The 72,089-nt window shown below is 43.0% G+C and overlaps 4 protein-coding genes across 4 annotated transcripts; 3 read left to right on the top strand and 1 right to left on the bottom strand.

Moving 5' to 3' along the window:
* The first annotated feature begins 13,808 nt into the window (after positions 1-13,808).
* On the top strand, positions 13,809-20,591 carry tbxta (T-box transcription factor Ta). The gene is made up of 8 exons (XM_017682757.1): positions 13,809-13,993; positions 16,011-16,275; positions 18,617-18,751; positions 18,874-18,935; positions 19,080-19,141; positions 19,404-19,577; positions 19,738-19,861; positions 20,287-20,591. Exons 1-8 carry the CDS (start codon positions 13,809-13,811, stop codon positions 20,549-20,551), a joined length of 1,272 nt encoding a protein of 423 aa, XP_017538246.1. The 3' UTR covers positions 20,552-20,591.
* A 14,727-nt stretch (positions 20,592-35,318) lies between these two features.
* Positions 35,319-47,720, bottom strand: nudc (nudC nuclear distribution protein). The gene is made up of 9 exons (XM_017682765.2): positions 47,523-47,720; positions 47,100-47,177; positions 46,754-46,969; positions 45,230-45,298; positions 43,995-44,108; positions 42,091-42,285; positions 41,870-41,953; positions 40,566-40,684; positions 35,319-35,773 (listed from the first exon to the last, which is right to left on the bottom strand). The coding sequence occupies exons 1-9, from the start codon at positions 47,595-47,597 to the stop codon at positions 35,722-35,724; spliced, it is 1,002 nt and encodes a 333-aa protein (XP_017538254.1). The 5' UTR covers positions 47,598-47,720; the 3' UTR covers positions 35,319-35,721.
* Positions 47,721-54,450: 6,730 nt separating this feature from the next.
* LOC119264174 (mucin-21-like) lies at positions 54,451-57,219 on the top strand. Its single transcript, XM_037542227.1, is given in 4 exon segments — positions 54,451-55,799; positions 55,920-56,048; positions 56,358-56,774; positions 56,871-57,219. Coding segments are annotated over 4 exon segments (2,244 nt in total).
* Positions 57,220-58,958: 1,739 nt separating this feature from the next.
* Positions 58,959-63,029, top strand: nr0b2b (nuclear receptor subfamily 0, group B, member 2b). The gene is made up of 2 exons (XM_017688086.1): positions 58,959-59,592; positions 62,297-63,029. Exons 1-2 carry the CDS (start codon positions 59,037-59,039, stop codon positions 62,533-62,535), a joined length of 795 nt encoding a protein of 264 aa, XP_017543575.1. The 5' UTR covers positions 58,959-59,036; the 3' UTR covers positions 62,536-63,029.
* Positions 63,030-72,089: the final 9,060 nt, after the last annotated feature.

The following is a 72,089-nucleotide window of genomic DNA, read 5'->3' as shown; positions in this document are numbered from 1 at the left end:
TGTAGTGTGGTCTGTGCTGTAGTGCAGTCAATGTTGTGGTGTGGTCTGTGTTGCAGTGCGGTCAGTGTTGTGGTGTGGTCTGTGTTGCAGTGCGGTCTGTGTTGTGATCTGTGTTGCAGTGCGGTCTGTGTTGTGGTGTCGTCTGTGTTGCAGTGCGGTCAGTGTTGTGGTGTGGTCTGTGTTGCAGTGCGGTCTGTGTTGTGGTGTGATCTGTGTTGCAGTGCGGTCTGTGTTGCAGTGCGGTCTGTGTTGCAGTGCGGTCAGTGTTGTGGTGTGGTCTGTGCTGTGGTCTGTGTTGCAATGCGGTCTGTGTTGTGGTGTGGTCTGTGTTGCAGTGTGGTCTGTGCTGTAGTGCAGTCTGTGCTGCAGTACTGTATTGTAATGTGTGTTTATGACTGAGACAGTAAAGGTGTTGGTGGTTCAGTGCAGGTAAACAGCAGAGGAAAGAAGCCCCCCATCCCCCCAGCCCCCCAGGCTGATGTGGATTGGGCTCTGATCTGCGTCTGTCATGGCTGCGTTTCCACGTTTCAGGAAATCTAAACTTTCCTCTGCTAATCACCCTGGCCTTTCTAGGGGATAAAAAGAATTAGTGGGGTGAGTAATTGCCCCCCTCAAGCCCCCCCCCCCCCCCCCCCCCCCCCTCCTCTGACCAGAGCTTTGGAATGGTAATGCAAGAGAACTGAGCTCCACTGCTAACAGAACACAGCTAATGAGCTTCTCTGGACCCCGCCACGATCCCATCATCGGCGCAGAGCCGGTTTATTACATGGAGGATCTTTAACCTTCAAAAAGGTTCATATTCACACTTTTCTCAAAATTCTCCACATAATTAAACGGTTCAGATGTAAACAGAGTCATTCAGAGAGAAACTTCTGCACCCAATTCATTCCCACGGGAAAAAAAACGATTTAATGAATTATGTATGAACTGGTTCTGAATTCACTGCCTGATGACTGAGACGCTGTTTTATGAGAGTTTAGAGAACTTCAACTCCATTCTTGGTGGAGGGAGACATGCAGGGCGCTGTGCGGCAAAATAGTCCCCAAAGAAAACTCATTATTCCAGATTTTCCACTGTTTTCCATCATCAACATTCCATATAAGCTCAGAAGACTCGTGTAGTTTCTCTGGTGGTTCTGGATGGTAAATAAAGTGTCTATATCTGTGTTGTAGTCATGGCGACGCCTGGTTCCCATCACCACCACTGGAAAGACGTCTTTACAGATTATGTATTTGGGGGGAATTTCAAAATTTGGAACAATGGTCACCAGAGACAAACAATTTTGGGTATTATGGGAAGAGAGTACTGGAGATGGTCCAGCAGCTCTGAGAGAACATCCAGTCTAGTCTGAAGGTCCAGTTTTATCACAGAGCTTCAGACAATATGAGTGAAAGTGGCTCTTTATCGAGACCTTCTGGGCTGAAAGACTTTCTCGGCATGTGTGTCTCCGTGAGGGTGTCTGACTCATCCTCCTCCTCTGTTTACTTATTTAGGCCGGTGAGGAGAGCAGAGCTCTGTGGAAAATATGCATCGTCCCATATAACTGTTCCTTTGTGGAGCATCAGACCTCTGTAATATTTCTCACCTGGGTGGCAAAGCGCCGAGTCCGGCTGGAGCAGCTTCTGTTTAACCCCCCGTCGCCGAGAGCCGCACAACGAGCAAAACACACAGAGACTGCACCGCACCGTGGGAACATAGTCTGAACACAGTGCACAGTAAGAAAGTACATGTTCTTCAGTCGGAGGAGAACAGAACACAGACCAACACGGGAAAATAGCACACGTTTAAACAGGTTCCAGGAGAACGTGCTCCTGGTCATCTTCTCGTATCTCTACAGTGAGGTCATCTGTGAATGTCCACAGCAGTCAGTCAGATGTTAAAGTGACTTTGGTCATCCTGAGTGTTTGTGGTCAGTGATCTGTACAGAACTCACTCCTATATTACTGTAATCTCCGCTTGGTGAGTGTAATACAGCATTTATAACATTTAGGAGCAGATAAACAGCTCAGTGAGAGACAGACAGGCTACAGTACAGCCTCCACACGGGGGGGGGGGGGGGGGTTAGTCTAACACACTGATACAGCTGAGACCCCCCAACTAAACACTCAGAACTACATTTAATAGCCCCCCATATACATTCACTACAGTACATATATGTAATTTTGTTGGTTTGATATCTGCGCTCCTGCTTTGTTGTCTAAAACAATGTAATCAGGGTTTGAGTCTAATTTGAGTTCATTGATCTTTTTTTCCCCCAATTATCTCCCCAATGTAGTCGTCTCCAATTCCACCGCTAGTTAGGACTCCCCCACTCACACGATGCTACCAACGCTAGGAGGGTGAAGGCAGCACAGGCTTCCTCCGAGACCTGTGGGACCAGCCACTGCTTCTTTACGAACTGCCGCTCACGCACGGAGGACAGCGCCAACCGCCAGATCTGTTACGCCTGCGCTGACTGGCATCACACTGAGTGATGGGGTGGGGGGTGGAGGCATCCTACCCACCCAGAGAGAGCGAGGCCAGCTGTGCTCTCTTGGACTCTCAGCTACGGATGGCTGCAGCATCACCATGGACAGAACTCGCGGTCTCCTGATGATACATATATAGATTGATGATCTAATTTAATCTAATCTAATTTAATCTAATTTAATCTAATCTGATCTAATCTGATCAATCTAATCTAATTTAATCTGACATGATCTAATCTAATCTGATCTAATCTAATTTAATCTAATTTTATCTAATCTGATCTGATAGAATCTAATCTGATCTGATCTAATTTAATCTAATCTAATATAATCTGATCTGATCTAATCTAAACTAATCTAATCTGATTTTATCTGATCTAATTTAATCAAATCTAATCTGATCTGATCTAATCTAAACTAATCTAATCTGATCTGATCCGTTCTGATATGATCAAATCTAATCTGATATGATCTAATCTAATCTAAAGTAATTGAATATGATCTGATTTGATCTGATCTAATTTAATATAATCTAATCTGATCTGATCTAATCTAAACTAATCTAATCTGATCTGATCTAATTTAATCTAATCTAATCTAATCTAAACTAATCTGATCTGATCTAATCTAAACTAATCTGATCTAATTTAATTTAATCTAATCTAATCTGATCTAATCTAATCTAATCTAATCTAATCTAATCTAATCTAATCTAATCTAATCTAATCTAAACTAATCTGATCTGATCTAATCTGATCTGATCTAATCTAATTTAATCTAATCTAATCTGATCTGATCTGATCTGAAGCACATTCACAGATAAATCAAACCAGTCAGGGCACACCTTTCACTAAACCCCTCCCCTAAACACCGAATGTCCAATCACACATTCTTTAAAAAGTTGGTTCTTCGAGGGACCTTTAGTAAAGGCAATGGTTCTGTAGAACCACAAGTTCTAGCACCAACATGGGTTCTGCTACTATTACAATGTCAAATTTGAATGCTGTAAAACGCTTTATGGTGCTGTATAGAACCATATACAACACATTCCCTACCAATCTGAAGAACCATTTCACCATGCAGACAACAATTCAACCATGAAAATGGTTCTTTATAGGACTCATGGTTCTAAATAAGGTGATTGTCTTTGTTAAAGAACCTTTGAAGAACCATGTTTTTTTTAAGAACATCTAAAAGCACATACTTCTATAGTTTAGTAAATAATACTTATACTTTTACTGTAGTACTATTTCATAAACAGTGTCTCTACTTTTACTCAATTAGATTTATGAATCGATCTATCAGTAAATATGATACACAGTCTTTCACCATCAGTTCCTTTAGTGATCATTTACATCATAACCCCCATTTCTTAGTTATTAATCTCATTATTTCATTATAGAGTAATTAAAAATACAGGTTCACTCATCTTAAGTAAACATTTCCAGGAAAACAACCCTACCTGATGTAGAACCTTTACTTTTCCCTATGTGGAGAACTTTAAAAAGGTTCTTCAGACTCTTAGATCTCGTTTACTGAAGGAAAGGGAACCGTAAGTGGTTCCTTTGCTCCAAAGAACATTATTTATAAGAGAGCTCTGTGATTTATTCAGTATTTACTGTGAATGACAGAGTCAGATCACCAGACAGGGCTTAAGCCTAGTCCTGGACCCCACAGCATTTTGAAAGGAGGTTCTGCATTGAAGTTTTGAAATGAGTTTAAAGGGTTCTGCTCAGAGTTTTAGGGGTTTAAGTTAGAGTTTAAGGGGTTCTGCTCAGAGTTTCAGGGTATTAAGTTAGAGTTTAAGGGGTTCTGCTCAGAGTTTCAGGGGATTAAGTTAGAGTTTAAGGGGTTCTGCTCAGAGTTTCAGGGGATTAAGTTAGAACTTAAGGGGTTCTGCTCAGAGTTTCAGGGGATTAAGTTAGAGTTTAAGGGGTTCTGCTCAGAGTTTCAGGGGATTAAGTTAGAACTTAAGGGGTTATGGTCACAGTTTGAGGGGATTAAGTTTACATTTACATTTATGGCATTTGGCTGACGCTCTTATCCAGAGCAACTTACGGTTTGATCATTTTACACAGGGAGGCCAAGGTGGTGTTAGGAGTCCTGCCCAAGGACCCTTATTGGTACAGTGTAGGGGGCTGCCCTGGTGGGGATTGAAACCCAGTCTACAGCATAGAAGGCAGAGGTGTTAGCCACTACACTACACCAACCCCAAAGTTAAAGTTTAAGGGGTTATGGTCAGAGTTTTAGGGGATTAAGTTAGAGTTTAATGGGTTATGGCCAGAGTTTTAGGGGATTAAGTTAGAGTTTAAGGGGTTATGGTCAGAGTTTTAGGGAATTAAGTTAGAGTTTAATGGGTTATAAAGGGTTTCAAGTTTGAAGGTTTACAGATTTACAAACATTTAAGCTACAGGTAGAGTTTGTAAAGATTAAAAGTTTAACCCTAGAGTTTAAGTGTTAAGGTTTCATGGCTTTAAGTTAGTGTTAAAGAGGTTTAGGTTGAGGTTCAAAGGTACAAATTAGGGATTAAGAAGCTACAGTTAAGGTTTTAGAAGATTAAGTGTTTAAACCTGGTGTTTTGTGTGAAGGAATTAAAGTTAGGGTTTAAAGTGTTAAAACTAAGGTTTAAGGAATTTACCTTAGGGTTAAAGTGAAGTTTTAAGAGGTTAAAATAGGGTTTAAGTAGGTAAGGTTATGGTTTAAGGGGTTAAAGTTAGGGTTTAAAGAGCTATGATTAGGGTTTGGGAAGATTAAGTGTCTACAGTTTAAGGGATTTGAGAGTTTAGTTTAAGGGGTTTAGGCGTTTATTAGTAGAGCTCAGTCTTTATTCTTCCTGTCCACACAGCAGGTAAACACTTGTTAAATGTCCTGAACGTCACACGACCAGTGATTTTTCAGATGGACATTAATAAACGTATTTCTCTCCCGTCTTTATAGTTATGTTTTTAAACAGACGGTTGGGTCTGGATGGAGAGCAGGTCCGCGTCTCTGGGCTCCGCAGCAGGAAGCTTGAGGCAGGGCTACAGGTGAGCACTCTGGACGCGGCTGGTGTGAAGCAATCCGAGCTTTGTAAACACAAAAGACAAAAGATGGGATCAGCGAGCTGAATCTGCGGGATGGAAAGGTGTGAGGGAGCACTTTGCATTTACGGCCTCTGAGGAGCGCAGTAGGAAGTGGAGCAGTAAAGCAGTCACACTCCACACAGACCCTCTCAGAACCTCATTCAATCCCAAATCCAGCAGAAACAGACAGACAGACAGAGGAGGTACAAAGCAGGCCACCAGGATCACAGAGGAGGCCTGGGACTTTAAACCCAAGGGGCCTGAAGGCTGAAGCTGATGTGCAGTAAATGTGGAATGTTAAATGTTTAGCTGTGCACATTTTTCCTATTTAGTTCTTGTTGGAATTCTCTGTTCCACCTTAAATGCAGCAGTTGCATTCTGGTGCCTGTGCTTTTAATTGGAATAAAGAGCTCAGGATTAAGATTAAGACTCCTGCCTGGTGACTTTGGGTTCATGCATATTAAGCACAAAACAGAATCGGATCTAAATCAGTGAAGATGTTTATATACAGTAATTGTGTGTTTACTGCACATTCGACAAAATCACAGCAAGCCAAAGCTTTTCTGTTGTCAACTTTAGGACCTTTTACCTCAAACTGTACAAAAAATATTACAATAAAAAACTTACAATAGACTTATCTCGAGATTTTAGCTGTTAGCAAAACATTAGCGCTACTAGCAGCAGTGCTGTGTGGTTTTTTTCCCCACCCGTATTCCGACTTGTCCCGCCTCCTCATCGGCGGGTGGCGTCGCTCACGCTGCGCTGTGATTGGTTTGCTGCTTGTGAGCAGGAGCTAGCAGCCAATCGCTAGCGCAGGATCCGGTAAACGGGTGTGAAGTAAAATCGCACGGCAGGAGGCCGCATTAAAGGGGCGGAGCTTCCCGCTCAGTAAACACACTGCTTGTCACGTGTTTATTTGGGACACAAAAGACCGCAAATATACAACCGAGTTCAAAGACGGAGCGGCAGGCACACACACACACACACACACACACACACAGCATTATACACACACACACACACACACACACACACACACACACACACACACACACACAGCATTATACACACACACACACACATAGCATTACACACACACAGCATTACACACACACAGCATTACACACAGGAGTTTTTGAACTTGGCGTAAGTGATCATTGTCCCATCGGATGCATTAGAAACAGCTGTATGAATGAAACAGGCTCTCGGTTGGTGGTTAGAAGAAATTTTACTAATTTTAATGAGCAAGCTTTCCTTTCTGACTTAGCACTGAGTGAAATCCACCTTACACTAGAAATCTCCGATGTTGATGGGGCAACAAACCACTTCAGTAAAACTTTCCTAACAGTGGTAAACAAACATGCCCCATTCAAAAAGTCAAGAGTCAGAGACAGATCAAGTCCCTGGTTTACGGGTGAGGTTTCCTCATTGTTTAAGGCCAAAAATAAAGCCTGGTCAACTGCTAGACGCTCAGGGGAGAGAGACCACTGGCTCACCTTTAGACAGCTGAGAAATAAAAACTTCTGCTGTTAGAAAAGCTAAATCAGAATATCACCTCAGCTTAATCACCAGCACTAGAAACCCTCAAAACTTCTGGAAAATAATAAATTCTCTAAAAAATAATTTTCAGTTGACGGTCAGCTGATTTCTGCCCAAAAGGAAATACGTCAAGCCTTTAACTCACACTTTGCTGCAGCTGGCCACATCTTTGATAAGAATAGCACAAACCCATTGAATAAAACTGATCTCAGCTCTACTGTTTCTAGAACACATGGTCTCTTCTCACTCCAGCCATTTTCTCCATATTTAGCTGCTAATGCCCTGGATAAAATCAATCCACGGAAAGCCCCTGGAGAAGATGGGCTGGACCCCTTTTTATTGCGTCTCGCAGCCCCGATTATTTTAGAATACATTTTATACGTTTTTAATCTTTCAGTTTTATCTTGCAGAATTCCCAGGGTCTGGAAAACAGCTCATGTAATTCCTCTGCATAAAGGTGGTGAGACAACAGATCTGAATAATTATAGGCCAATCTCAAAACTGTCGTGTTTAGCAAAAATGTTAGAATCTCTAGTAAACCAGCAACTGAAATAATTTCTTCCTGAAAATTCTGTTTTATCTAAATATCAGTCTGGTTTCAGAGAAGGTCACAGCACTATCTCTGCTACGACACTGGTTTTAAACAATCTTTATTCAGACATAGACCAGAAGAAACATTGTGCAGCTGTTTTTATTGACTTAACAAAAGCATTCGACACAGTTGATCACACTCTTCTTTTACGGAACTTAGAAAAGATTGGCTTTGATGCAGCTGTGCTGGACTGGACCCAAAACTACCTCACTGACAGAAATCAATGCATGGCATTGAATAATTATAAATCAGAGTTGGTATCTGTATCTAAAGGTGTACCACAAGGTTCAATTTTGGGTCCAGTCTTATTTAATATCTATATAAATTATATTGCTGCCTCTGCTTCAACCTCAGACTGCAAAGTTCACCTTTATGCAGATGACACGATTTTATATTGCTCAGCTGATTCTATTCATGCTGCAACAAGAAAATTACAGAGCTCATTTAATGCTCTGCAGGTGGCGCTATATAAGCACAAACTAGTTTTAAATGCCACGAAAACTAAATTCATGCTGTTTTCCAGGTCTTTTAATTCTGATTTTAGTACTGTAAATATTACTACCCTGGCAGGATCCACTATTGAGAGAGTCACGGAATATAAATACCTTGGCATATGGCTGGATGATAAACTCAGTTTTAAACCACACATTAATAAACTAGTCAGTAAATGCGACAGAAGCTGGGTTATTTTTATAGACCGTCCTGTTTCCCCCACGCACGCCCGAAAAAGACTAGTTGAAGCAGCTTTACTATCAGTGCTGGACTTTGGTGACGTTATCCATAAATATGCTCCTCCAGCTCCCTCAAATTACTGGACCCTGTGTATCGCTCTGCCCTGAGGGTCATCACTGGAGAACCGTACAGAACTCACCACTGAGAGCTGCATGAGAAAGTTGGCTGGCCCTGTTTAACGGGACGAAGTGAAACACACTGAGTTTTATTTATAAGACACTCTCCGGTCATTCGCCAGAACACATCACTTCACTGATGAATACAAATAACAGTAATTATCAGACTCGCTCTAGTAACTGGATCAGCTGCCAGGTACCAAGAGTTTTTACTGAACTGGGAGAATCGGCTTTTAGTCACAGCACCAGCTGGAATTCACTACAGGAAACACTAAACTTTTATTTTGAAGTTTTTTTATCATTCCTTTTTTGTATTATTGTATTATTACCTTATTCATTTCTTATCTTCTTTTGATCTTAATTTCTTATCATTTAAATCTCAATTCTATTTTTATCTACTTTTATATTTTGTTCACTGTTATTTTAAATTTTCTTTTAATTTAAAATGATTAAATGTAGTTATTATTTTCTTTGACATGTCAGTCCCTGTGTTTGTAAATGCTTGGCTACATTGAAAATGAGGGTTGCCCTCAATGTACTTCAAAATAAAGGTTGATTGATTGATTACACACACACACACACACACACACACACACACACACACACACACACACACACACACACAGCATTAAACACACACACACACAGCATTACACACAAACACACAGCATTGTACACACACACACACACACACACACACACAGCATTACACACAAACACACAGTATTGTACACACACACACACACACACTCAGCATTACACACAAACACACAGCATTGTACACACACACACACACACACACAGCATTACACACAAACACACAGCATTGTACACACACACACAGCATTACACACAAACACACAGCATTGTACACACACACACTCACACCGCATTACACACAAACACACAGCATTGTACACACACACACACACAACATTACACACAAACCATTACACATGCTGCTATAGCAAACTTGCACTCTGGACTTCATATTGCTGCTAACTGCCTACTCTCCTACTCTCCCTCTCTTGTGTACTTTTCTATTTTTCTATTTATCTATTTTAATAACAGCTCTTGGGTGTAAACTGGACCATGAGATCTTAATTTCGTTCCACCTCATGTACCATGTGATGCGAATGACAATAAAATCTCCTTGAATCCTTGAATCCTTGAAACACACAGCATTGTACGCACACACACACACACACACACTCACACCGCATTACACACAAACACACAGCATTGTAAACACACACACACACCGCATTACACACAAACACACAGCATTGTAAACACACACACACACAACATTACACACAAACACACAGCATTGTACACACACACACACACAGCATTACACACAAACACACAGCATTGTACACACACACACACACAGCATCACACACAAACACACAGCATTGTACACACACACACACACACACAGCATTACACACAAACACACAGCATTGTACACACACACAGCATTACACACAAACACACAGCACTGTACACACACACACACAGAGCATTACACATAAACACACAGCATTATACACACACACGCACACACACACACTCACACAGCATTACACACAAAGACACACAGCATTGTACACACACACACACACAGCATTACACACAAACACACACACTCACACAGAATTACACACAAAGACACACAGCATTGTACACACACACACACACAGCATTACACACAAACACACAGCATTGTACACACACACAGCATTACACACAAATACACACTGCATTACACACAAACAAACACACACACACACTCACACAGCATTACACACAAACACACACTCACACTAATACACAGCTAATCATATCACTAATATACAACTAATCATATCACTAATACACAGCTAATCATATCACTAATATACAGCTAATCATATTCACTAATATACAACTAATCATATCAGTAATACACAGCTAATCATATCACTAATACACAGCTAATCATATTCACTAATACACAGCTAATCATATCACTAATATACAGCTAATCATATCACTAATACACAGCTAATCATATCACTAATACACAGATAATAATATCACTAATACACAGCTAATCATATCACTAATATACAGCTAATCATATTCACTAATACACAGCTAATCATATCACTAATACACAGATAATCATATCACTAATACACAGCTAATCATATCACTAATACACAGCTAATCATATCACTAATGCACAGCTTATCATATTCACTAATATACAACTAATCATATCACTAATATACAGCTAATCATATCACTAATACACAGCTAATCATATCACTAATACACAGCTAATGATATCACTAATACACAACTAATCATATCACTAATACACAGCTAATCATATCACTAATACACAGCTAATCATATCACTAATGCACAGCTTATCATATTCACTAATATACAACTAATCATATCACTAATACACAGCTAATCATATCACTAATATACAGCTAATCATATCACTAATACACAGCTAATCATATCACTAATACACAGCTAATCATATTCACTAATACACAGCTAATCATATTCACTAATATACAACTAATCATATCACTAATACACAGATAATCATATCACTAATACACAGCTAATCATATCACTAATACACAGCTAATCATATTCACTAATATACAACTAATCATATCACTAATACACAGCTAATCATATTCACTAATATACAACTAATCATATCACTAATACACAGCTAATCATATCACTAATACACAGCTAATCATATTCACTAATACACAGCTAATCATATTCACTAATATAAAACTAATCATATCACTAATACACAACTAATCATATCACTAATACACAGCTAATCATATTCACTAATACACAGCTAATCATATTCACTAATATACAACTAATCATATCACTAATACACAGATAATCATATCACTAATACACAGCTAATCATATCACTAATACACAGCTAATCATATTCACTAATATAAAACTAATCATATCACTAATACACAGCTAATCATATCACTAATACACAGCTAATCATATCACTAATATACAGCTAATCATATCACTAATACACAGCTAATCATATTCACTAATACACAGCTAATCATATCACTAATACACAGCTAATCATATTCACTAATATACAACTAATCATATCACTAATACACAGCTAATCATATTCACTAATATACAACTAATCATATCACTAATACACAGCTAATCATATCACTAATACACAGCTAATCATATCACTAATATACAGCTAATCATATTCTCTAATACACAGCTAATCATATTCACTAATACACAGCTAATCATATCACTAATACACAGATAATCATATCACTAATACACAGCTAATCATATTCACTAATACACAGCTAATCATATTCACTAATACACAGCTAATCATATCACTAATACACAGCTAATCATATTCACTAATATACAACTAATCATATCACTAATATACAACTAATCATATCACTAATACACAGATAATCATATCACTAATACACAGCTAATCATATTCACTAATATACAACTAATCATATTCACTAATACACAGCTAATCATATCACTAATACACAGCTAATCATATTCACTAATATACAACTAATCATATCACTAATACACAGCTAATCATATCACTAATACACAGATAATAATATCACTAATACACAGCTAATCATATCACTAATATACAGCTAATCATATTCACTAATACACAGCTAATCATATCACTAATACACAGATAATCATATCACTAATACACAGCTAATCATATCACTAATACACAGCTAATCATATCACTAATGCACAGCTTATCATATTCACTAATATACAACTAATCATATCACTAATATACAGCTAATCATATCACTAATACACAGCTAATCATATCACTAATACACAGCTAATGATATCACTAATACACAACTAATCATATCACTAATACACAGCTAATCATATCACTAATACACAGCTAATCATATCACTAATGCACAGCTTATCATATTCACTAATATACAACTAATCATATCACTAATACACAGCTAATCATATCACTAATATACAGCTAATCATATCACTAATACACAGCTAATCATATCACTAATACACAGCTAATCATATTCACTAATACACAGCTAATCATATTCACTAATATACAACTAATCATATCACTAATACACAGATAATCATATCACTAATACACAGCTAATCATATCACTAATACACAGCTAATCATATTCACTAATACACAGCTAATCATATTCACTAATACACAGCTAATCATATTCACTAATATACAACTAATCATATCACTAATACACAGATAATCATATCACTAATACACAGCTAATCATATCACTAATACACAGCTAATCATATTCACTAATATAAAACTAATCATATCACTAATACACAGCTAATCATATCACTAATACACAGCTAATCATATCACTAATATACAGCTAATCATATCACTAATACACAGCTAATCATATTCACTAATACACAGCTAATCATATCACTAATACACAGCTAATCATATTCACTAATATACAACTAATCATATCACTAATATACAACTAATCATATCACTAATACACAGCTAATCATATTCACTAATATACAACTAATCATATCACTAATACACAGCTAATCATATCACTAATACACAGCTAATCATATTCACTAATACACAGCTAATCATATTCACTAATACACAGCTAATCATATCACTAATATACAGCTAATCATATTCTCTAATACACAGCTAATCATATTCACTAATACACAGCTAATCATATCACTAATACACAGATAATCATATCACTAATACACAGCTAATCATATTCACTAATACACAGCTAATCATATTCACTAATACACAGCTAATCATATCACTAATACACAGCTAATCATATTCACTAATATACAACTAATCATATCACTAATATACAACTAATCATATCACTAATACACAGATAATCATATCACTAATACACAGCTAATCATATCACTAATACACAGCTAATCATATCAATAATATGCTAGGCTATACGATGCTAGGCTAAGCTAACATGCATTCAGTCGTTCGGAGGTGTAGAAGGATGGGCCTTAGCTCCATGGGCGTGGCCTGTTGTTGCCGACCACGCCCCCTCGGCGTTCCAGCTGTTTAAAAGCGCCGCGGCGGCCTGACCGGCCAGCACGAAGCGGCGGCTCCAGTAGACTTTTCTCTTTCGCCGCTTTCGCCTCCACGAACCTGGACAGCATGAGCTCCTCCAGCCCCGACGAGCGCCTGGACCACCTCCTCAGCGCCGTGGAGAGCGAGTTTCAGAAGGGCAGCGAGAAGGGCGACGCCTCGGAGCGGGACATTAAGCTGACCCTGGAGGACTCGGAGCTGTGGAGCAAGTTCAAAGAGCTGACCAACGAGATGATCGTCACCAAGACGGGAAGGTACCGAGGCTTTTCAGGGGTTTTCACCCTTTTCCATGTCTTACTCTGAGTGCGGCGGTGAACGATCGCGAGTTTAGGAGCAGCCTGTAAGAGTTTAATTTAGTCTTCAGTTTAATTTAGTCTTCAGTTTAATTTACTCTTCAGTTTCATTTAGTCTTCAGTTTCATTTACTCTTCTGTTTAATTTAGTCTTCAGTTTAATTTAGTCTTCAGTTTAATTTACTCTTCTGTTTAATTTAGTCTTCGGTTTAATTTACTCTTCTGTTTAATTTAGTCTTCAGTTTAATTTAGTCTTCGGTTTAATTTACTCTTCGGTTTAATTTAGTCTTCAGTTTAATTTAGTCTTCAGTTTAATTTAGTCTTCAGTTTCATTTACTCTTCTGTTTAATTTAGTCTTCGGTTTAATTTACTCTTCGGTTTAATTTACTCTTCAGTTTAATTTAGTCTTCAGTTTCATTTACTCTTCTGTTTAATTTAGTCTTCGGTTTAATTTAGTCTTCAGTTTAATTTAGTCTTCGGTTTAATTTAGTCTTCGGTTTAATTTAGTCTTCAATTTCATTTAGTCTTCAGTTTAATTTAGTCTTCAGTTTAATTTACTCTTCTGTTTAATTTAGTCTTCGGTTTAATTTAGTCTTCAGTTTAATTTACTCTTCAGTTTAATTTACCCTTCAGTTTAATTTACTCTTCGGTTTAATTTACCCTTCGGTCTAATTTAGTCTTCGGTTTAATTTACTCTTCGGTTTAATTTACCCTTCGGTTTAATTTACTCTTCGGTTTAATTTACCCTTCAGTTTAATTTAGTCTTCGGTTTAATTTAGTCTTCGGTTTAATTTACCCTTCGGTTTAATTTACTCTTTGGTTTAATTTTACTCTTCGGTTTAATTTACTCTTCTGTTTAATTTAGTCTTCGGTTTAATTTAGTCTTCGGTTTAATTTACCCTTCGGTTTAATTTACTCTTTGGTTTAATTTTACTCTTCGGTTTAATTTACTCTTCTGTTTAATTTAGTCTTCGGTTTAAATTACTCTTCTGTTTAATTTACTCTTCGGTTTAATTTACTCTTCGGTTTAATTTAGTCTTCGGTTTAATTTACTCTTCGGTTTAATTTACTCTTCGGTTTAATTTAGTCTTCAGTTTAATTTAGTCTTCGGTTTAATTTAGTCTTCGGTTTACTTTACTCTTCGGTTTAATTCACCCTTCGGTTTAATTTAGTCTTCAGTTTAATTTAGTCTTCAGTTTAATTTACACCTTTTCTCACTAACCAGTTATTTAGTGAAGCTAACATGCTAGGCTACATTTCTGAGGTAAAGACCTTCCGGTTTCTGAGGTCATTTCGTGGAGAAGTTGCCGCTAAAACCGACGATGGCATTTCGCCGTTCCACCTTAAATGGTGCAGCAGTTACATTAACCGCTCAACCAGTTAAGGTGGACCAGAAAAATCCAACAAGAAGCTAATTAGAAACTTTAAAGATCGTTTTTTCCACATTAATCTGCCTTAATTTCAGTCCGCAGGTGCTGAACAGGTTCATTTAGCTGCCAATGGGAACTTTACAATCTTCCACCTTAAATGGTGCCGCGGTTACAGTCTGGCGCCGGAACTTATTTAAGGTGGAGCGGCAGAGTGCAGTAAAGAGCCAGTGAATGTATGGTACAGTAGCCGAACGTGTACCTGAACGTGTGGTACAGTAACTGAACGTGTGGTACAGTAGCTGAATGTGTGGTACAGTACCTGAACGTGTGGTACAGTAACTGAACGTGTAGCTGAACGTGTGGTACAGTAACTGAACGTGTGGTACAGTAGCTGAATGTGTAGCTGAACGTGTGGTACAGTAGCTGAATGTGTGGTACAGTACCTGAACGTGTGGTACAGTAACTGAACGTGTAGCTGAACGTGTGGTCCAGTAGCTGAATGTGTAGCTGAACGTGTGGTACAGTAACTGAATGTATAGCTGAACGTGTGGTACAGTAGCTGAACGTGTTCTGCGGGTGTGTAAAAGCAGTGAACTGTCTGGCTTCCAGGCGGATGTTCCCCGTGCTCAGGGCCAGCGTCAGCGGCCTGGACCCGAACGCCATGTACTCGGTGCTGCTGGACTTCGTGGCCGCCGATAACAACCGCTGGAAGTACGTTAACGGGGAGTGGGTCCCGGGCGGGAAGCCGGAGCCGCAGAGCCCGAGCTGCGTTTACATCCACCCAGACTCACCAAACTTCGGAGCGCACTGGATGAAGGCGCCCATTTCCTTCAGCAAAGTCAAACTGTCCAACAAACTCAACGGCGGAGGACAGGTGAGCCGGTTTAAGGCACTAAATCTATAGTTTAAAGGGACTAAATCTATAGTTTAAAGGGACTAAATCTATAGTTTTAAGGGACTAAATCTATAGTTTAAAGGGACTAAATTTATAGTTTAAAGGGACTAAATCTATAGTTTTAAGGGACTAAATCTATAGTTTTAAGGGACTAAATCTATAGTTTAAAGGGACTAAATCTATAGTTTTAAGGGACTAAATCTATAGTTTAAAGGGACTAAATCTATAGTTTAAAGGGACTAAATCTATAGTTTTAAAGGATTATATTTATAGGTTTAAGGGATGTTTATATTTATATTATATTAAATTTAAGGGGTTGAGACAGTGTTTAATGGTTTAAAGTTAAGGTTTAAGGGATTAAGACAGTGTTTAATGGTGTAAAGTTAAGGTGTAAGGGATTAAGACAGTGTTTAATGGTGTAAAGTTAAGGTTTAAGGGATTAAGTTAAGGTTTAAGGGTTTAAGACGGTGTTTAATGATTTAAAGTTAAGGTTTAAGGATTTAAGACAATGTTTAATGGTTTAAAGTTAAGGTTTAAGGGATTACGTGAAGGTTTAAGGGATTAAGACAGTGTTTAATGGTTTAAAGTTAAGGTTTAAGGGACTCATTGAAGGTTTAAGGGTTTAAGACAGTGTTGAATGGTTTAAAGTTAAGGTTTAAGGGATTACGTGAAGGTTTAAGGGATTAAGACAGTGTTTAATGGTTTAAAGTTAGGGTTTAAGGGTTTTAAGACAGTGTTTAATGGTTAAAGTTAAGGTTTAAGGGATTCATTGAAGGTTTAAGGGTTTAAGACAGTGTTTAATGGTTTAAAGTTAAGGTTTAAGTGATTAAGACAGTGTTTAATGGTTTAAAGTTAGGGTTTAAGGGTTTAAGACAGTGTTTAATGGTTTAAAGTTAAGGTTTAAGGGATGAAGACAGTGTTTAATGGTTTAAAGTTAAGGTTTAAGGGTTTAAGATGGTGTTTAATGGTTTAAAGTTAAGGGTTAAGGGTTTAAGACGGTGTTTAATGGTTTAAAGTTAAGGTTTAAGGGTTTAAGACGGTGTTTAATGGTTTAAAGTTAAGGTTTAAGGGATTCATTGAAGGTTTAAGGGTTTAAGACAGTGTTTAATGGTTTAAAGTTAAGGTTTAAGTGATTAAGACAGTGTTTAATGGTTTAAAGTTAGGGTTTAAGGGTTTAAGACAGTGTTTAATGGTTTAAAGTTAAGGTTTAAGGGATGAAGACAGTGTTTAATGGTTTAAAGTTAAGGTTTAAGGGTTTAAGACGGTGTTTAATGGTTTAAAGTTAAGGGTTAAGGGTTTTAGACAGTGTTTAATGGTTTAAAGTTAAGGTTTAAGGGTTTAAGACAGTGTTTAATGGTTCAAAGTTAAGGTTTAAGGGTTTAAGACAGTGTTTAATGGTTTAAAGTTAAGGTTTAAGTGATTAAGACAGTGTTTAATGGTTTAAAGTTAAGGTTTAAGGGTTTAAGACAGTGTTTAATGGTTTAAAGTTAAGGTTTAAGGGTTTAAGACGGTGTTTAATGGTTCAAAGTTAAGGTTTAAGGGTTTAAGACAGTGTTTAATGGTTTAAAGTTAAGGTTTAAGGGTTTAAGACAGTGTTTAATGGTTTAAAGTTAAGGTTTAAGGGTTTAAGACGGTGTTTAATGGTTCAAAGTTAAGGTTTAAGGGTTTAAGACAGTGTTTAATGGTTTAAAGTTAAGGTTTAAGGGTTTAAGACAGTGTTTAATGGTTTAAAGTTAAGGTTTAAGGGATGAAGACAGTGTTTAATGGTTTAAAGTTAAGGTTTAAGGGATGAAGACAGTGTTTAATGGTTTAAAGTTAAGGTTTAAGGGTTTAAGACGGTGTTTAATGGTTCAAAGTTAAGGTTTAAGGGTTTAAGACAGTGTTTAATGGTTTAAAGTTAAGGTTTAAGGGTTTAAGACAGTGTTTAATGGTTTAAAGTTAAGGTTTAAGGGTTTAAGACGGTGTTTAATGGTTTAAAGTTAAGGTTTAAGGGATGAAGACAGTGTTTAATGGTTTAAAGTTAGGGTTTAATGGTTTACGACAGTGTTTAATGGTTTAAAGTTAAGGTTTAAGGGATGATGACGGTGTTTAATGGTTTAAAGTTAGGATTGAAAGAACTAAACTGATATTTGTACCTCAAACGCGTGAAGTTAAGTGAAGTTTCCATCCACACTGGAACAAAATGCTTCATGGCTCAAATGAATAAATTCATGAACAGCCAAGTGCCACGTTGAACATGTAAAATTTGAAATGCCACATGGATCAGAGGCAGAAGTTTGATATGGCTGGTATGACTCACCTTCTTTTCCTCCTCCTGCAGATAATGTTGAACTCCTTGCACAAGTACGAGCCCAGGATCCACATCGTGAAGGTTGGCGGGATCCAGAAGATGATCAGTAGTCAGTCTTTCCCCGAAACTCAGTTCATTGCGGTCACGGCGTACCAAAACGAAGAGGTGAGGATCGCTTTAACCTTAAAACGGCCTGTTACGGGCGGCGTGGCGAGGAAATGTACGTGATTTTTTTAATCTTAAGTGATTTAAAAAAATAAAATAACTCACCGTTTCTCTTTTTTCAGATCACAGCCCTGAAAATCAAGCACAACCCCTTCGCAAAGGCCTTCCTGGATGCTAAAGAGCGGTAAGAGAACAAACACAGTCATTATATTTTAAATATATTAACATGCTTGATGTCCCATTAACTCCTGGGTTTGCTGGTGTGGTCAGTGTGTGATATAACGCTGTAATTCCAAATGAAATAATAAGGACTTTTCTGACTCCTCAGGAGTGACCATAAGGAAGCGCAGGAACACAGCAGTGACAATCAGCAGTCTGGATACTCACAGCGTACGTCACGTCATACTCACGGAGATCTAGTCCACTGCAGAATCGCCGCAGGCTTCACTAAACATTTGACATGTTTGCATTTCTGTGCTGAAAAGCAGCACGAATAAATTACATCAGCATCATTTATGTCCTTTAGTGGCAACAGCAGTGTTAATATCTTATAATAAAGTGGAATGAGTTTGAATTCAGTGCTCTGCTCGTTCCAGTGAGCTGTAGGTGGGCAGTAAGGCCGTTGCTCATGGTCCTCTTTTTGTCCCAGCAGTCGGCGGCTGGTTTCTGCCCAGTAACGGCCCCATCTGCCCCAGCAGTAGCCCGCCGCAGTTCAGCGGAGCCCCAGCCCACTCGTCCAGCTCCTACTGCGAGCGCTACTCCAGCCTGCGGGGCCACCGAGCGAGCCCCTACCCCAGCCACTACCCCCACCGCAGCACTACCACCAGTAAGACCACTGAGCACTTCATTAAACACATCGATATTCAAATTGTGCGTTTTATTAACACACAGTGGGAACGTGTCCCTCATTTACTGCGTTTTGAGCTCACACAGACGTCGATGTTCCTGACTAGTTTCTTACCGACTGTTCTTTTATTTCTTTGTAGACAATTTCATGGACAACTCTTCAGGATCAGTTCCGCCCCATGACAGCTGGTCGGCCCTCCAGATCCCCAACTCCAGCGGAATGGGGACCCTCGCTCACAGCACCAACACCACCTCCAACACCAGGTCAGTCTGCACACTGATACACACATTCAACTGGGTTGTTGAGGTACACTATTTGGAATACACAAGAAAAGGGCCCACAATCATATATACTACTGTTTATAGTTTTACATGTATTTCTATTCACTTATTTATGTGTTACTGGTGCATATATGGATAATATCTGTCTATCTATCAATCTAACGTTGCTAAATGCATCCTGTGTTCAGTTCTGCATAAATAACAGGAGCAGTTCACAGTAAAGTACATACATGGACACTGATACATAAATAAAACATCTCCCTCTGCAAATGTGGCCAGTTATTAAAAATAAAGAAACAGTTCGTTCCATTCACTCCTGTGAGCCAGTGAGATGTTATTCCATCTTATAAAACACTCCCATTTACTGATCAGCTCACTGGCCTTTAACCTCTTGTGTGCATCCACAGCCAGTACCCCAGCCTCTGGTCTGTCGCCGGGACGACCCTCACCCCCTCTGGGTCAGCTTCAGGCTCCATCGCTGGGGGCCTGACCTCGCAGTTCCTGCGAGGCTCCTCTGTGTCCTACTCTGGGCTGACCTCCTCTCTGCCCGTCTCGTCTCCGTCATCCATGTATGACCCGGGCATGAGCGAGGTGGGCGTGGGCGACGCCCAGTTCGAGAGCTCCATCGCCCGGCTCACGGCCTCCTGGGCGCCCGTGGCACAGAGCTACTGAGAGCTGACCATGTGAGACATCCTCCAACCCTCAGCCTGATTAAAAGACCCTCCTGCTGTTCCACAGAGACGGTCAAGGTGCCTCGATCTGAGATGAAGGTCCTCCTGTAGGTGGTAATAAAGGATGTACCAGAGGAGCGTCCAGAGGGCTTTAGCTGAGACTCCGCGAGCCTCTGGGATGAGACTCAACAAATACATGATGATCATATTTTTATAGAAACGACAGAAACTTCTACTGTCAGACACAAAAATTACTTCATTGGGCCAATGATGGAAATTCTAAGTTAACTATAATATTAATAAGACCAAAGTTGATGCTGTTGATGGAGTAAATGTAAATGTGTATATAAATTTAAATTAACATTCATCCTCATTGTTGCTGATATTAAATATCCGTTTAAAACCTACAGAATATTATGTGTGCTTAAAAAAAACAAGACAAAGTGCCTCGTATCCTCGTGAAATGGGAAGTCCAGGAACACTGAAGTGCCTTGTTGTACATACCTATTTGTATTTGTTTGACTCATTGTGAGTTTTATTTATGTCATTTTAATAATAAATTAAAGTTCTTATTTGTCAAATTGCCAGTGTCTTGTTTCTGACCAGTAATAGCCAGACTGGGTGATATCAGCTACAGGACGGTCTCTCCTCACTGACACAGCTTCTCTAATCTCAGAAAAGTACTGACCAATTGAACGGGACGCTCTGGATCAGCTGTGATCCTAAGGTCTCCATGTCCAATGCCAAGGGTGGTCTAGTGGGGTTTAAAGACCCCCAGCATTGGAGCAGTGGAACTGTGTTCTCTAGAGTGATGGAGCTTCATCCAGTAGCTTTGGGATGAGTTGGAGTGACCCAGAACTGACCATCCAACATCAATACCTGACCTCACTAATGCTCAATCAAATCCTCACAACAATGTTCAACATCTAGAGCAAAGCCTGCCAGAAGAGTGGCGGCTGTTACTGCAGCACAGACTCACTACTAACACCTTCATCTCAGAGGAAACTCTGTGGAGTGGACAGACAGAGTCAGATAAAATAAATAAAGATTAAATAAAACATTTTAAATTTCATTCCTGCACAAATTTACTGTTTTTACATGTAAAACATTCTAATAATTTCTCTAGAACATCTAATACTTCAGCTCCACATGTTAAAATGTTTAATTGTGAAAATGAACTGTATGAATTTTTGGGAGGACTAATAATAATAATAATGATGATAATAATAATAATAATCTGGTGACAGATGTTTTCTGACGTTCCTGTTTCTTTAATCGTGTCAGATTAAAATCTCACTGGCGCCACTCATTTTCACTGAGATTCATCTCTTGACATCAGATGAAAACCACAGATCTGACGTTTATCAGAGAAATCAGATCCGTTTTTATTCTATTCTGCAAGTTATTACGTCACTTAACACTTATGAAGATGCAGAGATGAATGTTGGTGATGAAAACGAAGAAGATGAGGAATAAGATGATGATGATGATGATCTCTGTATGAGCTCTAGGATAATGATGATGATGAAGGTCTCTGTATGAGCTCTAGGATAATGATGATGATGATGATGAAGGTCTCTGTATCAGCTCTAGGATGATGATGATGAAGGTCTCTGTATGAGCTTTAGGATGATGATGATGATGATGATGAGCTCTGGATCAGTGCGGATCTGCTAAGTGAGCTCTGAATGGTGTAACAGAGCTGTTGTGAGCAGTGAGGAGATTGTCCGGACCCCCGTGTGGTTGAGGGGGCTTCTCCATCTGCTCCATCACTGACTCCATCACCTCCATCACTGACTCCACCTGCTTCATCACCTCCATCTGCTCCATCACTGACTCCATCACCTGCACCCGCTCCATCACTGACTCCTTCACTTCCATCACTGACTCCATCACCTTCATCACTAACTTCATCACCTTCACCTGCTCCAACCCTGTTGTAGGGGGAGCTGGAGCCTATCCCAGCACTGGGAGGAAGGCAGGAAACACCATGGACAAGCTGCTAGTCCATCACAGGGCAGGCAGACAGACAGACAGACAGACAGACAGACCCACACAGACATGGGGAGAACATGCAGAATCCATAAACAATGACATTAAATCTGTATTTGAAACATAAGAGGATTTTTTATGCTGCTCTTCTCTTCGAGAAATGGATCAGAACCACTTCCTAAACCATCCGGCAGACAGTGAGATCTAGTAGGACAGTAGTTCTGGATTCAGAAGCAGAGCGAAGGTTATGAGGCTGAAGTTAACATGAGGCATGTAGCTAATGAGCTATCAGAGCTAACTCAGTGATCAGAGCCTGATGACGTTAAGATGAACAGCAGCTCTGATTTCATCAGATTTCATTTTACACTAACGTTTCTGCTTCATTTAGACAGCAATGACGGATGTGCTCAAACACGTTTTACTACTGTAAAGAACTGAACAAATAGGAGTAGCGTAACCATGGAAATGGGAGTAGTGTAACCATGGCAATAAGAGTAGTGTAACCATGGAAATAAGTGTAGTGTAACCATGGAAATAAGAGTAGCGTAACCCTGGAAATAAGAGTAGTGTAACCATGGAAATAAGAGTAGTGTAACCATGGAAATAAGAGTAGCGTAACCCTGGAAATAAGAGTAGTGTAACCATGGAAATAAGAGTAGCGTAACCATGGCAATAAGAGTAGTGTAACCCTGGAAATAAGTGTAGTGTAACCATGGAAATGGGAGTAGTGTAACCATGGAAATAAGAGTAGCGTAACCATGGAAATAAGAGTAGTGTAACCATGGAAATAAGAGTAGCGTAACCATGGCAATAAGAGTAGTGTAACCATGGAAATAAGAGTAGTGTAACCATGGAAATAAGTGTAGTGTAACCATGGCAATAAGAGTAGTGTAACCATGGAAATAAGAGTAGCGTAACCATGGAAATGAGTGTAGTGTAACCATGGAAATAAGGGTAGTGTAACCATGGAAATAAGGGTAGTGTAACCATGGAAATAAGAGTAGCGTAACCATGGCAATAAGAGTAGTGTAACCATGGAAATAAGTGTAGTGTAACCATGGAAATAAGAGTAGTGTAACCATGGCAATAAGAGTAGTGTAACCATGGAAATAAGGGTAGTGTAACCATGGAAATAAGAGTAGTGTAACCATGGAAATAAGAGTAGCGTAACCATGGAAATAAGAGTAGCGTAACCATGGCAATAAGAGTAGTGTAACCATGGAAATAAGGGTAGTGTAACCATGGAAATACGAGTAGTGTAACCATGGAAATATGACTAGTGTAACCATGGCAATAAGAGTAGTGTAACCATGGAAATAAGAGTAGCGTAACCATGGCAATAAGAGTAGTGTAACCATGGAAATAAGAGTAGCGTAACCATGGCAATGAGAGTAGTGTAACCATGGAAATAAGAGTAGCGTAACCATGGCAATAAAAGTAGTGTAACCATGGAAATGGGCATAGAGTAACCATGGAAACAAAATCTCACCCTAGAACGGATCATTTCCCATCAAACGATTCTGAAAAAGTGTTTTTGAACAGTAAACATTCACAGCCTAAAACAGACTCTGTGTGTGGTGATGTCACTGCTCCTCTATGTGTGTGTGTGTGTGTGTGTGACAGGGCTGTAGATTGAGCTGTGATTGAGGGGGTCCGCACTGTGGTGTAAATGAAGCCTGCTGGGTTAGGGGGCCGCAGGCAAACAGAGCTGCAGCAGTAATCTGACAGCCAGCTGGCAGGACTGACCCACAGAGTAAAGAGTGACCCATGAAGGTTGGTCTGTAAATATGTGTCGTCCCTCTGAATGCAGCTGTTTCAGGACACAGCTCCTCACCAAGCCTGGACATCTGAGATCATTAATAATTTCATTGAACAGTAACTGACCAGTTTAATTCCATTAAAACTGTCTGAATGACAAGAAACCCAGTATAAAAACACGACAGCTAAAATGTGCATCAAACGCACAATGAGCTGAAACTGGTAACCGAGCGGATCAGCCGGAATCCCGGAATCTCCACCTGACAGCCCGGTTCAATCGGCCCCTCACACACTCATGCTTTAAATCTGACCCCTCAATCATTTCAAATTAGCTTCACCCTCCAGCGTCACCGCCTGACTCTCCTTTACAGGCTCTATAAAATCAGCTCATACTGATAAGCAGTCAGGGTCAGTAAGCATCAGATATGGTCAATCAGGGTCAGATATGGTCAGTAATGGTAAGATACGGTCAGACCATTACTGATCATGATTGACATCACTGACCATAATTAACCATAACTAATATTAATATATAATAATAGTGACATTTTCTCAACCTCATGACTCACTATGTCAAAATAAAGCCTATTATGTTGGGATCCTGTGTAATAGTGAGTTGTGTAATAGTGAGTTAACGGAGTCTTTAAACATCACACTTACTATAAACAAATGATTCACTGATCTTCAGCATCAAATGAACTGGTTCAGTGGATCTGCTGTGGGTTAACAGGACGGGAAGCGTCAGTCACTCTCACCTGGGGGCTGCTGTCACTGTTGATCCTTGTTAAGGACCTGCTTTGTTGTTCTCCATCTCCTCCCTCTAGAATGGTTCTAAACACAGAGTTTGGAGAGTGTGTTTCACACGTGGGTGAGGAGAGCGCCGGCTCTGATGATCCCCTTAGAACGATCTGCTTTCAGCTTCAGAATTAAGGCTTCTGGAAAGTGATTAAAGCTACAGTGGAACCAAGACTCAGTCAGTATCTTACAGAACCACAGTGGAACATGTAAGACCATGCAGCATCTAACGGCTCAGGAACTAAAGACATAACTGGCTTCTCGTTTCAATTTTCCGTTCCACCTTAAATGGTGCAGCAGTTACATTCTGGAAACGAAGGTCACCATTTATGGTGGAACGGGAAATTTAAACAAGAACTGGCAAATAAGAACATATACAGAGAACCAGTTTTGCTCAAAGGGTTCTATATAGTGCACAAAAATGTTCTATAACTGGTAACAATGGTAGAACCCTTTTTCAGTGCTATATACCCTCACCGGCCACTTTATTAGGTACTATTAGGTATTATTTAATGCTAATAAAAGGCTGGACCCCCTTTTTCCTTCAGAACTGCTTTAATTCTTCATGGCAGACTTTCAAAAAGGTGTTGGAAACGTTCCTCAGAGATTCTGGTTGGTTATTTGAGTTCCTGCTGCCTTTCTATCATCTGGAACCAGTCTGCCCGTTCTCCTCTGACCTCTCACATCAACAAGGCATTTTCGTCCACACAACTGACCGCTCACTGGATATTTCCTCTTTTTCGGACCGTTCTCTGTAAACCCTAGAGATGGTTGAGCGTGAAAATCCCAGCAGATCAGCAGTTTCTGAAATACTCAGACCAGCCCGTCTGGCACCAACAACCACGCCACGTTCAAAACCCCTTAAATCCCCTTTCTTCCCCGTTCTGATGCTCGGTCTGCACTTCAGCAAGTCGTCTTGACCACCTCTACAGGCCTAAATGCAGTGAGCTGCGGCCGTGTGATTGGCTGATCAGCTGTTTGTGTTAACAAGCAACTGAACTGAACACAGTGGTGGTGATAGGAACCAGACGTCCCTCTAAAAGCTCCTCACAGTGGTGGTGATGGGAACCAGACGTCCCTCTAAAAGCTCCTACAGAAAGTTCCTACATGAACTGGTTCTGAATTCACTGCCTGATGACTGAGACGCTGTTTTATGAGAGTTTAGAGAACTTCAACTCCATTCATGGTGGAGGGAGACATGCAGGGCGCTGTGCGGCAAAATAGTCCCCAAAGAAAACTCATTATTCCAGATTTTCCACTGTTTTCCATCATCAACATTCCATATAAGCTCAGAAGACTCGTGTAGGTTCTCTGGTGGTTCTGGATGGTAAATAAAGTGTCTATATCTGTGTTGTAGTCATGGCAACGCCTGGTTCCCATCACCACCACTGGAAAGACGTCTGAACCGTTTCACACCAAACTGCTCTGAATCTCTCTGTATACATCTTAAACACTGAATTATGGGGGAATTTTTCAACATTTGGTGGAATTCCCCTTTAGGGATGTGTAGAGTAGCAGTCACTGATGATAATTTGTTATTTTTGTGTAGTTTTTATTAAAGAACCCTGTTTATTATTTGTGTTCCATGTTCTCATGTGTTCCCGTAAGGTTCTCCGTCTGCAGATATGAGTCTCGGTTCTGGATAAACACTGGGCTCAGAGCGGTGAGTCAGAGAGCAAGGCCTTGTGGGTGATTTATGGAGCCCTGCTGCCAAAAACAGGTCGTCAGGTCTGGACCAGCCCGTCATCCAAGCCGAGTGTGTTTGCCTACTGTCCTGACTCCCCCCACCCCCACCCCCCAACGCCCCTGCACACACCCACCTCACCCTCTGATGTCTGTGTGTCTTCGTTAATGAAGAAATTCTCGTACTTGGGTGAGACATTGCTGTCAGCTGAGACTCTGCCTCGCTCGCCCAAACCTCCACCCCACCCCCACCCCCCATCGTCCAGCTCAGACCTGAGGCAGCCGCCCTGCCCAGACCTGCTTAAAAATAAAACCGCTGAGAGGCTTCAGTGAGCCGAGCGTCGTGAGGTAACTGAGCGTCATTATTAAAGAATCTCCTTTTTAACAGCTGAAGTCAAATCATTTCGTTTCTCTGAATTAATAAATAATAGCAAGCAGAACTAAATAAACAGATTGATTTTAGGATTAAAATCCATCAGCCTGAGAAACAGACCTCCGCATTTAACCCATCCGTGCAGTGACACACCACATACACACTTGTGAACACACACACTAGTGGGCAGTGAGCACACTTGCCCGGAGTGGTGGGCAGCCCAATCCGCAGCGCCCGGGGAGCAGTGGGGGTTGGGTGTCTTGCTCAAGGGCACTTCAGTCACGTGCTGTCGGCTCTGGGGATCAAACCGGCAACCTTCCGGTCACAGCTCTGGATCCCTGACCTCCAGCCCACGACTGCCCCATGAATGATCGATTGAAAACAGTGATGTTTTCAGATCTTAGATTTTCACAGCGATTCTGTTCTGATCCGTTTAAACCCTAAAGGTATTAATAGGGACAGTAATGAGCTAAATACACACACTCATCATTTATCGGGTTCTTTCTGCTGGGAGTGTCCGTCCCAAACCCCAAACCCCTGAACTTACACTGCTGATTTCTTTTAAAGTGAAGTTGAAGGATCTCAATGCCACGAGTTTCATTTTTAAATTTAAAAACCTTTAAAACTATTTTTTTAACATGGTTTCAGTATGTAGGTGGAGTCTTAATTTAGCCCCGCCCCTGCGTTTCAGTGAGGCTGCATCCCTGCCCCTCAGTTAGCAGTTAGATCCCAGTGTTTTGGAGTAAATGTGTCCCAAAGTCTGAAAGTCAGTGAGGAACATTAAGAATCTCCATATTTTCTGCAGTTCAGCTCTTTTTAGTGTTTTAGTGTAAAATATGGTGATTTTCTGTGTGAACAGCTGGTCAGAGCTGCGTCTGCTGGTCATGAGCTGCTGAGTTTCTGAGCTCAGAATGAGCTGAAACAGTCACGACTGAAGCTCTGGGTACAGTTTGGGTCGTTACGACTGTTGTGGAACGTTTAATCATTAGTTTTCATAGAATAAAGATAATTCAGGTTTACAGACACTCAGTTAAAGGGCTTTAGTCTAAAATGATCATGTAGATGTTTTCTAACCCTGCTGAGGCAACAGGTGAGCACCTGAAAACAGCAGCTTCTCTGGACCAACAAAAACGGTCATTCATGCTGTTAGAAGCAGATGAGAGCTGGTCGATATGGCAGAAATATAACATCACGATACGCCACTCGGCTAAAAAATACCATCACAACTGTGAACAGTGGCTTTCCTTCAGCGTTGGTCAGTAAATCAGCTAAATTGACCGTCTTTATAATGAGTCACGCAGCTGGGCAGCGACTGATGAACACTACGATCAGGAAAGCCAATCGTCCTGAATTGTGATGTAATTTATCACAATAATGATAAATATTTATATATTTTACAGAAACCAGCCATTAGGGGTGTACTCTGTGTACTTCTGGTGCCGGTCCCAAGCCCGGATAAATGGTGAGGGTTGCGTCAGGAAGGGCATCCGGCATAAAACTTGTGCCAAAACTATCATGCGGATCACGAATATGATGCCATACCGGATCGGTCGAGGCCCGGATTAACAACGACCGTCTCCGGTGCTGTTGACCAGCAGGGTGCCGGTGGAAATTGGACTACTGTAGGTCGAAGACCATCAAAGAGGAGAGGAGGAAGGCGGGTTAGACGGCAGCGAGAGAGAAGGAAAGGCAGGAGTGTGGAGGTTAGAGTACGGACTCTGAACATCGGGACAATGACTGGTAAAGGCAGACAGCTTGCAGACATGATGGAGAGAAGGAAGGTAGATATTCTGTGTGTCCAGGAGACCAGATGGAAAGGAAGCAAGGCCAGGAACATTGGAGGTGGATTCAAACTGTTCTATCACGGTTTAGAGAGGAAGAGAAATGGAGTAGAGATAATCCTAAAGGAGCAGCTTGGGAAAAGTGTTCTGGATGTAAAGACAGTGTCAGACAGGATCATGAGCCTGAAGGTGGAGGTTGATGGTGTGATGTTGAATGTGGTCAGTTCATATGCACCACAGATTGGTTGTCAGTTAGAGGAGAAAGAGGAATGTTGGAGTAAGATGGATGAAGTGGTAGATGGTGTCCCTAGAGAGGAGAGATTCGTGATTGGTGCAGACTTCAATGGACATGTTGGTGAAGGGAACAGAGGGGATGATGAGGTGCTGGGTATGTATGGTGTGAAAGACAGAAATGCGGAAGGTCAGATGGTTGTAGATTTTGCAGAGAATGGAAATGGCTGTGGTGAACACGTATTTTCAGAAGAAGAACACAGGGTGACATACAAGAGTGGAGGGAGGTGCACACAGGTGGATTATATCCTTAGCAGGAGATGCCACCTAAAGGAGATTGGAGATTGTAAAGTGGTGCCAGGGGAAAGTGTAGCAAGGCAGCATAGGGTGGTTGTCTGTAGAATGAGATTAGAAACAAAGAAGAGGAAGAGAGTGAAGACAGAGCCAAAGATTAGATGGTGGAAGCTGAAGGAGGAGGATGGTTGCAGGCAGTTCAGGGAAAAATTGTAACAGGCCCTTGGGGGCAGTGAGAAGCTACCTGAGGACTGGAAAACTACAGCTAAGGTGGTGAGAGAAACTGGCAGGAATGTGTTGGGAGTTTCGTCTGGTCAGAGGAAAGAAGACAAGGAAAGTTGGTGGTGGAATGAGGAAGTCCAGGAGAGTATTCAGAAGAAGAAGGCAGCTAAGAAAAAGTGGGATAACCAGAGAGATGAAGGAAGTAGGCAGGAGTGCTGTGAGGCTGGTCGCATAGCAAAAAGAATGGTGGCAAAGGCAAAGGCTCAGGCCTATGATGAGCTGTATGAGCGGCTGGACAGTAAAGAAGGAGTAAAGGACTCGTATCTCTTGGCTAAACAGAGAGATAGAGCTGGGAAGGATGTACAGCAGGTTAGGCTGATAAAGGATAGAGAGGGAAATGTACTAGTGAGTGAACAGAGAGTGATGAGTAGATGGAAGGAATACTTTGAAGAACTAATGAATGAGGAAAGCGAGAGAGAGAGGAGGACAACGGTGGAGAGATCAGGATCAGGAAGTGCAGAGAATTAGTAAGGTGGAAGTGAGGGCAGCTTTAAAAAGGATGCAGAATGGAAAGGCAGTTGGTCCAGATGACAGACCTGTGGAGGTATGGAGATGTTTAGGAGAGACGGCAGTGGACTTTTTAACCAGGTTGTTTAACAAACTCCTGGAGAGTGAGAGGATGCCTGATGAGTGGAGAAGCAGTGCACTGGTCCCCATTTTTAAGAACAAGGGTGATGTGCAGAGCTGCAGTAACTACAGAGGTATAAAGGTGATGAGCCACGCCATGAAGGTATGGGAAAGAGTTGTTGAAGCAAGGCGAAGGCGAGAGGTTCAGATCAGTGAGCAGCAGTTCAGTTTCATGCCCAGAAAGAGAACCACAGATGCAGTGTTTGCGTTGAGAGTGTTGGTAGAGAAGTACAGAGAAGGTCAGAAGGAGCTGCATTGTGTCTTTGTGGATCTAGAGAAGGCAGATGATAGGGTGCCAAGAGAGGAACTGTGGTACTGTATGAGGAAGTCAGGTGTAGCTGAAAAGTATGTTAGGGTGGTGCAGGACATGTATGAGGATAGTGAGACAGTGGTGAGGTGTGCAGTTGGAGTGACAAATGGTTTCAAGGTGAAGGTGGGGTTACATCAGGGATCAGCTTTGAGCCCCTTCTTGTTTGCAATGGTGATGGACAGGTTGACAGATGAGGTCAGGCAGGAGGCTCCATGGACCATGATGTTTGCAGATGACGTTGTAATCTGTGGTGAGAGTAGAGAGCAGGTGGAAGAGAATCTGGAGAGGTGGAGGTTTGCACTGGAGAGGAGAGGAATGAAGGTCAGTAGAGACAAGACGGAATACATGTGTGTGAATGAGAGGGAGGGAGGTGGAAAGGTGAAGATGCAAGGAGTAGAGGTCGTAAAGGTGGATGACTTCAAATATCTTGGGTCAACCATCCAGAGCAATGGACAGTGTAGAAAAGAGGTGAAGAAGAGGGTGCAGGCAGGATGGAGTGGGTGGAGACGGGTGTCAGGGCTGATGTGTGACAGAAGGATAGCAGCAAGAGTGAAAGGGAAGGTCTACAAGACAGCAGTGCGTCCTGCTATGATGTTTGGTTTGGAGACTGTGGCTCTGTCTAAAAGACAGGAGGCTGAGCTGGAGGTGGCGGAGATGAAGATGCTGAGATTTTCGTTGGGAGTGACAAGGATGGACAAGATTAGAAATGAGCAGATCAGAGGGACAGTGAAGGTGGAGCAGTTTGGAGATAAAGCCAGAGAGGCCAGGTTGAGATGGTTTGGACATGTGTTGAGGAGGAATAGTGGATATATTGGGCAAAGAATGTTGGAGATGGAGCTGCCGGGTAGAAGGAGAAGAGGTAGACCTCAGAGAAGGTTTATGGATGTAGTGAAGGTGGACATGGAGATGGTTGGTGTGAAAGTAGAGGAGGCAGTGGATAGGGCAAGATGGAGGCAGATGATCCGCTGTGGCGACCCCTAAAGGGAGCAGCCGAAAGAAGAAGAAAGAAAGATTTATATATTTTACAGCTCAGAGAGACCTGGACATCAGAGCTGTTACAGACTGACCACTCTGTTCTACAATGTCAGCATCCAGCCTCAGTCAGGAATCAGAAGTCTGGGGTCAGGGATCAGGGGTCACCCCCGCAGCAGCTTGCTCTCCACCCAGCGCTGAAGCACAGTTTGGTTTGGTTAAAGGCCTTAAAAGGAGCATCATCACAGCCTCACTGTCCATCAGAGGTCAGTCAACTCTGAATATGAGTTTAACGTTTCAGCTACTGTTCCACTTTTATTATTCATCTTATTATTGCCAAGTTAGTTTTACATCCTCTCTATATTTTTATTATTACATTTACTTTATCCTTATTTGATGTTGTTCATTACGTTTTTATATTATTATATTTATATTGCAAAATTGCCATTTTAATGGTTCATTAAATTTTGTTTTACTATCAAATGTATTTTTATGATTCTTATTCTTTTTTTATGATTTGAAATGTAATTTTTGTCAATCCCAGTTTTCTGTATTGTTTAGGCTGCACTGTAAACGAGGGTCTCCTTCCCTGTCCTCCATGTTTAAATACAGGCTGATTGACTCCTTATAACAAACAGTCAGGACAGACCATAATAAGTCTGCGTCATCACAGCCTCCATCACCCACACACTGACCTCAAACTGACCAAAGCTTTAAAAACACATAACCTCTGTGTTTCTGTTCATATTGGACAGTCAGGGGTCAGATCAGTGAAGCAGAGCCGCGTTTCTGACCCTGAATCTGGTTCTTTTCCACAAACTTCGCCTCCAAACCTGGAAAACCACTTTCGGAGCTCAGGAAGAACCAGATTTATGATCTTTAACAGACTCGGTTTCTTCCACCGCGCCTCAAAACAGAGAATATCACAGCTACACTCACTGACCAAGCAGCTACAGAGCGGACACAATTACAGAAACACCACAGGAAACATTAATACTGACTGGACACTTTATTAGAAACACCCACCCTACAGGTGCCCTTTACTAGACTCACCCCCTCCACACACACACACACACCCACACGCCAGCTAGGGTTTTTATGTCTTTTACCCACAAGATAAAAGAGAATAGAGACAGGCACCAAAACGAGCTTCAGCCCTGAAAGTGACTCTGCGCTATAAACTTCACTGTGGAGGGTTAACGGTTTTCCAGGAAGAGGAACAGATCTGAGGGGTCAGAATGTGGCCTGCAGACTAACTGTGAGGCAGCAGGTGACCTTTCTGACCCCATCCACACTGTACAGGGTTAAACTGCACACAGTGCATGTCAACAGCTCCTTCTAGTGGACACACTGTGAACAGGACACTGACTGCTTCACAAAACTCTCTTTGGTTGTTTTTAGTGACGTATGGGGGAAGTCCACCAATTTCTCAAGATGTCTGAATAATTCAGTCACTGAGATGAAAACGGAGAAGGACCTTCCTGTGAGGAGCTTTTAGAGCTGGACGTCTGGTTCCTATCACCACCACTGTGAACAGCTTTGACTCTTAAATTTCTCTAGAAAAGAGTTTCACACCAAACCGCTCTGAATGACTGTTTACATCTGAACTCTCTTAATTATGTAAAAGTTCCCCTTTAAGCTCCTGTCCTAATGTTGGATGGCACTGTCTGCAGGGACAGAGAGAGGGACACCCAGGGACAGAGAGAGGGACACGCAGGAGCACAGAGGTGGACACCCAGGGGCACAGAGAGGGGACACCCAGAGGCAGAGAGAGGGACACCCAGGAGCAGAGAGAGGGGACACCCAGGGGCACAGAGAGGGGACCCCCAGGAGCAGAGAGAGGGGACCCCCAGGAGCAGAGAGAGGGGACCCCCAGGGGCACAGAGAGGGGACCCCCAGGAGCAGAGAGAGGGGACCCCCAGGAGCAGAGAGAAGGGACACCCAGGGGCACAGAGAGGGGACACCCAGGGGCACAGAGAGGGGACACCCAGGGGCACAGAGAGGGGACCCCCAGGGGCACAGAGAAAGCAGCTGAAACAAACGCTGAACTAGAAACGAGAAATAAAAGATGAGGAATCCTCTGTGACTCTGAGACGAGGCAGACTTCGTGTTTCAGCTGTCTGCTTTTAATGGAGCAAATACTTTCAGTACGGCTTCGTAGCTCAAGCCTTCTTGTGGTTTTGGGGCAGCTTCTCTATTTTGTTTTGTTTTTCCAGCCCTCCTTTCTTTTCCGTTTCTCTAAATACCCACCTGAGCCACTCATCCCTCTACAAAGGTGAGGCAAAGGGCTGCCGTTTGCCTCGGCCTTAAGTAGAGGAGTCCGCAGATGTGCCAGGTTAGGCCTAATCAGCCTGAGGGCTTCTGAGAATTAAGAGTTGCCTGAACTTATGGCACCTCGCGCCATCGTCCTCTGCTGGCATCCAGTGGCGCAGGCTGGGCCCTTACAGTTTGGTGGACGAGGGATCAGGCTGTGGGGCTGTTTTTCAGGGGTTAGTTCTAGCGAAGGGGGATCTTAATGACTCAGCGGACCATGACCAACTTTGTGGAACAGTCTGGGGAAGAACCTTTCCTGTTCCAGCATGACTGAGCCTCGGTGACTAAAGCAGCTCCATAAGGTCATGACTGGGTGAGTTTGGTGTGGAAGAACTTGACTGACCCTCAGAGCCTTGACCTCAACTCCATGTATTAGTGCTTTTTGCTGCTCAGTTTTCATAAATGCTGCACAGTAAGTTCTTCAAACTTCATCACTGCGTACAGAACTAATTTTCAAAACAAAGTAAATGAAATTAGTTCAACCTGCATGCTACAGGCCCTTCAGCCAACAGCAGGGGGCACTGCAACTGTTTAATGGACGTTTGAAAAAAGAGAACAGAGGGAGGTTAGCAGACTTTGGGTCCTGCTCTCATCCAAAAACAACACGAGGGAGCAATGACCCAGAGATCCAGAGGAGCGAGGTCTGCTCCCGGCCTTCACCTCCCGCAGCCCGTAAATCCGCAGGTGATAAAAACACAGGACAAATAAAACAGTTACAGCTTTCCTTTCCCCGGAGACTTTACACACTCAGTTAGGACCAGGAGCTGCTCTGAGCTCAGAGTCCAGACTGAAAGCTCAGCTGAGACGCTGCAACACCTCAACAAACTCTCACAACGTCTTAGACGAGCTCCAAACATAGAGACTGAACCCTCACGCTATTAACACCACACTTCATCCTTAGAGGGGAATTACACTGATTCCAAGGGTTTTCAGTGTGAAGTGGTTCAGACATCTTTCCAGTGGTGGTGATGGGAACCAGGCGTCGCCATGACTACAACACAGATATAGACACTTTATTTACCATCCAGAACCACCAGAGAACCTACACGAGTCTTCTGAGCTTATATGGAATGTTGATGATGGAAAACAGTGGAAAATCTGGAATAATGAGTTTTCTTTGGGGACTATTTTGCCGCACAGCGCCCTGCATGTCTCCCTCCACCATGAATGGAGTTGAAGTTCTCTAAACTCTCATAAAACAGCGTCTCAGTCATCAGGCAGTGAATTCAGAACCAGTTCATGGAGGAACTTTCTGTAGGAGCTTTTAGAGGGACGTCTGGTTCCCATCACCACCACTGTGAACAGCTCTGACTCTGGAACAGAGAATTTCACACCAAACCGCTCAGAACGGCTCTGATTACATCCCAGCTGTTTAATTACACAGAAATAAGCTCATCCTTTAATAATAGACCTTTGTATTTAAGCTCCTATTATTGCTTTAATGTATTCTGTACTTTCTTTTGATTATCCATTGTTTCTTTACGCTGTTCTTTTTGCCACTTTACTTTATTCGTCTTCATTTTTCCTTTTGCTTTTATTTGTGTAAAGCAGACTGACCTGTATTTTCACATGAAATGATCTTGAATAATAAATTTGCCTTTAAATTTATTTTAAAAATGCATTTTAAATATTCAGAACGGAGGAACATGACCATGAAATGAGTGATTTACTGTTACAGAGCAGAAATAATGGAGAGGCTGTGATTGAGTCCGAGTGCTGGGCGTGTTGGAGCTTCTCTACAGGAAGGACGTCAGCAGCTCTCAGCTGAACTTGGCTTTAGAGAAGTCCATCTCAGGGTGCTGCTCCATGAACCTGCAACCACACACACACACACACAGTCATTACTACACTCACATTATTAGGAGAGTCTCAGCTCTAACACACACACACGGTCACTCACTGTCCACTTTATCAGCTCCACTGACCATTCAGTTCCCCTCTGTAGTTCTACAGTTACAGTTATCTGTTTCTCTGATACTTTGTTATCCCTATTGATACTATGTTATGTCCTGTGGGCAGCGTCCTGTGGACAGCGTCCCGTGACCACTGATGAAGGACTAGAGGATGACCAACACAAACTGTGCAGCAGCAGATGAGCTGTCGTCTCTGACTTTACATCTACAAGGTGGACCGACAAGGTAGGAGTGTCTAATAGAGTGGACAGTAAGTGGACACAGTGTTCAAAAACTCCAGCAGTACTGCTGCGTCTGATCCACTCACACCAGCACAACACACACTAACACACAGAATCAGAGAATCTGAGATTTCTTCCCATTTCTTCACAAATAAATGATGAAGATATTAAGATACAAGATAAATGAAACAGCATAGCAGCATCTTATTACAGAGCATTACTGGTGGCGCAGGACTGGACGGTTATTGGCTGCTTGTAGAAGCAAACAGGCGAAAAGTAAACAGAGAGAAACGCTGTAATCACAAGCAGCAAAACGCGAAGCTACAGGGCGCCCAACACACGGACGCTCAACATCTAACACCTCACGGACTGTTTCCACGACGACTCGGCCGGCTTTCTAACCTGTGCTGCTGCCTCGACCTCTGCTTTGGCTTTAATTTAATCTCCGCTGACTCGGGAGTCATTTTATAGAGTAATTAACAGAACAGCACTGACGCAAGTGAGAACAGCAGTACGTGGCTTTGATGAGCCTAAAATCCAAAACATATTTACTTTAATTTTTCTGGGTGTGTGGAGGTCTGTGGGTCTGGAGGTTCCGGTGTATCACGGGGTTTGCATGGACTCGTCCTACATCAGCGGAGATGCTCGCAGCAGCAAACACTGGGGGAGTTGACCAGGACCATGAGCAGAGCCCAACGTAGGGGGCTGCAGGCGGGATTGAGTGAGAATCACACTAGATTTTGTGGGCAGGCGGACGTGAGTAGTGGCTGAATCAGGCGGTGTGGACACGAAGTCCCTCCCGTTCAGAAGACTAAATCATCAGACAGACGGACGGACGACAGAAGAGAATTCACTCTGGATTTAAAGCCCTCGCTGCTCACTTTCCAGGTCAGATTACATCACCGAGCGTTAGGAAGTGAACGATATTGACCTGTGCCGTGGCTCCTCCAGAGGAACAGCGCAGGGTTAATAAACTGAGCGCTGATAAGCCGAGTCAGTCCTTACTACCGTCTCTCTCTCGCCGTTATCAGGTGGCAGTGACACTCGTGATGACCTGCTTCCCGTCACACTTCACCTATAATCACTTTACCAGCAGATTCAGCTCCGTTTACCACGCAGAGAAACCGGGCCACCCGTTACAGCACGGACACTCAATTAGGGTCTGACCGACAGGACCGGCACGCAGCAGGGTCCAAACGGCCAGCTTTATTTCCTCATTTAATGCGAAACCTTTCCGTACAAACTCACCAGCATAGCAATCTGTGCTACGCTGGTGAGTTTGTGCTATAAGCTTTTTAAATGTTATTAATAAACCATAATTACCATTTTATATATAAATATATAATAAAATATAAATGACAGCACTCTGACCTGCAGTGACCGTTACTGTAAACTGGGGTGGGTAATACGACCATATTTACTGTTACTGTGGCAAATTATGGCATCTTTCTTGATTATGTTTAATTACAGATCATAATTAGTCCTGTTTAACTGGATTTAGTGCAGCGCAGCGGGAAATACTGAATAAATCAGTCAGTTCTCATAGTAATTGTTAGAAGTGACATCTTTTGTTATCTGTTATTAAACTTCAGAAAAACCACAACGCATATCATTCTGTTCCTCAGAGTGCACTTTATTTCCAAAAGTATTCGGTCGTCTGGCTTCACACACATATGAACTTGAGTGAGATCCCATTCTTAATCCATAGGGTTTAATGTGATGTCGGCCCACCCTTTGCAGCTATAACAGCTTCAGCTCTTCTGGGAAGGCTTTCCACAAGGGTTAGGAGTGTTTATGGGAATTTCTGACCGTTCTTCCAGAAGCGCGTTTGTGAGGTCAGACACTGATGTTGGACGAGAAGGCCTGGCTCACAGTCTCCGCTCTAATTGATCCCAAAGGTGTTCTATGGGGTTGAGGTCAGGACTCTGTGCAGGCCAGTCAAGTTCTTCCACACCAAACTGGCTCATCCACGTCTTTATGGACCTGCTTTGTGCACTGGTGGGCAGTCATGTTGGAACAGGAATGGGCCGTCCCCAAACTGTTCCCACAAAGTTGGGAGCGTGAAATTGTCCAAAATCTCTTGGTGCTGAAGCTTTAAGAGTTCCTTTCACTGGAACTAAGGGGCCGAGCCCAACTCCTGAAAACACCCCCACACCATGATCCCCCCTCCACCAAACTTTACACTCGGCACAATGCAGTCAGACAAGTACCGTCTCCTGGCAACCGCCAAACCCAGACTCGTCCATCAGATTTCCAGATGGGGAAGCGTGATTGGTCACTCCAGAGAACTCATCTCCACTGCTCTAGAGTCCAGTGGCGGCGCTTTACTCCACTGCATTCCACGCTTTGCATTGCGCTTGGTGATGTAAGGCTTGGATGCAGCTGCTCGGCCATGGAAACCCATTCCATGAAGCTCTCTACGCTGTTCTTGAGCTGATCTGAAGGCCACATGAAGTTTGGAGGTCTGTAGTGATTGACTCTGCAGAAAGTCGGTGACCTCTGCTCACTATGCCCCTCAGCATCCGCTGACCGCTCTGTCATTTTACGTGGCCGACCACTTCGTGGCTGAGCTGCTGTCGTTCCCAATCTCTTCCGCTTTGTTATAATCCCACTGACAGTGGACTGTGGAATATTTAGTAGTGAGGAAATTTCACGACTGGACTTGCTGCACAGGTGGCGTCCGATCACGGCACCACGCTGGAATTCTCTGAGCTCCTGAGAGCGACCCATTCTTTCACTAATGTCTGTAGAAGCAGTCTGCAGGCCGAGGGGCTCGGCTTTATACACCTGTGGCCATGGAAGTGACTGGAACACCTGAATTCAGTGATTTGGATGGGGGAGTGAAAACTTTTGGAAATAGTGTATATGTATATCTGCCACCCTCACTGTAAACAACTGTACTCCTAATGTTTAGAAGTGTTAGCAGAGGACTCTTATTCTGGCATTCCTGCTGAGGAGGTTAACAGGACCCAAAATAGGGGCCCTGAGCTACTGAATGTAATTATCAGCTGTGATTTAAATATCAGGGCAATAACATCAATAACTTCAAAAAGGGTGGGATGCTGTGCACAGTAGGGTTTAAATGATTTGCAAATCACTGCTCATTTTTATTTACGTTTTGCAGAACGTCACCTTTTTTTGGAATTATTATTATTATTATTATATAATAGTAATAATATATGGTCCGCTTACTAATTGTCTGGCTCTATGTGTTGGTAACTTAGGTTCCTGAGAGCTGCAGTAACTCCAGGAGCTCCAGGCCGATACAGACGTTACACAATGACTTTACGACCCTTATTAAAGAAACTCAAACTGTCCTTGACCGGCAACAGTAGGAGTTAACAGGACGCCTCCACCACACTTTTATTTAGCCTGTCAAAATTTCATATGCTGTTCTATAGAGGCAATATCCGGCACCGAGCCTGTAAAACCCTGAGAACTTACAGCACAATCAGCACCAGCATACAGCAGCTGCTGTGGACCATAAAGCACTAAACAGCCTCACTGTCATCTGCACATAATCAAAAACTGCCTTTACAGAGGAATCAGACCAGACAGTCTGACAGCTGCTTTAAGGTGGAGCAGATCTGTAGACATTTACATGCATTGAATAATCCAATTATAATCAGATTTCTGCAGATACATTCAAACGGTGGTGTAAACAGAACACTCTGATTCCTTAGATCAGATTAAGGTCTAGAAATCCGATGAAGAAATCTGATAAAGAGGCTCAGTAATCAGATTTCTCAGTGCTGTAAACTCTTACTCTGATTTCTTTCACATTTCTCAGTCTGCACATGTGCAAAAACAGACTAAGCTATGAACTGGATTTAAATATTCATCGTCTAGATAACGTATGTTCATATTTTCAGGTAAAGCAGCGCGATAAAAAAAAAAGAAAGAAAAAAAACGACGTCTGAGTTTTACGTTACGTTTACATCACGTCTTCTTCTGTGAGTTTATTGGCTGGTAGTAACTCAGAAATCTGATTACTGTCTGACTCATGTGAACCTGGAATTCCACATCATCCGATTACCGAGGTGCATGTAAACGCGTTGATCGGATTACTGACGAAATCTGATCTTCTGCCGTTATTCTGCGCATTTAAACGGCCTCACTGATATAAACATGAACTAAATGTCCCTGCAGCTGAACTCACAGCGCCGAATTCTGACTCCACTCAGAATCAATTCACAATTTCTGCCGTTTCCAATCTTCACGTCCTAAATTCAAGACCAACGATTATTTAGAAATGAAAACTACAGATCACACTGAAGATTTCTGCACCGTGCTGCCGTCACACGTTACGCTCACATCTAACCCGCACGCTGAAATCAGTGGTGGGAGGCGGGCGAGAAGATTTCTTTCCCCATTTGTTCCCATTTTAAACTAATATGTTTGCATCTATACTTCATGTAGAGAAGTGGCTTAAGGCTCTGCCTCAACCTGCTGGCAGTTAAGGTCACATACTTCTTCAGGATGTCCTGCTTCTTCTGCTCCTCAGACGTGGGCAGACCCATGGACTTCTGCCTCTGGTCGTACATCATCTTCTCCACCATGCTGCGCGTCTCACCATCCAGATCAGACAGCTGAGCAGAGGACAGACGAAGGAGAGGAGCACCAAGAGTCAAACAGGCGTAACACACCAATCTAAAAACTACACAAAACAGAACTGTGTGCGCAAAATGGACACAAAATCAAGACGTAAGGAAAACATGAAACGTAGAAAACAAGTTTACAGATACAGCAAAATGACCACGGACTGTTCAGGACTTGGAGGAGTAGCAGAGCTTATATATTAGCAGGGCTGCACGATGAATCGCTATCATTCTGTGGTAAACGCATCATTAGAGCTGCGATGACCATACAGACCTAATGACCTCACACATGCAGCAGCGGAGAGGCGTCATTACATCACAGCCATAAACCGGTAGAAGCCTAAGGAGAGCTTCTCACTCAGTGCTGTGTTTTCAGTGCACGTGGCAATAATGACCACCAACACAACACACACATTTAATAACACAGCAAATAAATAAATTAAAAAAGATCCATTATTTTATCCATTTTGTCCGTTACTGTGGCTATATAAAACATCCAGTACGTAAACATATCTTTGCTTTGTAACTTTTAAAGAAGAAGCTGTTTCAGTGCAAAACCGCGCTCTCGGTTCTGACGCAGCAGCTGTTCGCGTTTCATTACTTTTTATTTGTACAATAAAAGATGCCTTTGTAATTTTATATTCTGCTATTTGCTTTAATCAGAGGTTAGTTAGCTGTTAATGCACCAAACAAAGTCTGTACCTGCATCACAGCCAGTTAGAGGTGCATTACTTAATAAAAAATGATCATCTCGTATCATCGTGACATCAGTTTGATCAAACAGCGCGTTTAACGTCCGGATCGTCCAGCCTGATGCTCAGCATCAGTATCAGCGCTCAGGGTGAATTTAAAACGAGAATTTAAATAGAATTTACAATCATTTGTCTGTGTCTGCACACTGTGAAACTAGACCTCAGCATTTAACCCGTCCATGCAGTCAAACACCCACAGACATGCACACTAGTGAACACACAGACTAGGGGGCAGTGATGACACCTGCCCGCAGCAGTGGGCAGCCCTATCCACAGTGCCCGGGGAGCAGTTGGGGGTTAGGTGTCTTGCTCAAGGGCACTTCAGTCATGGACTGTCAGCCAAGGGGATCGAACCGGTGACCTTCCGGTCACAGGGCTGGTTCCCTGACCTCAGTCAGTGGGTCAGTGGGTGCCGGCTGCTCACCTTCGAGTTCTCCGGGCAGATTTTCTTGGTGTTGATTTCCGGGTCTGTGGTCACCAACTTGTTCCACCACTCCATTTTATTAATCTGGTTTGGATACAAAAATAAACTGAAACTGCTTATTTCCACAAATGGACAGAACACTGAAAGAGTTGGAGAGATCCAAACGGGCCGTAACAAAGAAGAACATCTGCATTCCTTCGTACATTCATCACTCTTCCTACCTTCTCCAGATGGACCGTCACCACTTTGCCATCCTCGATAAGCCAGGAACTCTCCTCCACCTTCACCTCGTTATACAGCGGGGCGTCAATCACGGGCGGGTGGCCCTTTAAGCCCACCTTCAGACAGCGTCTCTGAATGTCCACCACCACGTCTTTCCCCTTCAGCCGAAACTTCACATCAAAAGGCACCAGGAGCTGCAGAGGAAACAACGGCCAAACAACGCTAACCACACAGGAGACGTCGCTCATCTGACTGACGAGAAACGGGGCTGAGCTGAAACGGTTCAGCAGAGAGGCAGAAATGACAGCCTAAATAAATAAGTAAATAAATAAATAAATAAGTAAATGGCCAACGACAAAGATTCATCGGTCAACTAAAAACAGTTCATTTAGGACGATGTGTGTTGAGGACGCCGAGTTTCAGTGGCTTCTGCAGCTACACACTGTAACTGCCCGAGTGGCACAACCGTATAAACGCTGACCAACAGATGGAGAGTTTGCTCCCCAGCGCTGCTCCAGCCGTCCGTGCTCGGGAGTCCTAGGGAGTAGAACTGGCCTCGCTCTGGGTGGGTAGGATGCCTCCCCCATTTCTCCCACCATCACTCAGTGCAACACTAGTCAGCGCAGGTGTCTGTTAACTGACGTAACAGATCTGCTGGTCAGCGTCTCCTCTGAGCTCGTTCTGCTGCACAGGGATGCTGCGTTACTGGCAGCTGGGAGTATCGTGTGACTGGGGGAGACAAAACTAGTGAGTGGAATTAGAGACGATTAAATAAAAAGGTAGATTTACTGATTAAACTGTTCATTTATCGCAGACTAAAGGAAACAGAAGAGCTCTGGTGCCCAGGCCAGGCTAAGACCAGGTCTAGAAGACCATCCTGGTTCTGTGTTTGCTAACTGGAGACTAAAGCGTTGTACTTCAGATGAAGCAGGAGGTGATTGAGGTTCTGCTGTGTCTTAATTTGAAACAGGACCGAAGCCTCTGAAACTCAGCCACTCAGTGGATGGACCGACCTCTAATGATAAGCAGGTCAGGCTGTTGCCTTATGACCCATACTGTCACTGTTGAGTGGGTGAGGCGGGGGTGGGGGGGGCGGCGGCTGACACGGTAAAAATATTGTACTTCAAGACATTTTCACAACAGACAATGTGCATCACCATATTCTGTTTTCCAATAAGTTGGAATGGATAAAACCTGCAGAGCCACATAGACATATTATAATAACAATAACAAACTATAATTATTCTTATTCAATGTTTTACAAGCTGCACTAAATACAGGTAAACAGGCTGACGCTGTAATGAACAGTCTAATGAATAGTCACTGTTCTTTAAGTAGTGACGACATTCACAATACGCACAGAGAAAAGCGTGGAAACATAATTTATCACAATAATGACAAAATATCGTCACCTCTGGAGCGCAGACAGTTGTGTAAGGTATCCTTCTTAATTCTGCTGCTGGGCCTGTATTTTACCTACATACAGCAAATAAGATTATGCGTGGAAGTGCTTTCAAAATGTTTCTTTACAACCAAAACAAAGCTAGAACCCTGACCTAGAACCCTCTGTTATAACTCAAATCATCCTAACTATGTTGATACAGCATTTAACAAACTAGAGAAGCAATAATGACCCAAGAGGTGATTAATAAGACGTCATTAATGGGGAATATCTGATCTGAGAGCTTTCACAGACGCAAAGTGAGAAACTAGAGTCGGAGATCTGTGAGAACCTAACAGAACCGGACTATTCGCATCAGACCAAACACTGCTCTCGAACATCTGTACAGACAGGCTCAGATCCACCCTGTCGCTGTGGGTCGGGTCGAATTCGGGAGGAATGGCTTCTGGACCAAAATTTCAGGCCTGCATTAAAAAATAAATAAATAAATGAATAACTCACGTCCACTTCTGACAGGGTTTGTGTCCATCTGTAGTCGGGCAGATCTGCTCCGTTTCCAGAGTTGGGCTTCATCTTCCCCTTATCCTTCTCATCCTCCTCTCCTTCTGAGTCGGACTGAACAGCACATGAACATGTGATTCATCAGCATATAACACGGTTTAGGGTGAGATGTGAAAAGTTAAGCAGCAACAGTGAAATCTTCACTCTGAAATCTGATGTTTAGTCTCCATGACGACTGAATTCAGTTCAATATCTATTCCAGAATATCAGCTCCTCCCTTCATGACCTCATCATTAACTCCAGATCAGAAAATCACACAAACATCCTGACTGGACTAAACCTCCTAAATCCTGTCCTAACTTTAGGATGAACCCCAGCAGGGTCCTGACTTTAGGATGAACCCCAGCAGGGTCCTGACTTTAGGATGAACCCCAGCAGGGTCCTGACTTTAGGATGAACCCCAGCAGGGTCCTGACTTTAGGATGAACCCCAGCAGGGTCCTGACTTTAGGATGAACCCCAGCAGGGTCCTGACTTTAGGATGAACCCCAGCAGGGTCCTGACTTCTGTTTAAGGCCCGTTTCTCTGGTTCTGAGGCGGCTGAGTCAGGCGGCGTAGTTCACTACCAGCATAATGAGCTCCATTTATTCCTACTGTAAAACGCGGCTTTCACTGGGAGATGCTTTTCTCTTCTAACTCTGCGTTTTAAACATCTCAGACGCTGCCGACTCGAACTCCACCACCCCTCTGATCACCTTCCTGCGTTAATGTAGATGATGGAGTGTTACAGTGATGGAGGTGAATAATGAGGAGGCAGAGCTGGGGTGTCTGTTCATTAGGAGGAGCGTTAGCGCACTCGCCTAAAGCGTTTGGTAATGGAGACTGAAACTGGGGAGCGGCGACTCCGATAAACAGCGTGGGTGACTGTGATAAACAGCAGGGGGCGCTCTCACAGCATTCACAACTTACAGTTAATTACTCTTTAGTTCTGTTTGGGCTTGTTTTCACATCAGGACCAGCAGCTTAATTCATATTTTAACATTATTCTGATTTCAGCTGTGTGTATCTCAGTTACTGGGAACCACTGACTGCTGACTAGTTTTAAGATTTCCTAACTGAAAATCAGAGGCTGTAAAATGAATCTGTGAAAATTCCTGTCTTGACCTGTGAGAGGGTGTTTCTGTAATACGGCTCCTGAGGTGTAAACAATCTAAACGTGTGAAGTGAACCCCTCACCTGCTTGTCTGCTTTATCAGACGTTTCTGCAGCAGCAGCTTGCTCCTCTTTCTTCTCCTCGACCTTCCTCTGCAGAGATCAGTGAGGAACAGTCAGACAGAAGAACACAATCAGTCCAGAACAGCAACGACCAATCGATAAAATTCTAAATCTAAAATCATCGAAAACAGAAAAGCAAACAGAATAACTGGCCGACAGGTAAACCGATGACCACGCCTGAAGGTGCTAACAGCCCTGCTGGGAGACGGACTGAACTAGACAGCTACTTCACCCTTAAACAGCTAAACCCATTTGGAAATTGAGGATCACATTCCTTTAAGAAGTGCGCAGGAGAAATGTGAGCACCTGGACACACGGCTAGACGACAAAAGCACCTTTCAATACCAAACTCGTAAAAACGTGGTTCTTTAGAAGAGAAAGGTTCTATACAGAACAATGAACACGATTAACCGATTAAAGGATTCTTTACATCATGAAAGTCTTCTTTTTGGGGAAGGGTTCTTTATAGCACTGAAAAGGGTTCTTCTATTTTTGCAATATCAAGCTTGGAACAATAGTAGAACCCTTTTTGGTGCTATACAGAATCTTTTTCAAATAGCTTCTATATGCACAGTGTAATGTGTGTGTGTGTGTGTGTGTGTGTGTGTGTGTGTGTGTGTGTGAGAGATGGTAGGAATGCAGGTTTTATATTTATTTTATTCTCTACATGTGAACATCTGTCTGATTCTGGGCTCTGTGAACTCCTGTAACCAAAACCAGATTCCTTGCATGCGTAAATCTGGCCAATAAAGCTCGGTTCTGGTTCTGAGTCTAAAGTGTCTACAGTGGATGTTCCATCAATCTGAAGAATGAGTTCCACCACACAAAACCCTGCGAAGACCCACAGGGACGAGCTTTAAGAGTGTGGGTCAGTGTTGATTTCTGTGATTATATCTGCCAAAATATTATAAAGCAGAGAAACTGAAATTCACCACCTCGCCTGGCACTACATGTGACACGTATATAACCTACATGTCTGCTGCTGGAACAAAACCACTTTTGTTGTTTTTCAGTTTTTGACATAATCAGAATTCACATGTTACGCTTTACACTGGTTGTAAACTTCATGATGAATGAAAATTCCGGTTCCATTGACTTACATTAATGCAAAGTGTGTTTTTCCCACTTGTGTAAAGTTATAATTTGGAAGATGTTGTTCGATGGATGATGGAGGTTTACATATCGATATGCTCATATAATCTCCAAACTTCTTCTCAAAATTACCTCCAAAACTAATTTCTTAACCTTGAAGAGAAGCTAAAAGAGGAACATACTGGCGTTTTTCAAATTCTGCAACAAAAAAAAAACGCAAAAGGCCAAAACAGAGATCCGAAGTTTGGTTCTGACGTGATTAACAACATTCACGACTGTCTGAGCAGTGAAATGATGCCAATGCAGGAACTCAGCATCACCTAAACCCTCCACTGTAATAAACACACCACCAAACATCTCGCCACAAAACGGGCATATTCACTTTTAAAGCACCTGGTCAATCTCGGTCTGCAGCCTGTCCGCCTCCTCGTCTGTGAGCTCCTTAATCCTGGGCTCGTTCTCCGCCTCCTTCCTCTTCCTCTCCTCTTCAGCCTTTAGCTTGGCAGCCTGTTCCGCTTTCTCCTTCTTCTCCTTCTCCTGCCTGGACTGCTTCTCCTTCTGGGCTCTGAGAGCCAGCTCACTGTGATGGGCAAACGCCTCCTTCACCAGCTTGAGGAGGAGCATGAGGAGGAATGACACACACGGTCACGAAGATGCTACCAAATGTCACCTCACACACAGTAAGGAAAAACAGACCTGGAATGTCTGGAAGGTGGTGGGAATTCTCGTATCATCTCACCTTCTCTGGAGCTCCGGGTTCACCTCCAGTGAAGAAGTCAGTCTTTCGTCTGAGGAAGCTGAAGAATGTGTTGACCAGCTGCGAAACAGAGACACCAGTGATGTTTCTGGACACTTCGTGAGGATTTAGATGGAATTCTCCGTTCCACCTTAAATGGTGCAGCAGTTAACCGAAGTTACAGGCGCCAACTGCGGCACCATTTAAGGTGGAACGGAGAATTCCAGTACTGCTGTTGCATGGAGGATTCGCGTTATTCAGACCCTGCTGACTACACCAGCGATGAAGCTGGAGCCGAGCGGCTTCTCTGGACCGCGGACCGTCACTAAAACCCGCAAACCGGCGCGGCAGCCGCCCTTAGCCGGGCAGCTAACGCTAGCTAGCTACAGTGCTACTCCTGTTTGTGTAGTTAGCGCCACATTTTACCTCCTGAACTCCTCCTTCGTGCTGCTGCGCCATGACAAGCAGCATCCCGTCATACTTCTCCTCATCGTCGCCCATATTCACTGTTATTATTCACAGATTCCGAGGAAATAAACAGTAAACAGAGCCGAGACGCTAACGTGGAGTCACGCTCTCTCAGCGTCTCACCGCAACCAGTTCCTAGCTACAAGGACCGCCCCGAAACCAACCAATCACAAGAGACTACATTTGACGGACATGACGGAGAGCCAATCATACGTTGAGGTTTTTAAAGGCGTCATTACTGTCGCTCTCCCCACAAAAGCCGTTGAGAGAACTCTCTAGAAACGCCTGGAATATGATTTATTTATTTAATGTATGTTTAATGTGATTCCGGTCTCCAAACTCATTAAAGGCCGTTACTGAATAAAAAAAAAACTCAAAGACAAATAAACACCATATCTCCTAACCTGCATGCTACACTAAACCTACTGTACTGAGCATATGAATGGGCCTCTAATGATGGTATACTTTATATATTTTGACACACTAAATATTTTAATAGAGTTTTGGATATTTGGATAGCACATATATCCAAAACCCCTCCTTATGATCAAGTTCAGATGCTTCAGCCACACCCATTATACACACACGTAATCATCATAGATAAACCCTGGCAGAGCCGAAGAGCTTAATGACTTTAAAGCACTGTTGTGGGTTGTCACCTTCGCCACAGTCAAATGCCTTCTCCAAATCCACAAAGCACATGTGGACTGGTTGGGCAAACTCCCATGAACCCTCCAGAATCCTGGAGAGGGTAAAGAGTTGGTCCAGTGTTCCACGACCAGGGCGGAACCCGCACTGCTCCTCCTGAATCCAAGGTTCGACTATAAGCCGGACTCTCTTCTCCAGTACCCTTGCATAGACCTTGCCAGGGAGGCTGAGGAGTGTGATTCCCCTGTAGTTGGAACACACCCTCCGGTCCCCTTTTTTAAAAGAGGCACCACCACCCCAGTCTGCCAATCCAGTGGCACCACCCCCGATGTCCACGCAATGTTGAAAAGGCGTGCCAGTCAAGAGAGCCCCACAACATCCAGAGCCTTGAGGAACTCGGGACGGATCTCATCCACCCCTGGAGCCCTGCCGCCAAGGAGCTTTTTAACTACCTTAGCGACTTCGGCCTCAGTAATGGACAAGCCTATTCCCGTGTCCCCAGACTCTGCCTCCTCACTGGAGAACGTGTTGGTGGGATTGAGAAGGTCCTCAAAGTATTCCTTCCACCGCCCAATGACGTCTTCAGTAGAAGTCAGCAGCACACCATCTCCACTATATACAGTGCTAGTGGCACACTGCTTTCCCCTTCTGAGTCGCCTAACGGTTTGCCAGAATCTTTTCGACTTAAAGTCACTTTCCAAGGCCTCACCGAACTCTTCCCACACCCGGGTTTTTGCCTTGGCAACGACTGAAGCCGCAGATCGATTGGCCTGTCGATACTTGCCAGCTGCCTCTGGTGTCCTACAGGCCAACCATGTCCGGTAGGATTCCTTCTTCAGCTTGACGGCATCTCTCACCTGGGGTGTCCACCACCGGGTTCGAGGATTACCGCCCCGACAGGCACCAACTACCTTGTGACCACAGCTACAGTCAGCCGCTTCAACAATGGAGGAACGGAACATGGCCCATTCTGAGTCAATGTCCCCTACCTCCCCCGATATCTGGTCAAAGTTCTGACAGAGGTGTGAGTTGAAGATCAATCTGACAGGTTCTTCTGCCAGACGTTCCCAGCAAACCCTCACTATACGTTTGGGTTTGCCTGGTCTGACTGGCATCTTCCCCCACCACCTGATCCAACTCACCACCAGGTGGTGATCAGTTGACAGCTCAGCTCCTCTCTTTACCCGAGTGTCCATTACACATGGCCGCAAGTCCACTGACACGACTACAAAGTCAATCATTGAACTGCGGCCTAGGGTGTCCTGGTGCCATGTGCACTTATGGACATCCTTGTGTTCAAACATGGTGTTCGTTATGGACAAACTGTGGTTTGCACAGAAGTCCAAAAACTGAACACCACTCAGGTTCAGATCAGAGAAGCCATTCCTCCCAATCACACCCCTCCAGGTCTTACTGTCGTTGCCCACGTGAGCGTTGAAGTCTCCCAATAGGACAATAGAGTCTCCAGGAGGAGCACTTTCAAGCACCCCTTCCAAGGACTCTATGAAGGCTGGGTACTCTGAACTGCTGTTTGGTGCATAAGCACAGACAACAGTCAGGACCCGTTCCCCAACCCGAAGGCGTAGGGAAGCTACCCTCTCGTCCACCGGGGAAAACCCCAACATACAGGCGCCGAGTCGAGGGGCTATGAGAAAGCCCACACCTGCCCTCCGCCTCTCACCATGGGCAACTCCAGAAAAGAAAAAAGTCCAGCCCCTCTCAAGGAGATTGGACCCAGAGCCCAAGCTGTGTGTTGAGGTGAGCCCGACTATATCTAGCCGGTATCTCTCAACCTCGCGCACCAACTCAGGCTCCTTCCCCGCCAGTGAGGTAACGTTCCAAGTTCCAAAAGCCAGTTTCAGCAACCGAGGATCAGAACGGCATGGCCCACGCCTTCGGACACTGCCCGATCCACAATGCACCGCACCCCTACTACTGCCCCTACCATCGGTGGTGGGTCGATGGGAGGGCCTTCGCCACAAGTCAGTTTGTTAAATTTCTGTCCTGCTAGATCTTCCCCAGCCAACTGTAAGTGCTGTTTGCCACACAGTACTAGTAGTAGCAGGTCACTGTTGACCCACTGACGACAAAGCTGGCAGACCACTTCCTTTTTGCTTAGCATTTTCTGGGAAGCCCTCTGGCAGTTAAACACAGTTTAAACAAGATGCCACTTTCCATTACTCACTTTCCACTCACAGTCCAATTTACTTATTTTTCCTTTATTCCTTTCTTTTGTTATCCTTTGTAAGTTAGTATACTAAAGAAATGTAACAGCAATATCATAAATACAGTGGGTTATACAAAAAATGGCTCATCAGATCTACCTAAAAAATGACTTCATGCGGTAATAAGCAATTGAGCTAGTTTTATTATAAATATGCTATATACTATACCGTATACTATGCTATATACTATACCGTATACTATACAATACACTATAATTTACAAAGACATTTTACACAGTGAAGCTTCCAGCTTTGGGTCAGCAGTTTGGGGAAGAGCCTTTCCTGTTCCAGCAGGACTGAGACTCCGAGCACAAAGCAGCTCCATAAAGACACGGAGTGACTAGTTTGGTGTGGAGGAACTCCAGTGGCCTCACAGAGCCCTGACCTCAACCTCACTGAACACCTCTGGGATGAACTGGAACGGATTATGAACCAGACCCTCTCGTCCAGCATCAGGGTCTGACCTCACAGATGCTGTTTAAACCGAGTGGACACAGATTCCCACAGACTCTCTCCAACAGTATTATTATTATTGTTAAGTGATCCATATTAATACCACAACAGGGAATTGCACTGTCCCCTTTAACCCATCCGTGCAGTGAAACACCACATACACACTAGTGAGCACACTTGCCCAGAGCGGTGGGCAGCCCCACCACAGCAGTTGGGGGTTGGGTGTCTTGCTCAAGGGCACTTCAGTCACGTACGGTCAGTTCAGGGGATCGAGCCTTGCAGTCACACGGCTGATTCCCTAACCTCCAGCCCACGACTGCCCCAGCTTGTAGACGTGGAAGAGAAGAGTGGAAGCTGTTACAGCTGTAAAGGGGGGAAACTCCATATTAATGGCTATGGATTTGGAATGGGACATCCCAGGTGTTATGGTCAGGTGTCCACATACTTTTGGTCATTGTTTGTGTGTGTGTGTGTGTGTGTGTGTGTGTGTGTGTGTGTGTGTGTGTGTGTGTGAATATATATATATATATTTGTCCATGCTAAAATAATGTGCAATGCATGTGATATTTTAAAAATATACACCAGTATTGATGCGCATATATGCTTACATATTGAAATATGTGCACAATGTAGATGGAATATTGGATATGGGCTCATCTTTACTGTACTCAAAAGTCCTAAACTCTTCTATTAAAAAGAGAAGAGAGAGGAAAATGTGTGTTTTCATGATAAGGGCTCTTGATGATGATACGATATGATGCAATGTATACATTTTATTGTACCTCACTGTGTCGAGATCAGCATATCAACTAATCAACTACACTGACTAACCAAGTCAGGGCACCAGTATTTGACCTTCAGTGTTGCGTTTTAATTCAGATTTTGTCCAAATTTGTCAGGTAATTCATACATAAACTGCAGATGCCTCGATCAGATCCAGTTTTCCATGGAACGCAATAACATGAAGACAAGTCCTGCAGGAGGAGCTGATCTGAAAGTGGACAGTGACGACACAGCTTTCAGACTCAATGACTGAATATTAATAAAGGTATTCAGTGACTGAATATTAATAAAGATACCCAGTGACTGAATATTAATAAAGGTACTCAGTGATTGAATATTAATGAAGGTACTCAGTGACTGAATATTAATAAAGATACTCAGTGACTGAATATTAATAAAGGTACTCAGTGATTGAATATTAATAAAGGTATTCAGTGACTGAATATTAATAAAGATACCCATTGACTGAATATTAATAAAGGTACTCAGTGATTGAATATTAATAAAGATACCCAGTGACTGAATATTAATAAAGGTACTCAGTGATTGAATATTAATGAAGGTACTCAGTGACTGAATATTAATAAAGATACCCAGTGACTGAATATTAATAAAGGTACTCAGTGATTGAATATTAATAAAGGTACTCAGTGACTGAATATTAATAAAGATACCCAGTGACTGAATATTAATAAAGGTACTCAGTGATTGAATATTAATAAAGGTACTCCGTGACTGAATATTAATAAAGGTACTCAATGACTGAATATTAATAAAGGTACTCAGTGATTGAATATTAATAAAGGTATTCAGTGACTGAATATTAATGAAGGTACTCAGTGACTGAATATTAATGAAGGTACTCAGTGATTGAATATTAATAAAGGTACTCCGTGACTGAATATGAATGAAGGTACTCAGTGACTGAATATTAATGAAGATACTCAGTGACTGAATATTAATAAAGGTACTTAATGATTGAATATTAATAAAGGTACTCCATGGCTGAATATTAATAAAGGTACTCAGTGATTGAATATTAATAAAGGTACTCAGTGACTGAATATTAATAAAGATACTCAGTGACTGAATATTAATAAAGGTACTCAGTGATTGAACATTAATAAAGGTACCCCGTGACTGAATATTAATAAAGGTACTCAATGATTGAATATTAATAAAGGTACTCCGTGACTGAATATTAATAAAGGTACTCAGTGATTGAATATTAATAAAGGTACTCCATGACTGAATATTAATAAAGGTACTCCGTGACTGAATATTAATAAAGGTACTCAGTGATTGAACATTAATAAAGGTACTCCGTGACTGAATATTAATAAAGGTACTCAGTGACTGAATATTAATAAAGATACTCAGTGACTGAATATTAATAAAGGTACTCAGTGATTGAACATTAATAAAGGTACTCCGTGACTGAATATTAATAAAGATACTCAGTGACTGAATATTAATAAAGGTACTCAGTGATTGAATATTAATAAAGGTACTCAGTGACTGAATATTAATAAAGGTACTCAGTGATTGAATATTAATGAAGGTACTCAGTGACTGAATATTAATGAAGGTACTCAGTGATTGAATATTAATGAAGGTACTCAGTGACTGAATATTAATAAAGGTACTCAGTGACTGAATATTAATGAAGGTACTCAGTGACTGAATATTAATAAAGGTACTCAGTGATTGAATATTAATGAAGGTACTCAGTGACTGAATATTAATAAAGGTACTCAGTGACTGAATATTAATAAAGGTACTCAGTGATTGAATATTAATGAAGGTACTCAGTGACTGAATATTAATAAAGATACTCAGTGACTGAATATTAATAAAGGTACTCAGTGATTGAATATTAATAAAGATACTCAGTGACTGAATATTAATGAAGGTACTCAGTGACTGAATATTAATGAAGGTACTCAGTGACTGAATATTAATGAAGGTACTCAGTGATTGAATATTAATGAAGGTACTCAGTGACTGAATATTAATGAAGGTACTCAGTGACTGAATATTAATGAAGGTACTCAGTGATTGAATATTAATGAAGGTACTCAGTGACTGAATATTAATGAAGGTACTCAGTGACTGAATATTAATGAAGGTAAGTTCTGCTTTGTGCCAGGTTTAGATTTCAGAGTCGACTGTGTTTGTGTACGAAGTTGAATTCAAACGACATCATGACCTTTCACCTAAATTCAGAAGCTGTTTAGCTATTCACTTTATTAGCGCTTTGCTTTGCTGGATTATCTGATAATCTACTGTGGAGAAAGTTCTCACTGCTGGAGCACCATAAACGTTCTGTAGGTTCCACATCATGTGTATGCAGGTGTGTATACAGTTCAAGCCCCATATCATCCTATGTACTGTACCATACTGTACACTGTGCCTTAATTGGTCCATTCAGATCAGCTTTACAGACACACTGATTAGGAAACATTACACCCTAAAAAGCTTCTGCAAGGGTTCTTTAGAAAAGGCAATGGTTCTTTTTAGAACCATGTGTTGTTTATACAACAATTTACATGCTTAAAAGGTTCTTTAATACCTCAGATTAATAGAGAATGTGCTGTATATGGTTCTATAAAGAGCCAAAAAGTGTTCTACTGTCACATACTGGACATTGGAACAATTGCAGAACCCTTTTTGGTGTTATATAGAACCCTAATCCTAACCCTAACACAGCGTCTACCTCGGCGTCTAACACAGAGTCTAACACAGCGTCTAACACAGCGTCTAACTCGGCGTCTAACATGGCATCTAACACAGTGTCTAACACAGCATCTAACACAGCGTCTAACACAGCAGTTAACACGGCGTCTAACACGGCGTCTAACACGGCGTCTAACACGGCGTGTAACTCGGCGTCTAACTCGGCGTCTAACTTGGCGTCTAACACGGCGTCTAACACGGCGTCTAACACGGCGTCTAACTCGGCGTCTAACACAGCGTTTAACACGCCGTCTAACTCGGCGTCTAACACGGCATCTAACTCTGCGTCTAACACAGCGTTTAACACGCCGTCTAACTCGGCGTCTAACACAACGTCTAACATGGCGTCTAACTCGGCGTCTAACACAGCGTTTAACACGCCATCTAACTCGGCGTCTAACACAGCAGTTAACACAGCGTCTAACTTGGCGTCTAACTCAGCGTCTAACACAGCGTCTAACTCGGCGTCTAACATGGCATCTAACACAGTGTCTAACACAGCATCTAACACAGCGTCTAACACAGCAGTTAACACGGCGTCTAACACGGCGTCTAACACGGCGTCTAACTCGGCGTCTAACTTGGCGTCTAACACGGCGTCTAACACGGCGTCTAACTCGGCGTCTAACACAGCGTTTAACACGCCGTCTAACTCGGCGTCTAACACGGCATCTAACTCTGCGTCTAACACAGCGTTTAACACGCCGTCTAACTCGGCGTCTAACACAACGTCTAACACGGCGTCTAACTCGGCGTCTAACACAGCGTTTAACACGCCATCTAACTCGGCGTCTAACACAGCAGTTAACACAGCGTCTAACTCGGTGTCTAACTCAGCGTCTAACACAGAGTCTAACACAGCGTCTAACACAGCGTCTAACTCGGCGTCTAACATGGCATCTAACACAGAGTCTAACACAGCGTCTAACACAGCGTCTAACTTGGCGGTTAACACAGCATCTAACACAGTGTCTAACACAGTGTCTAACACAGCGTCTAATACAGCGTCTAACTTGGCGTCTAACACAGCGTTTAACACGCCGTCTAACTCGGCGTCTAACACGGCATCTAACTCTGCGTCTAACACAGCGTTTAACACGCCGTCTAACTCGGCGTCTAACACAACGTCTAACACGGCGTCTAACTCGGCGTCTAACACAGCGTTTAACACGCCATCTAACTCGGCGTCTAACACAGCAGTTAACACAGCATCTAACTCGGTGTCTAACTCAGCGTCTAACACAGAGTCTAACACAGCGTCTAACACAGCGTCTAACTCGGCGTCTAACATGGCATCTAACACAGAGTCTAACACAGCGTCTAACACAGCGTCTAACTTGGCGGTTAACACAGCATCTAACACAGTGTCTAACACAGTGTCTAACACAGCGTCTAATACAGCGTCTAACTTGGCGTCTAACACAGCGTTTAACACGTCGTCTAACTCGGCGTCTAACAGCATCTAACACAGCGTCTAACTCAGCATCTAACACAGCGGTTAACACAGCAGTAACTCGGCATCTAACTCAGCGTCTAACACAGCAGTTAACACAGCGTCTAACTTGGCGGTTAACACAGCGTCTAACTCGGCGTCTAACTCGGTGTCTAATACAGTGTCTAACTCGGCGTCTAACACAGCGTTTAACACGTCGTCTAACTCGGCGTCTAACAGCGTCTAACACAGCGTCTAACACAGCGTCTAACACAGCGGTTAACACAGCAGTAACTCGGCGTCTAACTCAGCGTCTAACACAGCAGTTAACACAGCGTCTAACTTGGCGTCTAACTCAGCGTCTAACACAGCAGTTAACACAGCGTCTAACTCGGCGTCTAACACAGCATCTAACACAGCGTCTAACTCAGCGTCTAAAACAGCGTTTAACACGCCGTCTAACAGCGTCTAACACAGCATCTAACTCGGCGTCTAACACAGCGGTTAACACAGCAGTAACTCGGCGTCTAACTCAGCGTCTAACACAGCAGTTAACACAGCGTCTAACTCGGCGTCTAATTCAGCGGTTAACACAGCGTCTAACTCGGCGTCTAACACAGCATCTAACACAACGTCTAACTCGGCGTCTAACACAGCGTCTAACTCAGCATCTAACTCAGCGTTTAACACGCCGTGTAACTCGGCGTCCAACACAGAGTCTAACACAACGTCTAACACAGCGTCTAACTCGGCGTCTAACACGGCATCTAACACAGTGTCTAACACAGCGTCTAACACAGCGTCTAACTCGGCGGTTAACACAGCATCTAACACAGTGTCTAACACAGTGTCTAACACAGCATCTAATACAGCGTCTAACTAGCCGTCTAACTCGGTGTCTAATACAGCGTCTAACTCGGCGTCTAACACAGCGTTTAACACGCCGTCTAACTCAGCGTCTAACAGCGTCTAATACAGTGTCTAACTCAGCGTCTAACTCGGCGTCTAACACAGCGGTTAACACAGCAGTAACTCGGCGTCTAACTCAGCGTCTAACACAGCAGTTAACACAGCGTCTAACTTGGCGTCTAACTCAGCGTCTAACACAGCAGTTAACACAGCGTCTAACTCGGCGTCTAACACAGCATCTAACACAGCGTCTAACTCAGCGTCTAACACAGCGCCTAACTCAGCGTCTAACACAGCTTTTAACACGCCGTCTAACTCGGCCTCTAACACAGCGTCTAACACACCGTCTAACTCAGCGTCTAACACAGCAGTTAACACAGCGTCTAACTTGGCGTCTAACTCAGCGTCTAACACAGCAGTTAACACAGCGTCTAACTTGGCGTCTAACTCAGCGTCTAACAGCAGTTAACACAGCGTCTAACTCGGCGTCTAATTCGGCGGTTAACACAGCGTCTAACTCGGCGTCTAACACAGCATCTAACACAGCGTCTAACTCGGCGTCTAACACAGCGTCTAACTCAGCATCTAACACAGCGTTTAACACGCTGTCTAACTCGGCGTCTAACACAGCGTCTAACACACCGTCTAACTCAGCGTCTAACACAACGTTTAACACGCCATCTAACTCGGCGTCTAACACACCGTCTAACTCAGCGTCTAACACAACGTTTAACACGCCATCTAACTCAGCGTCTAACACAGCATCTAACTCGACGTCTAACTCAGCGTCTAACACACCGTCTAACTCAGCGTCTAACACAACGTTTAACACGCCATCTAACTCGGCGTCTAACACACCGTCTAACTCAGCGTCTAACACAACGTTTAACACGCCATCTAACTCAGCGTCTAACACAGCATCTAACTCGACGTCTAACTCAGCGTCTAACACAGCGTCTAACACAGCGTCTAACTCGACGTCTAACGCGGCGTCTAACACAGTCTAACACGGCATCTAACACAGCGTCTAGCACAGAGTCTAGCACAGCGTCTAACATAGACTCTAACAGAATCTAACACAGAGTCTGACAGCATTTAACACAGTCTAACACAGCATTTAACACAGCGTTTAACACAGTGTGCACCTGCGAGACACAGCACTGCACTTTTGTTCTCAGACCTTTTAGTGCAACACCTGCTCTCATATAAATAAAACAAACTGTCTGAAATACTTATAATCCTATTCCCTTATATTTTACTCAAGTTATGCCTATTCTATCTACCCGTCTGTCTGTCTGTCTGTCCTTTCTGTCCTGTCTGCCTGTCTATCTATCTACCTACCTATCTGTCTGCCTGTCTAATCTAACTGTCTAGTTATCTGTCTGTCTGTCTGTCTGTCTGTCTGTCTGTCTGTCTGTCTAACCAAAGTGACTCAATGTTTTGCATTATGTGTACATTGCGTTTTATTCTGTGAGGTTATTTCAATTTAAAAGATTCTACTTTTCACTCAGTTGTTATGCTGATGATATGAAGTTGTGATAAACTTTGTATTAAATTAGAACGAAATGCAAAACTTCAGCATTTTCAGTGATGCTATCAGGCTTCTGTACATCTGAATTTGGGTGAAAGGTCCCGATTCATTCTTCCCTGCGATATCTGATCCAGTATCTTCTGATTTCACTCTGATTCTGATACTGAGCTCTGGATCAAGTCTGAATAAACATGTTTGTCTCTGTTTCCTTATCATCAGCTTTGTCTTTATTTTATCCTAAAAAATGAAGCCGATTAAAACCCTTATATGCTCAAACGTGATCAGTGATGTATGTCAGTGGATGTGACCCCTCAAAATAAGGGCATTAACCCCTCTGAGCAGGTGTGATTAGATATGAAAGGAGCTCTCAGGCTTCTCCAGCGGTGTGGAGGATGTTGGCTCAGAGCCTGAAGCTCATAAACCCGCTGTGTGTCAGTCATTGGTGGCTGGTACAGGTAGAGTTAATGACTGGTAAACATGATAAATGTCATTTACCCCTCTCTCTCTCTCTCTCTCTCTCTCTCTCTCTCTCCTCACTGAGGCTCAGGCTGAATGAGCCTCATGGCCTCCACGTGGCGGAGACGTTAGCCCACTCCGTGGTCCAGGGTCATGTTGTTTTGCTCACGTCTGTGACCGCTCCCAGCGGTCCGAGAGGTCAAGGCTGACGATTCGTCACGCTCGGAGGCCGGCAGTATAAATAAGACTTTGTCTTCTGAAAGCTGTGGTTTACAGACTGTCACAGCGCCTGTTAAACCATGTACTCGCCTGAGCAACCTAAGAGGAGCTTCTTCTGCTCTAACCTCAGAGAGCGGCGTCCACATGCCATCCTCTTCAACATCCTCAATCATAAGGATGGCCACGCTCTAAGAGATGACCACTGGAGTCACTCTGGTGTACACAGGTGTCACTATGAGCAGCAGAAGCTGGTCTGCCTGAGGAGCCCAGAGGTCACCTGCCCGGCGGCATCCGCAGTCCTACTCAAAACCGTCCACTTCATGAAGAGCCTTCCGTCCTTCCAGCAGCTGCCCTGCAGAGACCAGCTGTCTCTGCTCCGGAGCTGCTGGGCGCCACTGTTCGTCCTGGGCCTGGCGCAGGAGCACACGCCCTTTGAGGTGACGGACGTACCTGTGGGCAGAATCCTGCGAAAGATCCTGCTAAACGACCAGAACAGGGACAGCGGAGGAGCCGCTGACTCTCTGCCATCTCTTGCGGGCGTCCACAACCTGAAGTTCTGCTTAAACAAGTTCTGGAGTCTCGAGCTCTCAACCAAAGAGTACGCTTACCTGAAAGGCACAATGCTCTTCAACCCAGGTGACCCACCTCTTGACACCCACATAACACCCATTAATATTAGAATGACTAATTAGCTAATCTATTTATTACACTTATCAAGTAACCAGAGATCAGACCATAAAATGACCTAAAATAAACAATAACAGACCAAAGACTTATAATTCAGTTATTAAACTTAAAGAATATTATATTACTCCTCTGAATTATTCAGTAATTATGAACTATTCATTATTGTCTATGAATAAATGAGACTGTGTGAGCAGCTGTGTAGTTAATGTATGGTGATGTATGGTGAATGTATAGTGAATGAATAGTGAATTTATGGTGAATATATAATGAATGTATGGTGAATGTGTGGTGAATGTATAGTAAATGTACAGTGAATGAATGGTGAATGAATAATGAATGTATGATGAATGTATAGTGATGTATAGTGAATGAATGGTTAATGCATGGTGAATATATAATGACGTCTGGTGAATATATAGTGAATGTACAGTGAATGAATGGTGAATGTACAGTGAATATATAGTAATATATAGTGAATGTACAGTGAATATATAGTAATATATAGTGAATATATAGTGATTCTTGGTGAATATATAGTGAATGTATGATGAATGTATAGTGAATATAAAGTGAATGAATAGTGAATATATAGGGAATTTATGTGGAATGTATGGTAAATGTGTATTGATTTATGGTGAATATACAGTGAATGAATAGTGAATATATAGTGAATGTATGGTGAATTTATAGTGAATGTATGGTTAATATACAACCCCAATTCCAGTGAAGTTGGGACGTTGTGTAAAACATAAATAAAAACAGAATACGATGATCTACAAATCCTTTTCAACCGATATTCAACTGAACACACTACAAAGACGAGATATTTAATGTTCAAACGGATAAACATTATTGTTTTTTTAAATATTCACTCATTTTGAATTTGATGCCTGCAACATGTTCCAGAGAAGTTGGGACAGGGGCGTGTTTCCCACTGAGTTACATCACCTTTCCTTTAACACTCAATAAGCGTTTGGGAACTGAGGACACTGATTGTTGAAGCTCTGTAGGTGGAATTCTTTCCCATTCCTGCTTGATGTCCAGCTTCAGCTGCTCAGCAGTCCGGGGTCTCCGCTGTCGTATTTTGAGCTTCATAATGCGCCACACATTTTCAATGGGAGACGGTCTGGACTGCAGGCAGGTCAGTCTAGTACCCGCACTCTTTTACTACGAAGCCACGCTGTTGTAACACGTGCAGAATGTGGCTCGGCATCGTCTTGCTGAAATAAGCAGGACGTCCCTGAAAAAGACGCTGCTTGGATGGCAGCAGATGTTGCTCCAAAACCTGTATGGACCTTTCAGCATTAATGGAGCCTTCACAGATGTGCAGGTTACCCTGCCATGGGCACTAACACCCCCCCCCCCCACACCATCAGAGATGCTGGCTTTTGGACTTTGAGCTGAAAACAATCCGGACAGTCCTTTTCCTCTTTGGCCCGGAGGACACGACGTCCATGATTTCCAGAAACAGTGTGAAATGTGGACGCGTCAGACCACAGGACACTTTTCCACTTTGCGTCAGTCCATCTCTGATGAGCTCGGCCCAGAGAAGCCGGTGGCGTTTCTGGGTGGTGTTGATATCTGGCTTCGCTTTGCATGGCAGAGTTTTAACCTGCACTTGTAGATGGAGCGACGAACTGAGTTCACCTACAGTGGTTTTCCGAAGTGTTCCTGAGCCCATGTGGGAATATCGGTTACAGAATGATGTGGGTTTTTAATGCAGTGCCGCCTGAGGGGTCGAAGGTCACGGGCATTCAGTGCTGGTTTTCTGCCTCGCTGCTTACCTGCAGAGATTTCTCCAGATCCTCTGAATCTTTTGATGATATTATGGACTGTAGATGATGAAATCCCTAAATTCCTGCAGTTGCACGTTGAGAAACGTTGTTCTTAAACTGTTGGACTATTTGCTCACACAGTTGTTCACTAAGTGGTGAACCTCGCCCGTCCTTGCTTGTGAACGACTGAGCCTTTCAGGGATGCTCCCTTTATACCCAATCATGACCCTCACCTGTTTCCAATTAACCTGTTCACCTGTGGAATGTTCCAAACAGGTGTTTTATTGAGCATTCCTCAACTTTCCCAGTCTTTTGTTGCCCCTGTCCCAACTTCTTTGGAACGTGTTGCAGACATCAAATTCAAAATGAGTGAATATTTGCAAAAAACAATAAAGTTTATCTGTTCAAATTTACCTGTTCCACATTAAATTTAAGAGACACTTTTTAATCCCACAAACGGGAAAATTTCACTTCTGCATTTAACCCATCCGTGAAGTGAAACCACACACACACACACACACACACACACACACACACACACACACACACACACACACTAGGGCGCAGTGAGCACACTTGCCCAGAGCGGTGGGCAGCCCTATCCATGGCGCCCAGGGAGCAGTTGGGGGTCAGGTGTCTTGCCCAAGGGCACAGTCATGGACTGTTGGCGCTGGGGATCAAACCGGCAACCTTCCGGTCACAGGGCCAGTTTCCTACAACGAACTGAGGCGCCAAATATAAATGCTCTAGTATGGTAAATGTACAGTGAACATATAGTGAACATATGGTGAATGAATAGTGAATGTATGGTGAATGAATAATGAATGTATGGTGAATGAATAGTGAATGTATGGTGAACATGCTGTAACCTCTTCCAGATGTATGCAGTCTACTGAGCAGTGAGATGATTGATGGTCTTCAGCAGGAAGCTCAGTGGGCGCTACAGGACCTCGTACAGACTCTTCACCCTGATGACCCATGCCGTTACTCCTTGATCCTCCTCACAGCCTCAGCTCTGCACACAGTGGCTCAGAGCTTCATCACCGAACTGTTCTTCAGGCCCATCATCGGCCAGATGGACCTTCACGAGCTCCTGACGGAGATCCTGTTCAGCTAGCGGAGCCTGGCGCGTCATCTCCTTCCCTTACTGGACTGTTTGATTTGTTTGGATGGTTTGGACAGAAACTTGAACCAAGTTTGTTCTCCTGCACAGTTTCTCTTCACAGTGAAGCCAGTTGTTTATATTTAACTGGACATTCAAAATGTGGTCATCATTTCATATAGCCACCAGATATAGGACCCATCAGGAAAACTAGCCAGCAGCACTAACAGTCAGGAGAAATAAGAGTTTCCAACACTTAATATTCTTTTTGTCAATTTGTTTGTATGCACTTCATATTTACACACATAACGATAATAGAGTTCTTTAGGCTCATATATACGGTTTTGTTCATAACATCATGCATGAACTGAAAGTTTATAAAATAACAAAAACTAAAAGTGTCTGAATTTTGTCTCAGATCAAAACTATTTTTTATTATTTTTATTTTGTTTGAAAATGTCTTTGCATTATGTATGAAAATGTCAAAATGAGAATAAAGTTTTGTTACGCTGTCTCAGATCTACAGTTCAGACGGATCTTCATCTTCGATAAAGTTACACTTTTGAAATAAAAGCGTTTTTCTACTGAAACACAAACGCGTCCATTTTATATCCAGAGATTTTGTGTCAGTCGGCGGTCAGTTAAACTCTCTCACTGTGTGGATGTAATGATCTCAGCAGTTCTGCTGCTGGAGAACCTCGGTTCTGCACATTCTAGTATCTCCACCTCTAATACATTCCAATCCATCAGCCAATTGAAGGGGAAATCCATCAACTTTTCTAAACTCCTGCATGACTGTGTTTGAGATGTAAACTGAGTCATTCAGGCTGGCTTGATGTGGAGGAAATGACTGAACTTCATCTGTCCGAATTTCATGTAATAGGAGGAGCTTTTAGTGATTCTATCTTATCGTCTGGTTCTTCCTGTCCTCTATTAAGGAATAAACATGGAGAAGCTGCGTTTAGATACTGTGCTGCTCTTAAAGGGACCCCAGTGCACAGAGAGCATTAGAAGCTTAGAATATAAACATTGTTAGCTCTGCTGCTCTTCTCTCCTCTAATGCCTCTATTGTCATCATTTCAGCTTTAATCTGGCTTTTAATTAATGATTTTTTCTCTTTTAAATCTATTGTTTTAATCATGTTTCTAATTCCTATTCTATCCATTCTCCTTTACTTTGTTACTTTTATAATTTATGATTTTATTTATGTTTGTATTTCCTCATCTGTAAAGCTCTTTAAAAGACCACAGTGTATTAAAGGTATCACAGAAATAAACTTGCCTGTCACCACTGAGAACTGACTCTGGGGAAAGCCAACCGTGCAGTGAACACACTAGGGGGCAGTGAGCAGGCCTATCCACTGCTACTGGGGAGCATTTGGTGGTTAGATGTCTTCCTCAAGGGCACCTCAGTCACATTTACAGTCTCAAAGCAGTGACCTTCTGGTCACAAGGCTGGCTCCCTAACCTCCAGCCCACAACTCCCCCCAAAGCAAGTCAGTAACCCATGACCTTGGCGTTATTATCACCATGCTCTAACCAACTGAGCTAACCAGCCAGGCAACAGATAAATGATGTGGCTTTTGACCGCATCTACCAAGGCATTTCACAGAAGGCCCAGAGGAACATGGATTTAGGAAAGTGCTACAGCAGAAACAGAACACACCTCCGCTGATTTGTAAAGACATGCCAACTAGAGGGAAGTCACCTTAAACCCTGGATTCATCCGGGATTTGAAGCCAGGACCCCTCGCACCCAAAGCAAGAGCCATACCCCTAGACCAATGAGTCAACACAGCATATTAGTGGTGTATTAGAGCAGAGGAGTGCTAGTGGGTACAGGAGCAGGCCTGGAAACACTGACATCAGTCTATCTTCATCACTGTTGGCCCATTGGGTTACTCTAACCATCTACAGATCAGATCAGATCACATTAGACCAGATCAGATCACATAAGACCATACAAGATCAGGTCAGGTCACATTAGACCAGACCAGATCAAATCACATTAGACCAGATCAGATCAAATCACATTAGACCAGATCAGATCACATTACACCAGATCAGATCAAACCACATTAGACCAGATCAGATCACGTTACACCAGATCAGGTCAGATCACATTACACCAGATCAGATCAAACCACATTAGACCAGGTCAGATCACATTACACCAGATCAGATCAAACCACATTAGACCAGATCAGATCACGTTACACCAGATCAGGTCAGATCACATTACACCAGATCAGATCAAACCACATTAGACCAGATCAGATCACGTTACACCAGATCAGGTCAGATCATGTTACACCAGATCAGATCAGATCACATTAGGCCAGATCAGACCACGTTACACCAGATCAGATCACATTAGACCAGATCAGATCAAACCACATTAGACCAGATCAGACCACGTTACACCAGATCAGATCAAATCACATTACACCAGATCAGATCAGATCACATTAGACCAGATCAGATGACGTTACACCAGATCAGATCAGACCACGTTACACCAGATCAGATCAGATCACATTAGACCAGATCAGGGCAGATCATGTTACACCAGATCAGATCAGATCACATTAGACCAGATCAGATCACATTAGACTAGATCAGATCAGATCAGATTAGACCAGATCAGATCAGATCAGACCACGTTACACCAGACCAGATCAGATCACATTAGACCAGATCAGATCAGACCACGTTACACCAGATCAGATCACACCAGATCAGATCAGATCACATTACACCAGATCAGATCAGATCACATTAGACCAGATCAGATCACATTAGACTAGATCAGATCAGATCAGATTAGACTAGATCAGATCAGATTAGATCAGATCAGATCACATTAGACCAGATCAGATCAGACCACGTTACACCAGATCAGATCAGACCACGTTACACCAGATCAGATCAGATCACATTAGACCAGATCCGATTAGACCACGTTACACCAGATCAGATCAGAGCTTGTTTGTCATAATTTTTACAGTAATTTCTGTGAAATATAAAGTATTTAATGTGGAACATTGTGCTCAGTCAGTGTTGCTCAGTCATGGACCTGAACTTCTGATCTCCCTGTAGATCTGAGCTCCAGCTCACCTGCTTCTGTTAATCAGAAACTCCTGAGGGTCTCCATCACCTGGATCAGGCATATTAAATCAGGTGTGTTAGATTGGGGGCGGAGCTAAACTCTACAGGGACTGAGAGCTGTGGAGCCTCAGTAAAGATGTTTAACTGTGGTTTGTCGCCCCCTTCTGGCTCACTGATGCCACTTCCAGAAACCATCACTGCAGAACTGCTGGAGCACATTCAGGTATTTATATTAATAGAAATAATAATCCTTTTAATAATAATCATTTTAATAATAATCATTTTTCTTTCATTTCTTTTTTCTCCCTCTGAGCTCCATTTATAACATCTGTGTGTTCGTATGAAACAAAAACATTCATAATTCATTTCTACATGATTTTTCATCCCTCACGGTTTCTGTGTATTTAAGACTTCTATATGTAAATGAGCTCTGTTATGATTGGCTGGCCTGTAACCATGAAACACTCCTTAGAATGTCAGTGTAAGTGGGAGGGCCTGAACTGCCATAGGCTGATTGAGTTACGCACTAAAAGAAACACACCTCTACACATTTTAATACACAATCACAGCTTATGTACTCAATTTAACACATTTGGGAAAAAATAAAACCCCATAAAATATATAAAAATACCAAAACTGTTGCACAGCCCACACTCTGTTTTTTTCCAAATGTGTTAAGTTCAGTAAATAAAGAGTAAAAAAATAAAAACTGTGCATTAATTATGCAGGTGTGTCTCTGTAGGGGACGTGTAACATCACACTACATAAAACAGGGAATTTGCACAAATTCATTCACACAACTGTATATTTACATTTACATTTACAGCATTTAGCAGACGCTCTTATCCAGAGCGACTTACAAGAAGTGATATAAGAAGTATATAAATGCGTTGACTGTTGTGACATCACAGAAAGAAAGGGCTAATTGTGCTGTTAATGTTATATGGTGTGTGGACTGTGTGGAGTGTGCGGACTGTGTGAGTGTGTGGAGTGCATGGAGAGTGTGAGTGTGTGGACTGTGTGAGTGTGTGTGTGAGAGAGTGTGTGTGTGAAGTGTGTGAATGTGTGGAGTGTGAGAGTCTGGAGTGTATGGAGTGTGTGAGGGAGTGGAGTGTGTGGAGTGTTTGAGGGAGTGGAGTGTGTGGACTGTGAGTGTCTGGTGTGTATGGAGTGTGTGAGGGAGTGGAGTGTGTGGAGTGTTTGAGGGAGTGGAGTGTGTGGAGTGTGCGAGTGTGTGGAGTGTTTGAGGGAGTGGAGTGTGTGGAGTGTGCGAGTGTGTGGAGTGTTTGAGGGAGTGGAGTGTGTGGAGTGTGTGAGTGTGTGGAGTGTTTGAGGGAGTGGAGTGTGTGGAGTGTGTGAGTGTGTGGAGTGTTTGAGGGAGTGGAGTGTGTGGAGTGTGTGAGTGTGTGGAGTGTTTGAGGGAGTGGAGTGTGTGGAGTGTGTGAGTGTGTGGAGTGTTTGAGGGAGTGGAGTGTGTGGAGTGTGTGAGTGTGTGGAGTGTTTGAGGGAGTGGAGTGTGTGGAGTGTATGAGTGTGTGGAGTGTTTGAGGGAGTGGAGTGTGTGGAGTGTTTGAGGGAGTGGAGTGTGTGGAGTGTGTGAGTGTGTGGAGTGTTTGAGGGAGTGGAGTGTGTCCCTGCCTTTTTTCAGAGTAAACGACTGCCCACCTGTCCGGCCGGACACTGAAGGACGACTGACTGCCGAGCTCTCCTGCTGCCCACTTCAGACCAGCTGCCCACGCCCAGCTACCACCACCTGCCCTGGACTAGCTGCCCACCCTACACTGATGTTCTTATGGACTCCCAGCTATTCCTACTACTAATACTACTGCTATTAATATTAGTAGTATAATAACTCTGTAGGTAGTCTGACCAGAGGAGGACGGGTCCCCCCTGGTGAGCCTGGTTCCTCCCAAGGTTTCTTCCTCAGCTCTGAGTGTGGACTGTGAGCGTAAGAGCGGAGTGTGTGGAGTGTGGAATGTGTGAGTGTGTGTGTGGAATGTGTGAGTGTATGTGTGGAGTGTGTGGAATATGTGAGTGTGTGAGCATGTGGAATGGGTGAGTGGAGTAAGTGGACTGAGTGTGTGTGGGCTGTGTGGAGTGTGTGACTGTGTGTGTGTGCCGCTGATTTTACAGCAGCGTGTGTGGATTGTGAGTGTGTGGAGTGTGAGTGTGCTGCTGATTTTACACCAGAGTGTGTGGAGTGTGTGACTGTGAGTGTGTGGACTGTGAGTGTGTGGAGTGTGTGACTATGTGTGTGTGCCGCTGATTTTACAGCAGCGTGTGTGGATTGTGAGTGTGTGGAGTGTGAGTGTGCTGCTGATTTTACACCAGAGTGTGTGGAGTGTGTGGAGTGTGTGACTGTGTGTGTGTAGTGTGTGACTGGGTGATTGTGTGACTGTGTGCGAGTGTGAGTGTAAGAGTGAGTGTGCAAGTGTGAGAGTGAGTCTGCGAGTGTGAGTGAGTGTGCGAGTGCCGCTGATTTTACAGTACAGGTGCTGTAAACAGAACTGAACTCGTACCTGAATGAATCAGTAAAAGGGAAGTTCCACCAAATTTCCCCGAGAAACCCGACCTGCTGTTGTCAGTGTGAGCGTCAGGCTGCAGGACGAGGAATCAGCGACAGCGTCAGCACTGCGGAGCTCACAGACTCGGCCAGACAGTTCCCCTGACCGGACCAGCAGAACCAGTTTCTCTGTTTACACTCCGCCCCTCCACAGCCTGTTTACATCTCTGATCACCCGGTTATGATTTCATGCTGAAGGTGTTTCAGCCTGTACCTCCGGTCAGAGCAGCTCCATACGGGAGAACACATACGGACCTGGGTTTATATTTCAGATACGTTTCAAACTCACTGCAATACATTCAAACACTAACATGTACTTCAGAATATATTTACATATTAATCATTTATTATAAACTGTGAGGTGAAATAAGAACTCAGACAGAAATAACTGTGAATGTTTATCAGCTCCATCTGAAAGTGGAGGAACATCTCCAGAATCCTGTCTGATGCTCTTCACTGTCTGATTCCTTTAGAAATGAGTTTATCAGCTCCATCTGAAAGTGGAGGAACATCTCCAGAATCCTGTCTGATGCTCTTCACTGTCTGATTCCTTTAGAAATTAGTTTATCAGCTCCATCTGAAAGTGGAGGAACATCTCCAGAATCCTGTCTGATGCTCTTCACTGTCTGATTCCTTTAGAAATGAGTTTATCAGCTCCATCTGAAAGTGGAGAAACACCTCCAGAATCCTGTCTGATGCTCTTCACTGTCTGATTCCTTTAGAAATGAGTTTATCAGCTCCATCTGAAAGTGGAGAAACACCTCCAGAATCCTGTCTGATGCTCTTCACTGTCTGATTCCTTTAGAAATGAGTTTATCAGCTCCATCTGAAAGTGGAGGAACATCTCCAGAATCCTGTCTGATGCTCTTCACTGTCTGATTCCTTTAGAAATGAGTTTGTGTTCCAGTCTCTTCATGTTAAATCTGATCTAATGGTCCTTTAGCAGGACAGAAGCGAGGGCTGTAGGTATTCTGAGAGTCTGATTGCAGACGTATGCGGTTAATGTAAAGCACAGCGCAGATCACAGTCAGCACGTTTATCTATATTTAGGAGATAGTTCATATTGTGTGTACTGTCTACGTGGGAGGAGCTGATACCGTGAACAGTGACCACAGTGCTGGAGGCTAAAATGCTTTCTCTGTCAGGATCGTCTCCAGCAGGTAGAACAAGGTTCTGCAGTTTCAGTGGAACAAAATTGCACAGAAGATGAATCACGACCTGGCGACGCCTCCAGGACCATCCCGGATGTGAACACAAACATGCAGCCCGGATTACCCTGAGTGTCCGCCTCTCACCATCAAACAAACTGAGCAAACACAGAGGAGTGAAACCTCCGAGTCACTAATGCTGAACGACAGACACACACAGTGCCTGCAGGGGAACAACCACGCCACAAAACTCAATATTCAGATAAGATCCAGGTTCTTAAGATTTAATTCATCCATTCATGCTGGAGAAACACACGCACACACTCTCACACACACGCACCCACACACACACGCACACACACACACACTCACACTTTCTTAGCCGCTTCTCCCTGTGGGTTGCGGGGGGGGGGGGTTGGTGGAGCACCTTTCAAAGCATCCTGAATCAGGTTTAAATGTCCTCTTTATTGCTTTAACAGCCTGAGATATGTAAATGAGCTTTGTTCTTATTGGCTGTATTAAACATCATTCAGAGCCACCTGGCTTAAAATATTCATAACTTCAATGGTAAATGGGTGGAACTAAACTGCTGTAGCTGAATGGGTGGGGCTAAACTGCTGTAGCTGAATGGGTGGGGCTACACTGCTGTAGCTGAATAGGTGGGGCTAAACTGCTGTAGCTGAATGGGTGGGGCTAAACTGCTGTAGCTGAATGGGTGGGGCTACACTGCTGTAGCTGAATGGGTGGGGCTACACTGCTGTAGCTGAATGGGTGTAGATCAGGGTTTAAAAACATCAGAAATCTCTTGTTTTTGGATAAACATGCGCATCTGATTAAACCACAATACTTAACGCTCACGTTAACAGCAGACGCTCTTTTCCAGTATGACTTACAAAAGTGCTGCATTGTCCACTGAGAGAATATCGAACAGACAGATTAGATTCCAAACTGCCCTTCAGCTGAAACACTGCCAGAAAACAAAAGCCAGAGCGGAGAGGGAGAAAGATCCAGAGGTAAACACAGTGTGAGATGAACACGGGACATTTCAGTAAGAACTTCCATCAGTGCTCACTAAGAGCTGCACAGAGAGACGGTCTTCAGTCTGAGGGTAAAGACCGTGAGAGAGTCGCTGTTCAGACAGACGGCAGGACTTCATTCCACCACCTGGACTCAGGTCGGGGTGATCCAAGCTGGATTTGAAGCTCGAAGTGCAGATGCCTTTTGACCATCAGGTCAGGGGTCTGATCCATTTTGGCATTGTAGACATCCGAGTTTTAATCTGATGCAGCTTCAGGAAGCGAAGAGAACGCGGCAGTGGAGTGACATGAATGAACTTAGGAAGACTGAAGACGAGCCAAACTGTTGCATTCTGGATCAGCTGAAGGTCCTGGTGCTCCAAAGAGGAAGACCAACCAAGAGCAAGTTGCAGTAGTCAAGCCCTGAGATGATGAGAATGAATGAGCTCCTGGGTGACCTCATGAGAGAGAAAGACTACGCTCACAGTTCAAGCCTCATGACTCAAATCTGATATTCTGCTCAGATCCGGTCTCTCTGACTCGATGCTTCACACTTGTTTAGGTCAGTGACTCTAATCAGTCATTAATGTGATGAACTGACCCTCATGAGCTCCTCCTACTCGGTAACGTCACGTGACTGAATCACTGCATCATCAGCACAAACTAACGAGCAGAACGAGCTTCGCTGAGAAGATCATTAACTCTGATCAGCTCTCAGCTTCATTATTAGAGCCAGACGGAGGAGGAAAAGGTGAGATGAGCTGCTTTTCCACCATTTACAGGCTTTAACGGCTGTTCGGTGCTGTTGCCATGGCAACAATGAATGATGGAGCAGTGGGGAAAAAAATGCATGAATTCCGACCTGAGCATCACATTAAGGTCACGTGGCCACGAATCGGATACGTATCCAAACTATAAACCCAATTCCAGTGAAGTTGGGACGTTGTGTAAAACACAAATAAAAACAGAATACGATGATTTGCAAATCCTTTTCACCCCATATTCAACTGAACACACTACAAAGACGAGATATTTAATGTTCAAACGGATAAACTTTATTGTTTTTATTCACTCAGTTTGAATGTGATGCCTGCAACACGTTCCAAAGAAGTTGGGACAGGGGCAACAAAAGACTGGGAAAGTTGAGGAATGCTCAAAAAACACCTGTTTGGAACATTCCACAGGTGAACAGGTTAACTGGAAACAGGTGAGTGTCATGATTGGGTATAAAGGGAGCATCCCTGAAAGGCTCAGTCGGTTGGTTTTACCCAAAATGCAGCAGGGCCTGCACACGACTGTCGTCATATGTTAGATTTAGTTTTGACACGAGGTCTTAACATAGACAAGCTTAATATCCTCCCGCAAACCACAGCGATCTCCGACCATTACTTAATTTCATATGAGCTACGACTGAGCCATAATGTATATACGTCCACTCTTTATTCAACAAAGCGCTCAATAAAACCTTTTACTGCCCTACAATTTATAGAAAATCTCCCACAGTTATCAACCCCAGTCTCCACTCCATCAGACCCAATGGAACTAGATTTACTAACCGATTATTTAGAAAATACCTTACGATCCACTTTAGAAAATGTGGCCCCACTTAAAATAAAAAGAATAAGGCAGAAAAAGCCCCGTGGTACAACGATAAAACCCGGACCTTAAAACAAACAGCTCGGAAATTAGAGCGGAAATGGCGTCAAACCAAGCTGGAAGTGTTCCGCTCTGCCTGG

The sequence above is a fragment of the Pygocentrus nattereri genome, chromosome 1 (genome assembly GCF_015220715.1).
Source record: "Pygocentrus nattereri isolate fPygNat1 chromosome 1, fPygNat1.pri, whole genome shotgun sequence".
NCBI classification, from domain to species: Eukaryota; Metazoa; Chordata; class Actinopteri; order Characiformes; family Serrasalmidae; genus Pygocentrus; species Pygocentrus nattereri.
This window is presented reverse-complemented; position numbering and strand designations above follow the sequence as displayed.

Coding starts and splice junctions, on each gene's coding strand:
- tbxta (XM_017682757.1), top strand. CDS start 13,809: ATGAGCTCCTCCAGCCCCGACGAGCGCCTGGACCACCTCCTCAGCGCC. Junction 18,936..19,079: donor TTCCTGGATGCTAAAGAGCG/GTAAGAGAACAA, acceptor CTGACTCCTCAG/GAGTGACCATAAGGAAGCGC. Junction 19,142..19,403: donor GCAGTCTGGATACTCACAGC/GTACGTCACGTC, acceptor TTGTCCCAGCAG/TCGGCGGCTGGTTTCTGCCC.
- nudc (XM_017682765.2), bottom strand. CDS start 47,597: ATGGGCGACGATGAGGAGAAGTATGACGGGATGCTGCTTGTCATGGCG. Junction 45,299..46,753: donor TGCAGACCGAGATTGACCAG/GTGCTTTAAAAG, acceptor TGATCTCTGCAG/AGGAAGGTCGAGGAGAAGAA. Junction 44,109..45,229: donor CTGATAAAGCAGACAAGCAG/GTGAGGGGTTCA, acceptor TGTGCTGTTCAG/TCCGACTCAGAAGGAGAGGA.
- nr0b2b (XM_017688086.1), top strand. CDS start 59,037: ATGTACTCGCCTGAGCAACCTAAGAGGAGCTTCTTCTGCTCTAACCTC. Junction 59,593..62,296: donor CACAATGCTCTTCAACCCAG/GTGACCCACCTC, acceptor AACCTCTTCCAG/ATGTATGCAGTCTACTGAGC.